The 72,089-nt window shown below is 35.7% G+C and overlaps 3 protein-coding genes and 1 pseudogene across 6 annotated transcripts; 3 read left to right on the top strand and 1 right to left on the bottom strand.

Moving 5' to 3' along the window:
* The first annotated feature begins 23,290 nt into the window (after positions 1-23,290).
* LOC107811171 (anthocyanidin 3-O-glucosyltransferase 2-like) lies at positions 23,291-26,015 on the top strand. The gene is made up of 2 exons (XM_075229207.1): positions 23,291-24,269; positions 25,057-26,015. The coding sequence occupies exons 1-2, from the start codon at positions 23,377-23,379 to the stop codon at positions 25,598-25,600; spliced, it is 1,437 nt and encodes a 478-aa protein (XP_075085308.1). The 5' UTR covers positions 23,291-23,376; the 3' UTR covers positions 25,601-26,015.
* A 1,730-nt stretch (positions 26,016-27,745) lies between these two features.
* On the top strand, positions 27,746-57,460 carry LOC107811172 (uncharacterized; annotated as a pseudogene).
* A 1,638-nt stretch (positions 57,461-59,098) lies between these two features.
* LOC107823183 (putative aldo-keto reductase 2) lies at positions 59,099-65,027 on the top strand. 4 transcript variants are annotated; one of them, XM_075229205.1, is made up of 6 exons: positions 59,099-59,365; positions 60,377-60,574; positions 62,965-63,137; positions 63,217-63,319; positions 64,137-64,480; positions 64,798-65,027. In XM_075229205.1, exons 1-5 carry the CDS (start codon positions 59,138-59,140, stop codon positions 64,467-64,469), a joined length of 1,035 nt encoding a protein of 344 aa, XP_075085306.1. In that variant the 5' UTR covers positions 59,099-59,137; the 3' UTR covers positions 64,470-64,480; positions 64,798-65,027. The 4 variants fall into 4 exon arrangements, with proteins under 4 accessions (XP_075085306.1, XP_075085305.1, XP_075085304.1 ...); XM_075229204.1 differs by having other exon boundaries at positions 64,879-65,016; XM_075229203.1 differs by lacking the exon at positions 64,798-65,027 and having other exon boundaries at positions 64,137-64,767.
* A 246-nt stretch (positions 65,028-65,273) lies between these two features.
* LOC107823184 (oil body-associated protein 1A-like) lies at positions 65,274-67,536 on the bottom strand. The gene is made up of 3 exons (XM_016649781.2): positions 67,325-67,536; positions 66,067-66,470; positions 65,274-65,613 (listed from the first exon to the last, which is right to left on the bottom strand). The coding sequence occupies exons 1-3, from the start codon at positions 67,459-67,461 to the stop codon at positions 65,438-65,440; spliced, it is 717 nt and encodes a 238-aa protein (XP_016505267.2). The 5' UTR covers positions 67,462-67,536; the 3' UTR covers positions 65,274-65,437.
* Positions 67,537-72,089: the final 4,553 nt, after the last annotated feature.

The following is a 72,089-nucleotide window of genomic DNA, read 5'->3' as shown; positions in this document are numbered from 1 at the left end:
TCTTTCTTCGGCACTAGGACCACATTAGCCAACCACATGGTGTATCGGACCACCCGAATCACACCAGCTTTTAATTGTTTGGTGACTTCTTCTTTGATCTTATCACTAATTTCCGTTTTAAACTTTCTTTGCTTTTGTTGTACGGGTGGGTAACCGGGATAAGTTGGCAATTTATGTACTACCAAATCAACGCTCAAACCTGGCATATCATCATAGGACCATGCAAACACATACTTGAATTCAAACAAAAGTTGGATCAATGCATCCCTAGTTCTTTCATCGGCGTGAATGCTTATCATGGTTTCTCGGACCTCTTCTGGACTGCCCAAATTAACTGGCTCGGTTTCATTTAAGTTTGGCTTAGGCTTATTCTCAAATTGTTCTAATTCTTGATTTATTTCCCTAAAAGCCTCCTCTTCATCATATTCTGGATCTTGATTCATTATTTCACAGTTAGACAACGTTTTAGGATCTGGCATGAAGTCCGCAATCATGTCATATTATTTAAGTCCGCATTATTAGAACTGAAAAGGAAAAGATAAGAAAAATAGCAAAATTAGAATAAAGAAAAAGGAAACATCAATTGATGATGAAATATTGATTTCATTTCATTGAATTGAAGATAAGAGGGTTTACATCGAAATCAAAAGACAATAAAATAAAACCATTCGAGTTACATCCTGAAATAACTCGTAATGTAGAAAAGATGGCAAGACTGGACTACCGGGATTCCCGCCTGACAGGGAATGGGGTAGCTTTCCAATTCTGAAGCTTGGCATTTGACCCCATGTATAACACCTCAGTAGTGCTTGTTCCTTCCCCCGGCTAGACCATGTGGGACTCATACAACATTCGTTTCAAGGCTTCACAAATATCCTCATTCTCTTCGGCCGTGAAGACCTCTTCTTCTTCTTCTTCTTCTACATATTTGGGATCAATAAATGACTTGGCGAGATGCGGAACGGGCTGAGGCAGGACCCACCCATTTTTCTTACGCTCATCAGCCCATTTTCTATTGGCCTCTGTAGCTCGGAAACCTTCGCCAAAGAACTTCTCATTGGCGGTTGACTCTATGATGCTTTGTAGATATACCCTGAGCCCTTTTTCGGGCTTGTACCCATGTTTAATCATTTCAGTGGCTACCATGACCGAGGCATTAGATAAGTAAGGTTGAGGGAATGGGGGCCCTTCTTCGCATTGATCGGCGATCACAATTTTCAAAGGCTTGGTAGACAATGTGCTCACTTCCTTCTCTAGCTTAGAGACATAGGACTGAAGGGTCCCTGTAAATGGACTGTTCATCCTCCCTGTGGATAACAATTTCTTGGTTTTCATATTCAAATTTGACCATTTGATGAAAAGTGGAGGGCACAGCTCCTGCAACGTGAATCCATGGTCTTCCTAGGAGAAAATTATATGAAGTATCTATGTCCAGAACCTGGAAAGTTAATTCGAAATCCACAGGGCCAATGGTCAAAATCAAATCAATTTCCCCTATTGTGTCTCGTTTGACACCATCAAAAGCGTGCACACATACATTGTTTGGTCAGATACTTTCTGTTCCAATTTTCATCCTCTGGAGCGTTGAGAGAGGGCAAATGTCGACCCCAGACCCGCCATCTAGCATGACTCTCTTCATATAATAACCTTCGCATTTGACAGTCAAGTGAAGGGCTTTGTTGTGGGCGGCTCCTTCTTGGGGCAAATCATCACGGCTGAAGGAAATCCTATTAACTTCAAAGAATTGTTCAGCCATTCTCTCCATTTGTTCAACTGAAGTTTCAACCGGGACATATGCCTCGTTCAATGTTTTCAGGAGTACCTTCTGATGTTCATTTGAGCTAATAAAAAGAGATAAAAGTGAAACCTGGGAAGGAGTCTTCCTGAGCTGGTCAATTATTGCATATTCTGAAGTTTTCATTTTTCGAAAAAATCTTCTGCTTCCTCAGCGCTCACAGGCTTCTTAGGCGGAAACCGTTTATCCTTGCTCAGTTTTAACATCTTTTGCTCTTCTGGGTTGTGGCACATCCTAGGTTGGTTCATTTCATTCACCTCTCCCATAATCTCTTTCCCCTTGTAAGTAACCACTGTTTTGCTATAATTCCAGGGGACTGCAGTGGGGTCTCTCATAGGGCTCTGTGGTGCGCGACTAATAACCACGGGCTCATTCAGCCTTGGTGAAATTACCGGCCCCCGCCCCACATAAGTCCCTTTTGGCACATACAACTTTGGCATATTTAGCGTGACTTTCCTCTGCTCAAATCTTTTGGGAGTGTTCAACATGAGTTGTTCTTTCCTTGGGCCCCTAGGAACATAGAGAATTGCGTCCTTAGCAGGTGTTGCCCCAGTATTTGTTTCTACAACTTGAGGAGTTAGAGTGATTTTCTTCTCATTTCTGGCTTGTTTCACCGCCGCTTTAGGTCTTGCCTCTGTATCGGCAATGGCGATGATAGCTTTCAAAGCCGGATAAAACTCTTTATTATCACAAATCATTCCAATGACCGGCCCATTGTTGTGAGTCGGTAATGGATTGTTAGTCACATTGGGGACTTCCTCGTCCCTCAGCACCACTCATTTTTGTTCTATCAAATTCTCAACAGCTCTTTTGAGAGTCCAACAATCCTCCGTATCATGACTCTCTGCCCTCGAATGATAGGCATACCTAGTACCGGTCCGGTATGATGGATATTCTGGATTTTGCCGGTTTGGAGGCACAAGTTGCAATAGACCCATCTGGACTAATTTTGGAAACAGGCTAGAGTAGGACTCACCAATAGGGGTGAAGTCATTTCTCCTAGGATGCTCACGAGGGCGTGTATTATGTTGGTAATTGTTTTGTGGGGGACGAGGGTTATATGGAGCTTGGTAAGGATGGTTATTTCTAGGAGGTGGAGCTCGGTTTTGGTTGTAGTGTTGTTGTGGCCGTGTATAAGGTTGGGCATTCATCACCGCATAGGGAGGCGGTGCCATGGCATATGATTCATCTTGATGGGGGTAGTAGTGTTGTGGGGTTCTGGAAGGCAGGTAAAAATGATCGCGGGATCGATGGGGGCCTCTCAAACCTGAAGTCATTATGGCTCTTTCTTCCCTCTTCTTTCGATTTGCTAAACCTCCCAAGCCGTTCTTGATGGCTTGGGAGATGGCTCTCAAAGTAGATTGACTTATGATTCGGCCAGTTTTCAAGCCATTTTCTACCATTTCTCCAATTTTTATGGCCTATGCAAAAGGTTTGCCCATTGCAGACATCATGTTCTGAAAGTAATCGGCCTCTTGGGCCTGCAAGAAAACATTGACCATTTCTGCCTCATCCATAGGCGGTTTCACTCTAGATGCTTGCTCATGCCACTTGATAGCATATTCACGGAAGCTTTCCGCGGTTTTCTTCTTAATATTTGTCAGAGAATTCCTATCTGGAGTTATATCAATATTTTATTGAAATTGCCTAACGAAAGTTCGGGCCAAGTCATCCCATATATGCCAATGGGAGAAATCCTGATCTATGTACCATTCTGACTCAATTCCCGTCAAGCTCTCCCCAAAATAGGCCATCAAAAGTTTTTCTTTTCCACCTGCCCCTCTCAGCTGATTGCAATATCTTTTCAAATGAGCGATCTGGTCTCCGTGCCCGTCGTACTTTTTGAATTTTGGCATTTTAAAACCACCGGGAAAATGAACATGAGGAAAAATACATAGATCGGTGTAGGAGACACTCTTTTGGCCACTCAGGCCTTGCATGTTCTTCAGACTTTTTTTGAGGCTTTTCATCATCCGAACCAACTCTTCTTGCTCGGGGTTTCTCATAGCTCTTTCATGTTCCATAAGAGACTCAAACTGCGGGTGCTGAGGGTAAGAGTTTGGGGTAACATGAGCGTTGTCTAGTTCTTTCATGTTCAGGAAATCCGGGGATTATACTGGGTGGTTCTTTGCCATTAGACCAAGCGTCCCACATTTCTAACATGCGGACACGCAGCCTCCTATTTTCCTCAGTGGCTGCGGACTCTGACTGTGGAATAGCCGATACAGGACTATCCTCAGGCTTAATAATTGGTAGATGACTTTCAGAGGCCATAGGAACAATGCCTTTAGATCTCGTGAAGTAAGGATAGGAAGCCAGATTACCACAAAACCAACCACCTAAACAGGACCTTTGATATTTGCACACATAACAACCTGGTTAGTTTGAGATATTTAACAGATAAGGAATCGCATATTGGGGATGCAATGAACTTAAATAATTAAATATTTCTAAATGTCTTTGCAACAGTTGTATGTTTTATCCCGACTTTACTATCTCTTTTCTCAAATTTCGAATCCTGATTTCTTTTTCCTTCCCTTATTGTTGTTTTTGCTCTTTTATTTTTCACTATTTTTTCTTTCTTGTTCACTCAATTTTCCTTCTTTTGATCTCTTTTTCTTTATTTTTCACTCAGATTGTCTATTGCTATGATCGAATCCGATGGGGATTGCCTACGTATCATGACGCCACATGAATCAGATCATTACGTAGTTCAGGAAATAAATGCAAAATAAAAGAAAAGAAAATTTTGTTTTTTGGTTTTTTTCAATATTTTATTAAATAAAATCTTTTTGGGTTTTCTATTACAAAGATTTTAGAAATACTGATGATTAAACATACATACTCAAAATAAAAAAAAATAGACTCGAAAAGGTAAAATACAGACTCAAAGCCAAAAATAATAAATAAATTAGGAATACATAAAAGCCTTCAATACTACTCTGGGACCACATGGTATATCAGTCGGTCTCAACGTGGGCCTGCGTGCAATCTCTTCTTGAAGGTACTCTAAATCATCCATCACATGACGGACAAAAGTCATCACAGAAGCAAAGAACATAGACCTGGTAATATCTTCGCATTCATGGAATTTCATTGCGACATAATCAACGATTTCTTTAATCCTCATTCTAATGACACCCTTTTCTTGGAGCAAGCGTCCAATTTGCTGAGACCGGGCCTCCAACACCTGCGTGGCCGTATGGTTTTGGTCTTGAAATTTTTGTATGACTTCTTCTAATCGGGAAATCAATGTATAGCAATGCTCTCTTTCAGCTTTGAAATCCTTTGTCTGTTGGACCATTTTATTTTCGAGATTAGTCAGCTTTTCCCTTAAGATCGTGACCCCTCTATCATACTTTTGCTTTAAATGCTGAACACACCTTGCCCGTTCTTCTGCATTATTCGCCAATTTTGCCTGAGCTTTTTCCAATTCTTCCTCGGCCTTTGTCAAATCAAACCCATAATCATGAACTTTCCGCCTCAGATTACTTATGAGTCTTTCATTTTTTTTGCTTTTTACCGGGTTTTCAGCAACTATTTTCATTTTCTGAATCTGAGCTCGGAGGGCTTCATTTTCTCGGGCCAACCTTTTCTTTTCTCCTTCATCCTCGGCAGCCTGCAAACTACTGTTAAATTTGAGGTTTTTGATTTGATTCTCTAGCTTGCTTATGGTAGTCTGGTATTCCTTCTCTTTAGCTAACCAAACCCACTGTTCTCACGCTCCATCGGTGAAGTGTTGGACATGGGGTCTTTTGGCGGGCTGTTCTGTCTTTTGAGTGACTCGAACTCTCTTAACATACCAGGCTGTGTAGTTAGATTCTACTTCACCCGAGGAACAATCCCGTACTTGAGTCTGTGGTTCCAGAAACCTACATTGGTGCCAAATATGGCGAACCTTTTCTTCTGGGAATGCGACTTTTGGGCATAGTTCAATAACCTGTGGACTCAAATCTTCATCATAAGGGACTGTTTGGTATCTTCTCAATTCGTGTAGGACCAGATGCGGAGCATATGGATGAATACTCCGAAGTCCCATCAATAAAAGAAAGCACACTCCGGCAGACATGTAAATAACCTCGTTGACTGTGAGCCAACTGAAAGTCTACTCAATTCGGTTTGCGGTCAAAAAACCCAAATACGCGAACCAAGCCTCAGTACACTCCGGTAACTCATGATCGTTTACCCGGTTTCCGTATTCTTCAATGCAATCGAGTCCAGTCAGACCGTAGTTCATGTACCTCGGGCAATGGCAAAGATGTTCCACCAGCCACATTTGCAAAAGCAAGTTGCAACCCTCAAAGAACTTTGTCCCATCTCGACAGGCGGTTAGAGCTCGATAGATTTCTGAGAGAATCATCGGTATAAGAGTGTCGTTGGCCTTTTTGACCATAAAGTCGGCCATTCCTGCAAGTCCTAGCTCTATATGTCTGTCACTCCTTGGGAATATCAGAGTGCCTAAAAAGGCAACTATGAAGGCTAAACCTCTGCGTGCTTCCCATTTGTTTTTATTTCCCTGATGACTCAAACCATTGTCCGGAGCCTCAAATCCTCAGGGATCCCCATACCGGCTGTATAAGAAGTGGAATGTGCAAAATCCTTTGGCCAAATTTCCATCTTTAACCTGCCGGTTAATGCTCAGAAGGTCCTTAAACTTATGAGGAGTTACAGGTCTTGGTGCTACTGGATATCGGTGCCTGAAATTCCCGTCAAGACCAACATAACCTGCCATCTCTTCTAGCTAAGGGGTCAACTCAAAATCAGTGAAGTGGAAAACATTGTGCGTCGGGTCCCAAAATGGTATCAAAGCTTCAATTATATCAACCTTTGGTTTAATTTTTAGAAGCCCGGTGAGCCCACCTAAAGCCTGTCACATAAAGCTTGGTGACCTTCCCCAAGTCATTCCACCACATGTGGAGTCCCAATGGAATCTCATCTACGACCCGAAAAGGTACATTCTCAACGGTGCTCATTCTGCACATAAATTGAGGACAAAAATCAAAATCGACACATTTTTCAAAAACACAAAGTGGATAATTTTAAAAATCCAAATCAGTAAATTTCTTAACAAAAATGTTTTTTTTTCTTTTTGCAAATACAGCCCCTTCAGCACTTGAGGAAAGTTTTTAGGGTTGTTTCTGCCAACTGAGGTTAGTTATAGGAGAAAAGAGTGACTTGGGTTTACATTGTGGTTATTCTTGTGAAAACAGCCTTCCGGCGCTCCAGGAGAATGTGTTTAGGCTATTTTGACAAGAACGACCCCGATTGATGATCATGTTTCAAAAGGTTCTTATTTTGGTTAGTTTTGAGAAAATATGGCCGGACCTGATAGGGTTTGCCTACGTATCTCACATCCAGTGAGAATCAGACCTGCGTAGTTCGGTAGGTTTTGGAGCAATAGGAAAACATGACTTATTTTGAAAATGACTTTTTTTTTCCAGACTTTCAGTATTTTTCAAATACCTGGATTTTCAAAACCGGGTAGAAGTTTTTTTTTTTCTCCTACCTCACTCTTTGTTTTTCCTTGGTTCCCTTTTTCTATTCTAGAAGTTGGTCAACATGCAAGCCGAAATAAACATATGCAAAAGTAGCACGTAAATTGCATCAAGATGGTCTAATATATTGGGTACACCTGTCCTAGACGGACCCAACCCCTGTGTTGAGTCCCCAAAGTCAAATGCACGTGATGCAAATAAACGTTCCTACTAGGGATCCAGCATGAGGCTATGTTATTCTAGGTTTAGATCCTAGGTGTGTTGTTCTAGACCTGGCTTACCCGAGCAGACAACTCGAGCCGGGGGGGGGGGGGAGGGCAGCGTACCGGGAATACAGAAGCTTCACCGACTTTGCAACTTGTCCGAACCTCATTCTAAAATGAGGGTATGACTCTAACAGAAAAGAAGTCACGCGAAGCGCACGTTTCCCAAAAAATTTAGAAGACCTAGAAAGAAGATGGTTTCGTAACAGTTTATATACAATTCAAGCAATATCAAAGCGGTAAAAAGCGGCATTTAGCACAATAGGCTCAAACACGTAAAAATCAGATAATAAATAAAAGCCAAGTATAACAGCTATTCTAAGCTCGAATTCTGAACCCTGAACCAGAGATTCTGGGTTCTTAGTCCCCAGCGGAGTCGCTAGAGCTGTCACACCTCCTTTTTCTCGAGGGGATAGGGGATAGGGAGTTTTTCCAATTTAAGTGACATTATTCAAAATGGGATTATTTATTTATTTAGAGTCGTCACTTGGAATAATTTATGGTGTCCCAAGTCACCGATTTATTTTAGAACCCCAAATTGAGGAAAATTGACTCTTATTTATGGTCTGCGAACACAGAAGACCGGGTAAGGAATTCGATTAACCCGAGAGAAGGTGTGAGGCACTCCCGAGTTTCGTGGTTTTAGCACGGTCGGTCAACTATTAATAATTGGCCTAGTTATCTGATTTAATACATGTTTTAAACCTATATGTGCATTTTTATTCCTTTTACCGCTTTTATTAAATTACTGCATTTTAAACTTTTATGGAATTAATATGAGATGAGTTATGTTGTCATACACTCGTTGTTTATACACATCGCAAATCGCCATAACGTGTTTAATTTATATTTATTATTGTTTGAAGTTGTGGTCGAGTCACGTGAAACGTACACTCGAATTGGGGATTACGTATCGTGACCATGCCATGGGAACCGTACCCACAGTCACGATGATTTGTTATTAATCGCGCCTAAAGCAAGCTACGATGTTCGAATATTATTCAATTACTAATTTTGAGATTATTGTATGGTCATGAGGTATGTAATTATTTGTAAAAGAATTGGATTTATTATTTATAGAAAAGTGAGCTAGTTTAGAGAAAGATGGGCCAGCTATGTTATTTATTACTTTGGGTCTGATGAGACTAAATCTTTTGGCCAAAAATCTTTTCTTCTCCAATAGCCCCCAAAAAAAATCCTTAGAAACAAATCGTGGCCCAAGCAAATTATCCAACACATTATCCTTTATTCTGTACATTTTTTAAACAAAACTAATGACACCACAATCTCATGAAACAAGTCAAATTACATTGATTCAATAGACCCTTTATCCGGTTAAATCAACTCAAAACAAAACTTTGCAACTCTAAAATTAACATCATGGTCCAATAAATATATGAACAAGGAAATAATCAGATTCAAATGATCCAAATATCAATAGAGTGAACTACTAATTCATGCTACCCAATAATCACACCAATAGTCAATAGACAAGAAGGTAAATGGACAATTATAATCAGTGAAGAAAGGAAAATAACGGACCTTTGATATAAATTAACAGAGATGAAATTACAAGAGCGCTAAACAATTCGACGAGTGTTGACTGGAGCTTTCACCGGCCACGAAACCTCGAACAACAAATCGCGACTTGCAACCCCGATCAACCTTGCAAGACCGGAGATTTAGTGGCTTGTTTTTTCGTAGATTTATGGCTATTTTTTGGGGGAATTATTTTGCTGGATTTTTTGAAAGAAAGACGAAGAAAGAATGATACGAGTAGAAATTTCCTTATCCCAGAAGAAGAAAATAAATTTCTCTCAATTCCTTTCTCCCTATTGTTTTTTCTCTTTCTCTCGTCTTTCTTTTTTCTCATATTTCTCTTCTATTTATAGAAAAAACTAATTCCCCACTTTCCTTTACTTTTATTTTTTAATTTCTTACTTTTTTACTTTTATTATATTTAAATTCTCACTTTTATACTTTTATTTTTTTATTTCCCACTTATTTTACTTTACTTTTTTTATTTCCCACTTATTTTAATTTTTTTTAAAAAAAAATTCAGCTACCCTTACTTTTATTTTTTAATTCCAACTTTCTTTTACTTTTTATTTTTTCAAATTTTCACATTATTTTATTTTATATTTTTAATTTTTCACTTTCTTTTAATTTTTTATTAAACAATTTTCACCTACTTTTACTTTTACTTTTTAATTTTATATTTCTACTTTTCCTATTTTTTAATTCCCATCCGAAATTTGTTTAAAAATAAAAATAATAATAATAATAATAATAATAATAATTAATTTTCGGTTTTTATTCATTTTATTTAAAAATAAAGATAAAAATAATAATAAAAATAATACTAATAGTAATAATTTAAAACGCCGTCCACTATGTATATATATATATATATATATATATATATATATATATATAAAAGTGTAACAAAGCTAAAATATATATATTAAATTTCTGAAAATATTTACATAGTAGAAGGTGATAAAAAATCAAATATAGTAAACAATTAGGTGCTCACAATGGCTTCCGATCACCGTCCCGTGAGTTCTAACTATTAGAAAATGAATTTATCAATATTCCTTGATATTTAAACACTTAAATATAGAAAGTACACGTTTTATTAACTATGAAGTACCTTCCAAAATTCAAACTACAAAGAAAAATATAGGCGCTATAGCGATACTTACGTCGTAGGGATCGTTTTAATGTTATCACTTCTTGATTCCGTGCCTGGGATGATAATATTCTTTGAAATACTATTAGAGAGCTAAAAGACATGTTCTGTGGTGTTCTATGGTTAGGTTCTATGTGAAAATGAAGAGAGACGAGTTAAAGACATATGTATCAACTTTTGAAAAGTCAAAGAGGTGCTAGCTTGGCACCCTCTCATTCGTCCATCTCCCGATGCTTATATTTATTTATCCGGATGTCGTATGAATGAACGGTTAAAAGCGTTGGAAACTACATTCCAATATCTTCAATTTGGTATATAATATGTCTCAAAAGACCTTATATAGCACACTAAATTTATTTCTCAAAAAACTCTATTGCAAGGCATGAATCAGGGTTTGGGTGTAGTAGCCACCAAGTAACCCTAAGAGACTCCTAATATTTCAAGAGTCATCTTGTAGTGTCTTGAATTTAAGATTTATCTTGATCTGTTAAAATTTCAGTCTTTACAAATGCCCCTACTTCAAGGTTTGTCGAGGTGTAGACTTGGTGAAACTTGAAGACGAGACTTGAAGTACCCGACCATCATAACAAATAATTTTGAAACTTGTAGTTTTCGATTTGCACGAGGAAGAGATGAATGGCAGAACTAGTCCCACCGAGCGTGCCAATTTGTTTGCAATAAATTTTATGTAGAAAAATAAAACTGCAATCACAAACAACTATAAAGAAAAAAAGGATTTTATTGATAAACAGTGCGGGTCACAATTATGTTTATCCCTTAATTTTTTCCTCCGAATTGTTATCCGTAATTCGAGGGCATAAGCGACGTATTTCTCAAACGTAGGATGCATGTATGTTGCTAGAACTTTAAGCAAGCTTTAATCTATTAATGAATATTCCTTGATTTTACTGAAATTTCGGAGATCGTATATTTGATCTCTTTATGCATATTCCGGGAGTTTATAAAATTGTTGAGATCGTCTTTGAAGGATATATTTAGCCTTATTTATAGGTATGAATTAAGGTTTGGGTGATGTAGCAACCAAGTAACCCTAATAGACTCCTAATATTTCAAGAGTCGTCTAATACTGTCTTGAATTTAAGATTTATATGTTAAAATTTTAGTGTTTACACCTCTAATGAAATGAAAATTAAAGAGTCATTATCATCAATGCCTATTATTAGTTTGGAGCTCACACACCCTAATCAGTTCATACATAAAACGACAACCAAAGTAATGGCAAACAACTTAATAAATATAACGACGAACGACAAACCCACCATTCCGTCATTATGTGATGTTTTTCCATACCATTTGTCCTCCAAAACTCCATTAAACAGTATAAAAATATACAGCCCAAAGGCAACACGAAACAACCCACAAAACAGTCCACTACAAGTCAAATAACTCGAACTCACGGCTTCTGATCAACGCCCCGTGAGTTCTAACTATTAGGAAATGAATTTATCAACATTCCTTGATATTTAAACACTTAAATACAGCAAGTACGTATTTTATTAACTATGAATTACCTTCCAAAATTTAAACTACAAAGAAAAAGAGATAGCGATACTTACGTCGTAGGGTTCGTTTTAATATTATAGCTTCTTGATTCCGTGCCCGGGATGATACTATTCTTTGAAACACTATTAGAGAGCTCAAAGACAGGTTATATGGTGTTCTATTGTCAGGTTCTATGTGAAAATAAAGATAGAGACGAGTTAAGACATATATATCAACTTTTGAAAGGTCAAAGAGGTGCTAGCTAGGCACCCTCTAATTCACCCATTTGCCGACGCTTATATATTTTTATCCGGATGTCGTATGAATGAACTGTTAAGAGCGTTGGAAACTAAATTCCAAGACCTTCAATTTGGTATATAATATGTCTCAAAAAGACCTCATATAGCACACTAAATGTATTTCTCAAAAAGCTTTATTACAAGGTAAATCCTTAGTCGGTTTTTCCGCAACTTAAATCCGATTTTTCCCAAACTTCATATTTTCTATCCAAATATCATGTATAACCATATTATGACTTTACAATCATTTAAATCATGATTAACAAGTCTCATATTCATTACGTCACCTTGGGACGCACAGGGTGTAACACCTCCCCCCCCTAAAAACATTCGTCCTCGAATGTTAAACTCCCAGAAATATATAGAAATTTTGGCAGAGTCTCCTATATAACGGTACTAATACCAACCTAAAGGTTGTGATGTCTCAGTCTGATCCTCCTCTGTAAGTGGAAACAAGTGAGGATACCTAGTCTTTATTTCTTCTTCAGCTACCCGAGTCATCTCCTCCACATTATTGTTAATCCAAAGTACTTTAACCGAAGCTACATCCTTAGTTCTTAATCTCTGAACTTCTCTATCTAGTATAGTAATGGGAGATTCCTCATATTATAGCTTCTCTGTAGCTTGAACATCGTCAACTGGAATGACTTTAGAGCGATCTCCAATACACCTACAGAGCATAAACACGTAAAATACTGGATGTACATACTCCAATTTGGAAGGCAAGTCTAACTCATATGCTACTTGGCCTACTCTGCGTATAATCTTATAAGGTCCAATGTATCGAGGGCTAAGCTTTCCTTTCTTACTGAATCTCATAACGCCTTTCATCGGTGATACCTTTAAGAATACCTATTCATCTACCTCAAACTCCAAGTCTCGTCGTCAATTATCTGCATAGGACTTCTGATGGCTTTGTGATGCTAATAGCCTTTCCCTTATAAGCTTAATCTTCTCAACTGCCTGATATACCAACTCTGTTCCTACTAACTTAGTTTTCCCAATCTCGAAATATCCTATAGGAGACCTACACTTTCATCCGTAAAGAGCTTCGGATGGAGCCATCTGAATGCTTGAATGATAGCTATTATTATATGCGAACTCAATAAGTGGAAGATGTTCATCCCAGCTACCCCTGAAGTCCATCACACAATCCCGTAGAATATTCTCCAGTGTCTGAATTGTACGTTCAGCCTGACCATCTGTCTGGGGATGAAATGATGTACTAAAACTTATCTGAGTCCCAATCCTTTTTGGAAGGACCTCCAGAAATTAGCTGTAAACTGAGCATCTCTATCTGACATAATAGATATAGGGACACCATGAAGTCGTACTATCTCCCTAATGTAAAGCCTTGCATAATCCTCTACTGAATAAGTAGTCATGACAGACAGAAAATGGGCTAATTTTGTAAGTCTATCGACAATAACCCATATAGAATCGAACTTACGTTAGGTACGAGGTAAGCCTATGATGAAATCCATATAAATCATTTCCCATTTGCAAGTCGGAATCTCTATAGCCTATAATAATCCACTGGGTTTCTAATGCTCAATCTTAACCTGCTGACAATTTGGTCATTGAGCAACAAATTCTGCTATATCCTTCTTCATTTCGTCCCACCAGTATATTCCCCTGATATCATGATACATCTTCGTAGCTCCTGGATAAATAGAATAACGAGAATAATGAGCTTTTCCCATAACTTGCTGGCGCAACCCTGCCACATTAGAACACATAATCGACCACGATATCCGAGGACTCCATATCCTGTAATTTCAAATGATGTATTCTCCTTTTGAGGGGATGTATCTCTGTAATAAGCTAGCACAAGATCCTCATACTGGCGTTCCTTCACTTTAGTTACTAAAGATGATTTTGTCGTGTCCTGAATAGTAACTCCAGTATCACCTGAGTACAGTAATCGAGCTCCAAGACTAGTTAGCTGATGAATCTCATGGGCTATACCATACTTCTCTGGCTGTAAATATGACATGCTACCCATAGATCTACGACTGAGGGCGTCGACCACTACATTCGCCTTCCCCGGATGGTATAAAATATCAACGTCGTAGTCTTTCAGTAGCTCCAACCATCTCCTTTGGCGTAAATTCAATTCCTTTTGCTTGAAGATATATTGAAGGCGCTTATAACCCGTATAGATATCAACATGAATGCCATACAAATAGTGCCTCCACATCTTTAGTGCATGAATCACCGCGGCTAACTCTAAATCGTGGGTCGGGTAATTCTTCTCGTGCTTTCTTAGTTATCTTTAAACATAAGCAATTATTGTTCATGGTCGTTCTACCACTTGTTTCATGAATACATGGTTTATCTCATTGCCCACAAATACTGGATTTTTCTGTAACTCATATGATCTCAAATATCATCTTTTGATTTTTATTTCTTCCCGTTCATTAGCCACGATAGGTGCCACTTTTCTTATGGAGTGCATATAATGTTGTTGTGAGACTGTTGTTACAAGATCATTTCTTTCTTATGTCACTATGCTTAAATTGAAGCCTTCTTCCTTATTCCTTCAGCTATTCTTTCTTTGTAGTACTTAAGAGAGACCCTTTAACTTCTGTAAAGCTGCGAGCTTATTACATCGTATACCCGAAAGAATTTTTTTGATGTTCTTACTTGCCTACAAATATCCTTAGTTACATACATCCGTGCCCTTGTGCTCGTAGGGTTACTTCTAAACTCAAAGTTTGATTGTCTCCTTAGTGGCTCTCTCTCTTATTTCCGTAACACTTATACGGTACCTTTAACATCCCAACTCCTATCTGAATATTTCTAAAGGATTACGATGTCATCATATTTGCAAGACTGAATTCCCTATATTGGGTTTCACTATGTTTATCTTGCACAATCTGCTGATTTGTCGGTACCGTCTTGTTTAGCCTTGGCTAGGCACTTCCTGAATCAACTACTCACTACACGTTAGTCCATTATCATATCTATATTCTGTGTAATCTCTCGTGTGTTATATCCTTTATCAATATCATCGGGTGTGGAATCTTTACTGCTTCTCCCCGGCGTCATACTTGCATAATGTTCTGGAGTCATATCATATATGTAGGATCTGAATAGATGCAATCTCATTCCTTTCACATTTTTACCGCATTATTCCTTTATTATTCCATAATTACCTCTTCATCTTTAGCGTTTTTATTTTCCACAAATTCACTGACATCTTACTCGCCTTATGGTAACCCTTCTATACCGGGGATAATTGAATTTCTTACGCACAAGGGTGACACTTAGTGTAACTGGAACACTTAGTCCCTTAAGCTTAACTTGGATCACAATGCTCGCTTTAGGGAAGCGTCTTCCTGAATGACCATTAAAGGTTATTTTTCGGTTATCCATTCTAATATCGTCGGAATGTGATCTCTAAAATTCTCATGATGATGGCTATTGTCAAATTATTCGGTCCCTAATTCATATTCATTTTATCTTGTTCACCATCTCATACTAATTTCTATTACTCCGGGGTCTAACGTTTCCTTATGGTAATCACGTTGGAGTCACCAACTTATTTCTCGAAAGAAGGATATGACTTTATGGCTTATGCTCTTCTATTGTTTCAAGGCATGTCTCCTCTTATATTTTCCTTCACTTGACTATAGACTCTGTAGTCCTGTCATATTTTGATTTACCGTTATCATCTATTTATCACATCTTACTCATAATGCTTCATTTATTTTCTTCTTATTCTCCTGCTAATATTTCTGTCTATCACCTTATTATGAAAACTTCTTCAAAACATTCCTTCACTTTTAGCCCCCCTTGATTCAACTCACTGGCTCTTCGGGTAGCCTAACACTCTCTATTTACTAGGGACGAGAGCCATACAAAGGTAAATATTTATCCCTTCTAGGATTCCAATGCCAATCTTCTGAAATTTCTGAATATTCTAGTATTCATATCTGATTGTACTATTTTAGGGTGCACCATCTGGGTGTATCACAAGGAGAACCATTACCATATTTGCAATATCCCTCGAAAATGTGAGCTAATGATAACAATCCATCCAAAATTTTGGGTTACTCTAACCCCAGTTGGATGCTGATATCCCATACTTCTCTTAAATTATATTTGTTAGCTCCCACAGGGCATAACTGAAATGGGTGTTGTCAAGTGAATATATCTTTGTTATTGTAGAAAGTAACTCAGAATGCTTATATTTCTCTGCCTGAATTGTAAATACAGATAATTTTCACTAACTGCGTGCCTCGTATCCTTCTTCACCTAGCTTCTTTTACTTGTTGAAACTTGTATCTACCTTCTGATTCTCTCGTTGTTTTTACCATATGGGTAGATAGATATTCATGCCTTAGGGCTCCTTATCAAGAGGCTCACATGTCGTAGTACATACATATATACTCAAGGCCTTACATTTACTCATCATAAGCATGACACAAAATCGAGTTCCTCTGACTCGACTCTTCCACAACCATATTCAATCTCTTACCAACTGTCTTTCTGGATGTAGATATTGTTCTTTAACGAATAAAATAGAATTTAGGAATTTGAATTTCTTACAACTGAGCTCTACCACACGATCTAGAGTAAGAAAAAAGAGTAGTAGTCCTAAATGCCTTGTAACCTCATGCTTATAAGTGTGGTGCACAATACACCCATAAACAAGACTCTACTAAACACGGCTTGTAGACTCCCTAGGACAGAACTGCTATGATACCACTTTTGTCACGACCCAAACCGATGGGAGGCGACAAGCACCCGGTACCTTACTCAACCGAGTACCAACGTAACATATCTTTCGTATAATAATATCATAGGTAAATGAGCCATAGAAGCGGCTGTCGTGAGATATGTAGAATAAAACATGAGGAAATACTCAATATAGGGTGACCCAACTTGATATACCGACTTATACATATGACTTACTGGCCTATAAGGCCATACCAATATCCGTATATATGACATATGTCTACAAACCTCTAAGAGTACATAAAGATCATAAAGGTCGGGACAGAACCCCACCATACCAATCAATACATATTCAAATCATACTGACCAAATAGGCAACTCCGGAGCAAGTGGAGTACACAAACACCTTCTGATGAGCTGATAGCCTACTAGGAGAACTCTCAACCTGTCTATCGGGACCTGCGGGCATGAAACGCAGCGTCACCGGGCAAAAAGGGACATCAGTACAAATATAAGTACCGAGTATGCAAGGCATACGAGTAGTATATAAAAGATATGAAAGGAACATGGAGTAAATAACTCAACCTATAATTATGAATAGCTCTGTGAATCATGAAAAATTTATAATTTTATTTATATGCGTATAAATGCCATACCATGCATAGGTATATGCGTACATAGCATCATCAAGCCTCTGAGGGCATCCCATCATATCATCTCAGCCACTGTGGGCAAAATCATCAACGTATACCAACTGATCAGGTGGTGGTGCGTATATAATGCCGTAACCTTTTCCCATATCCCATATACATATAATATACGCGTATATAACGTCTTCTGGTCATGGGTCAATGTACATGTATAAATGCATGAAATGCATAAGAAATACGTTAATAAGATTTCTCGACTATCATAAAATCAATATGCCTTTCGAACAAACTTTATCAAATACGTATTTTTATGAGACCCATGAACATAGGATATAATAATAATTCACATGGGAAAATCAAGAATATAGACACTCCTAGTATTTCTATGAATAGAGTCATTTATGAAAGTTGCATATTTTGCTCGTTTCGTTTGTATCATTTGGATTATGCCAAAAAGAAAGAAGGGATAGCCTTAACATACCTTAACTCCGTTGAGTCCTTAATACCTTTCAAAAAATTCTTCATATAACTCAATTCAATCTACCACATCATAAGGAGATTCAAAATCAATGCTGAGTAAAGGCTAAGTCCACAACTTAAACTAGTAGCTCGTTTACGTAAATTTGGACAACATCTCCTCTATAACTAGGCCCTCCTCCAATACCATATACCAACAACAACAACAAGAACACAATAATAACAACATGTAAGCATCATTTTACAACCTTATCTCCATCACAATATGTCACAAAATAGCACACACACACTAATCACTTCATACATAAAACGATAACCAAAGTAGTGGCAAACAACTTAAAAAATATAACGACGAACGACCAGTCCACCATTTCATCATTATGTGGTATTTTTCCATACCATTTGTCCTCAAAAATTCTATTAAACAGTAGAAAAATATACAGCCCAAAGGCAACACGAAACAACCCACAAAACAGTCCACTACAAGTCAAATAACTCGAACTCACAGCTTTCGATCACCGTCCCGTGAGTTCTAACTATTAGGAAACGAATTTATCAACATTCCTTGATATTTAAACACTTAAATACAGAAAGTATACGTTTTATTAACTATGAAGTACCTTCCAAAATTCAAACTACAAAGAAAAAGAGAGGCGATATAGCGATACTTACGTCGTAGGGATCGTTTTAATGTTATCACTTCTTGATTCCGTGCCCGGGATGATAATATTCTTTGAAATACTATTAGAGAGCTAAAAGACAGGTTCTTTGATATTCTATGGTCAGGTTCTATGTGAAAATGAAGAGAGAGACGAGTTAAAGACATATATATCAACTTTTTAAAAGTCAAAGAGGTGCTAGTTTGGTACCCTCTCATTCGTCCATCTTCCGATACTTATATTTGTTTATCCGGATGTCGTATGAATGAACGGTTAAGAGCATTGAAAACTACATTTCAAGACCTTCAATTTGGTATATAATATGTCCCAAAAGACCTCATATAACACACTAAATTTATTTCTCAAAAAGCTCTATTACAAAGTAAATCCTTAGTTGGTTTTTCCGCAACTTAAATACGATTTTTTTCAAACTTCATATTTTCTATCCAAACATCATATATAGCCATATATTGACTTTAAAATCATTTAAATAATTATTAACAAGTCTCATATTCATTACGTCACCTTGGGATGCACAGTGTGTAACATTTGATCTCTTTATTCATTTTCTTGGAGTTTATGGAATTGTCGAGATCGTCTTTGAAGGACATATGTAGCCTTATTTATAGGCATGAATCAAGGTTTGGGTGGAGTAGCCACCAAGTAACCCTAATAGACTCCTAATATTTCACAAGTCATCTTGTAGTGTCTTGAATTTAAGATTTATCTTGATCTGTTAAAATTTCAGTCTTTAAAAATGCCCCCTACTTCAAGGTTTGTCGGGGTGTAGACTTGGTGAAACTTGAAGACGAGACTTGAAGTACCCGACCATCACAACAGATAATTTTGAAACTTGTAGTTTTCGATTTGCACGAGGAAGAGGTGAATGGTAGAACTAGTCCCACCGAGCGTGTTGTTTGCAATAAATTTTATGCAGAAAAATAAAACTGCAATCACAAACAACTATAAAGAAAAAAGGATTTTATTGATAAATATTGCGGGTCACAATTCTGTTTATCTCTTGATTTTTTTCTCCGATTTGTTATCCGTAATTCGAGGGCTTAAGCGACGTATTTCTGAAACGTAGGATTCATGTATGTTGCTAGAACTTTAAGCAAGCTTTAATCTCTTAATGAATATTCCTTGATTATACTGAAATTTCGGAGATCGTATATTTGATCTCTTTATGCATATTCCGGGAGTTTATAAAATTATCGAGATCATCTTTGAAGGATATATTTAGCCTAAATTATAGGTATGAATTAAGGTTTGGGTGAAGTAGCAACCAAGTAACCCTAATAGACTCCTAATATTTCAAGAGTTGTCTAATAGTGTCTTGAATTTAAGATTTATATGTTAAAATTTTAGTGTTTACACCTCTAATGAAATGAAAATTAAAGAGTCATTCTCATCAACGCCTATTATTAGTTTGGAGCTCAAATAGTTTTAAGACTTACAAAACTGAGTTTGATAAATTCAAATTGAAAGTGTACCTAGTAAGTATTTACTTGAAAATTCAAAAGAAGAATCATCGGTTAACCTTTAAATGTCACTCGATTTACTTTGTTTAGTATATGAATTGATAACTTTAAACTAAAATTTAGAGAGCAAATATAAACTATCAAAAGTCATATGTTATAAATTTGTACAAGAAGAAGGTAAGTTCACATAATATGATCTTATGGCTAACTAATTTGACTTTTCTTGAGATGCAAAATAAACAAAAAATTCACTCGTGTTGAATATTATTCTTTTAATTTTTAGAGTTTGACTAGTTCCATACGAACTTACAAAATTATCTCTAGTCTTCAGAGATCAATTAGGAGATATATCTAGCAAAAGAATAACCTCTACAAAAAATTGATGCGATTAACTTTAATTTGAATAGTAGGTAATTAAGTATAGCTCGATGACCCGTAAGTTATTTAAAAATTAGATTAATAAATTGTGCATACATGATAATATACGTTACAATATTTTTTAGTCATTGTGATTCTTACTAATATAATGTAAGAGCAAAACTAAAATATTCTTTATCAAGCTATATGGACCACCCTATATCGTTCAAAATATAAAAAGTACTAATTTAAAATGCAAAATATTAGTACTTTGTTTAGGTCAGAAATATATTTTAGTCGTTTTGACAAATTAAATTTATTTTAATAAAATATTTGTCTGTTAGAAAAACCACATTAATTTTCATTTTTTTTCCAGATTTTCTGTTATTATTTTAATTAGTAAGTACGACGACAAGTAATTGAACTTTTTGCGGCGACAAAGTTCTGCAATTACACCTTTAGTGGCGGGTCCCCACCAATACCTAAAATTAGATAAAATAAAATATATTTTACAATTAGTTGCTCATTGATATAAAAGTAGTCCATTACCTATATAAATACCTATACAAAGACAAGCCCGAATATATTTCTCAAATAGAATAGTACATCTATGACTATAATTATAAAGTAAACACTTTATAAATACATTGTGTTGGTATTTACATAGGTAGAAAAAGGTTAAGAATCATTAAATATTTTCGAACTCCTGCTTGCCAACAAATAAAATCACCTTGTCCCTCAAATCGGAGAAAAAGGAAAAACTTCACTTAAAGGAGAGATTATAAATGGTAGTTAAACAAAAAAATATTATGATATATTTTATGAAATATCTTTCTTAAGAAGTGTGCAAGAATATTAAATAGGAAGTAAAAGATATTGTAAAAATTAAAATCTTTCTATCTTCATTCCTCTATCTTTTGTGGTTAGATTAATTTATTTTAACCTCATAAGACTGAGTGCCCTATCAATTCATAGGAGTGTTACTATCCAAGACTTATCTTACCTAAGGACTTGTCAAAATTCTAAGAACATGTACTCTTTGAAGTTTGAAACTTCAATTTTCCACTTGACCAAATATCCCTATTTCCTTTCTACTTCTAGTCATGAGATATTTATATAAACTACACTTAAAGAAGAGCTCACAAGCGTATGATAAGGTTTCTAGAGAAATTCTGTGGAGATGCCGGAAGGCAAAATGTGTGTCGGTTCCCTACATTATGGTGATTAAGGACATGTATGATGGGGATAAGACTCGGGTTAGGACAGTAAGAGGCGACTCTGAGCATTTTCCTGTTGTAATGGGGCTACACCAAGGTTCTGCGCTCAGTCCGTTCTTATTCACCCTGGTGATGGACGCGTTAACACACCATATTCAAGGGGATGTGCCATGGTGCATGCTATTCGCCGATGGCATAGTTCTAATTAATGAGTCGCGAGTCGGTGTTAACGAGAGGCTGGAGGTTTGGAGACAGGCTCTTGAGTCTAAGGGTTTCAAGCTGAGCAGGACGAAGACGGAATACCTGGAGTGTAAGTTCAGCGCTGAGCCAGGGGAAGTGGGCGTGGATGTGAGGCTTGATTCGCAGGTCATCCCGAGTAGAGGCAGCTTCAAGTACCTTGGTTCAGTTATCCAGGGGGGAGGGGAGATCGACGAGGATATCATACACCGTATTGGGGTAGGATGGATGAAGTGGAGGTTAGCATCTGGAGTCATGTGTGACAAGAGACTGCCACCGATACTCAAAGATAAGTTTTATATAGCGGTGGTTAGACCGGCCATGATGTATGGGGCTGAGTGTTGGCCTATTAAGAACTCACATATCCAAAAGATGAAAGTAGCAGAAATAAGGATATTGCGGTGGATGTGCGGGCACACTAAGATAGATAAGATTAGGAATGATGATATTCGGGAGAAGGTTCATGTGGCTCCCATTGATGACAAGATGCGGGAAGCGAGGCTTAGATGGTTCGGACATGTTCAGAGGAGAAGCCCAGATGCTCCGGTACGGAGGTGTGAGCAGCTGGTTACGGAGGGCACGAGAAGAGGTAGAGGGCGGCCTAAGAAGTATTGGGGAGAGGTGAACAGGGAGGATATGGCGAGGCTCCAGATTTTTGAGGACATAACACTTGATAAGAAGATGTGGAGGTCGAGTATTAGGGTTGTAGGTTAGGAGGCAGTTGAGTCGTGCCTTACTTCGTAATATGGTGGGACTAGCTAGGATTTTTATCTAAGATAACTAGTGGAAATGTTGTGGCTTACTATTTCTCTTTTCAGTGCAAGTCCTATTTACTAGCTATTGCTTTTGCTTTACATCTTTTTTCTAGATTTTATGAGGTTCCTATTTTTCTTATGACTGTTGTGGTGATACTAATATTTACTAATATTGTCTCTCTTTACTTTGCATCTTTCTTCTGGATTTCATGGTATTCCTATTTATCCTATGATTGTTGTTGTGATACTAATATTGTCTCCCTTTTTGCCCCTTTTGTCTTTTTATTTTTTTGAGCCGAGGGTCTTTCGAAAACAACCTCTCTACTCCTTCGGGGTAGGGGTAAGGTCTGCGTACACACTACCATCCCCAGACTCCATTAATGGGATTTTACTGGGTTGTTGTTGTTGTTGTTGTTGTAGTATTAAATATAGAATTGTGCAAGAATATTAAACAAAAAGTAAAGATATCGTATAAATAAATAAAAAATCATATCATTCCTTTATCTTTTGTGGTTAGATTAATTTCTTTTAATCACATTACACATATGTACGTCTCATAATTAGTGCCCTATCAATTCATATTAGTGTTACTAGCCAAGACTTTTCTTACCTAAGGACTTGTCAAAATTTTAGATACATGTATTCTTTGAAGTTTGAAACTTCAAATTTCCATTTGTAAAAATATCCCTACTTCCTTTCAACTTCTAGTCATGAGATATTTATATAGACTCTAAATATTCTACCCATCGATAAATTAACAACAATCAAGTCTCTGTCTAACAAATCACCCTTAGGAAAATACTCCATACCAAGATGAATGAACTAATTTTCATTCCTTTAGCAGGATTAGGTCACCTCGTATCAGCCATCGAATTTGCAAAACTCATTCTAAATAGAGATGAAAATAATCTTTGCATCTCTGTTCTCATCATGAAACTTCCCTTAGACTATGGCGTTCAAAACTTCATTCAGTCTCTCACTTCTCAACCCCGTTTGAAATTCATCGATATTTCCTTAGACGAAAAAACATCTTCTGGATTCTTGAATAACCACGAGAGATTCGTCTATGATTTCATCGATGGTCACAAATCAAACGTACGAGAATATGTTCAAAACATTCCTCGTCTTGCTGGTTTCGTGCTTGACATGTTTTGTACCTCGATGATTGACATAGCCAACGAATTTAACGTTCCGAGTTATATTTACTTTGCTTCAAATGCTGCTTTTCTTGGCTTATGTCTTCATTTTCAAGCTCTAAGAAATGAGCAAAATTTAGACACGTCTAAGTACGTGAACTCTGATGAGGAATTATCAATTCCATGTTTTAAAAATCCATGTCCTACTAAAGTTTTGCCTAAGCATTTATTAGATTCAAGACTTGCTTCAACATTGTTTTTTGATGGAATTCGTCGATTTAAAGAAACTAAAGGGATTATTATTAACACTTTTTTCGAGCTTGAACCTTTTTCTCTTCAGACTATATTGGATTCTGAGATTGTTCCAACAATTTATCCAGTTGGTCCAGTGGTTAGTTTTGCAAAAAGTGGTCATTTTCGAAATAATCCGTCCGAAATTGAAAGTATTATGGAGTGGTTAGATGAGCAACCAGATTTATCTGTAGTGTTTTTGTGCTTTGGTAGTATGGGAAGTTTTGAAGCAGAGCAAATCAAAGAAATAGCAATTGCAATGGAGCATTGTGGTCAAAGGTACTGTTAAGTTATAAGGCGTCGCACTCGTGTCGGATTCTTCGACAAAGTAATAATTCTAGAGTATCCGACGCGAGTACAGTAACTTTGTTTGTGAAATAAAGTGGTTGTTTAGAATAAGCTTGATCTTTGTTCTATAGATACAAAAATATCCTATGAGCGACTATGAAAAAAATATTATGTTGCTCGAACTCTCCTAAAATGTGATCGGGTGCGTGTCAGATCTTCCAAAAGTAGTGCAATTTTGGAGGATCCAACATGAGTGAGGCAACATTTTGGAGAGTCTGCGCAACATAGAAAAAATCTACAGTATACATATAGGTCCCTTTTTTAAATAAAAAAAAAAATTCATCCACCCGGTCTTTCACCTTCCATTTATTAATCTCAAAAGAAAAAGTACAAGTAACAGGGCGATGCCTTACCTTACTATCTTTACGTAGGTTTTATTGTACGTCCAGAAGGAATTTATCTGAATTTCCTAATTAGTATACGGGCAGTATCTCTTTTAACGAAAACTATTTTTACGCCTAAAAAACTTTCGTTAATTCGATTTAATCCAATTGTTATTTTCTAACCGGTTCTTGTAATTAGTATACGAGCAATATCTCTTTTAAGAAAAAATTATTTTCACGCCTCAAAAAATTTCTATAATTCGGTTTAGTTATATTGTTATTTTCTAACAAGTTCTTGTAATTAGATACTAGCAATATCTCTTTTAAGGAAAGTTATTTTCACGCCTCAATACCTTTCTATAATTCGATTTTATTTTATTATTATGTTCTAACAGGTTCTTGTGGTCTTTAAGAAGATCTCCACCAAAGGGAAAAATAGATATACCAAGCAATTACAACAACTTTGAAGAAATTTTGCCAAAAGGGTTCTTGGAAAGAACAAAAGGAATAGGAAAAGTGATAGGATGGGCACCACAAGTAGCAATATTATCTCATAAATCAGTAGGAGGATTTGTGTCACATTGTGGGTGGAATTCTATACTAGAAAGTGTATATTTTGGTGTGCCAATTGCAACTTGGCCACTCTATGCAGAACAACAAATGAATGCATTTTTATTGGTTAAAGAATTGGGACTTGCTAAGGAGATTAGGATGGATTATGTTGTTGATTTTGAGGGGAAAGATAATCAAGTTGATATTGTGAGTGCTGAAGAAATTGAAGGGGGTTTACAAAGATTGATGGTAAAAAGTGGAGAGAATGAAGTGAGGAAAAAAACAAAGGAAATGAAGGAGAAAAGTAGAGTAGCTATGGTGGATGGTGGATCATCTTATAACTTCCTTGGACTTCTAATTAATGATGTAATTACAAATATTTCTTAACAATAACAACGTATCAGTCGTATACAAGTTGGAATGAGCTATATGAGTGAATTTGGGGTCTTAACTCATAAAAAACAACAACAAAGAGATGGTGTTTGAGGAGATATGCACTATTATTGGGTGAAGTTGATGTCCATCTGCTTTGAAAATGGATTGTTTTTATGTGCACTATAGAATTAAAGATGTAAAATGTCGATGGTCTATCGGAAACAGCTTCTCTACCCTTCTAGGGGTAGGGGTAAGGCTACGAATATCTTACTCTTCCCAGACTCCACCTGAGGGAAACTACTGGGTTTGTTATTATTGTTGTTATTGTTGTTGTTGTTGTTGTTGTTATTGTTGTTGTTGTTTTTGCTGCTGCACTATCAATGTAACCTATTAGAGCAAGAATGAATTTGTTGTATTTTTTATGTTACCAAGACAGTTATATATTGCAGTAGATCATCCTAACTTAATGGTTTATAAAATTGCACTGACACAAAATTTAATTTTTTTTAAATAAAAAAATACTATCGGATTGCTCCTCTGTGAAGGTCGCTAATATTTTTCAATCTTGAAGCGAGGAGGTCAAAGTAATTGACAAATATGATGTTTAACAAAATAACTAATGATTTTCTAATTACATTGCTTAAAATTCTAATTTCATAAGTATTAACTATATCCTACAAATAAGAATGGCAAACCTTTCATAAAATATTAAGGAGAAAAAATGGACTTTCATACAAAATGCATATTAAATAAGCTCAATAACCAAAATATTGAACTCGCACAGGCTCTTAGAAAAACTTGCTAACATGAAAAATAATATAACAAAAACATGACCATGATAACAATGAAAATATAAAATGAATAAGATCTTTACTCAATAGTAGGTTATTTTATTCTTTATAATATCGTCGCGATAAAACTTTCTCCACCTTTATTCAAAATTTTCGAGCTTGAGGTCTAAATATAGAAAGAAAAAATATATTTGGCACCTTAGTGGTTCTTCCTTGCACGAATTTGAGACATTATTTTTTTGCAAGAGTTTTGCAAGAGAAACTTGTGTGTTTGTGTTAATTCTAAGTAGGGGTGTTCATGGTTCGGTTTGAATCTGTTTTTTCCTAAAAAAGAACCAAATCAAGTAAGTTGGTTTTTTAAATTTTGGAACCAAACCAAACTAATTAAGCCGGTTTTTTTATTGATTCCATTTTTGTCGGTTTTTCAGTTTTTTCTGTTATTTATCGGTTTTTTCTTAAATATGAGACATATACTATCAAACACATATTTCGGCGACTACATTTTCAACATACATTATCAAACCAATTGCTCTCTGAGAAATCTATCATTTATCAAGATATATTGATGATAATTGAACCAAATAGTAATAAATAATTTTAGGACTCAATTAAAAATAGATTATTTTTAACATAAAATAAATTCTTGTACTTAGCAAAAGAAAATTATCAATCAAACTAAAATGTAAAGGCAATGAACTAGATTATTATAATATCAAAGAACTAAACTAAAAGTGCAAACTATTAAAATGTAACATAAAAATTTACAAACTTTGTATAAAAATATACATATATATAGGTATAATAATAAACTTTAAATAACTATTTCTATATTCGGTTTGGTTCGTTTTTTCGGCTATTTGTTTATTAAAACAAAAACCAAATCAAATTTAGTTGGTTTTAAAAATTCAAAACCAAAACCAAACCAAAACGAAAAAGTATCGATTTTTTTAGTCGATTCGATTCGATTTTTCGAATTTTTATGAACACCACTAATTCTAAGAGCAACTTTAAAAAAATATTTGTGGGCTAATTTTAGATTCAAATCCTTCTTCGCGGATATAACTGCAACTTCCTTCAAACTTTATGGGCTTAAAATGCAATTTAGTTAGTCAAACTTTTGTCAACATATTATATTCTGTTCAGAGCTCACTGTTCAGACTTAGAGAACGGAGATTTGCCGGAGAAAATTGCAACGCCGGCGAGTGAGGTGCCGAGGATCAAGTTAAGCTCACAAGGCCTAGAATCGGGCTGGGCTGTAGGAGTATGTCACCCAATCATGGCCCGCCCAAGCCCGAACCCGAAATGATCAAGCTCATTCAACACGCCATTGATAACGGCGTCACCTTCCTCGACACCTCCGATCAATATGGACCCTACACCAATGAACTTCTCATTGGCAAGGTAAAAAATAAAATGTAGCAATTGGTACTTTAATGTGTTGTACCTTCTGCCTTAAATTTTGTACCTTTCTGCCTTTTCAGTATGCTTCTATAATTTTACTGCTTTAAAAATTAATTCTGCTTAGTCAATTTTGAAGTTGAAAGTTACGAACTTGGACCAACAAATTTTCTTGTGATAAGTAAATGCGCCCAGCAAAATAATTTTTCTTCTTCTTAATTTGCAATGTTGCAAGAATTACATTGTAAAAATTAGTTACTTGATATTTTTTTAATCCTTGTTTAATTAGTTTATAATGTTTTCCAAAAATTATGGAAAATTCCTTCTTGTTGTCGATATTAACAACTTTTTTCTGGAATTTGAAGTCTAATACTCACCATATCATTTTTTTATATTTAAAACAAGTACTAATAGATATGTGTGGCTATAATCATCTTGAGAAGTTTAAAGTTAGAATTGTTTCTAAATATATAAAAGTGACTAAAAAAAATGCATCACAACGGGACAAAGGGAGTAAACACTTTATCCAACTTCAATTTAAGAAAATAAATATGATTTTCTATTTTAATATATTTACCTAATTGAAGTTTCAAGATAGAGAAGAGAAAAAGTTTATCTTCATTCCTCTATCTTTTGTGGTTAGATTAATTTATTTTAACCTCATATGTACGTCTCAGATTGAGTGCCCTGTCAATTCATAGGAGTGTTACTATCCAAGACTTTTCTTACCTAAGGACTTGTCAAAATTCTAAGAACATGTACTCTTTGAAGTTTGAAACTTCAATTTTCCACTTGTCCAAATATCCCTATTTCCTTTCTACTTCTAGTCATGAGATATTTATATAAACTACACTTAAAAGAAGATCTCACAAATGGTAGTTAAATAATATTTTTAAAATTATATATGCTATTAAATATAGATTGTTATCCTATGATTATTGTGATACTAATATTGTCTTCCTTTTTACCTCTTTTGTCTTTTTATTTTTTTGAGCCGAGGGTCTTTCGGAAACAACTTCTCTACTCCTTCGGGGTAGGGGTAAGGTCCGCGTACACACTATCCTCCCCAGACCCCATTAGTAAGATTTTACTGGATTGTTGTTGTTGTATTAAATATAGAATTGTGCAAGAATATTAAACAAAAAGTAAAGATATCGTATAAATAAATAAAAAATCATATCATTCCTTTATCTTTTGTGGTTAGATTAATTTCTTTTAATCACATTACACATATGTACGTCTCAAAATTAGTGCCCTATCAATTCATATTAGTGTTACTAGCCAAGACTTTTCTTACCTGAGGACTTGTCAAAATTTTAGATACATGTATTCTTTGAAGTTTGAAACTTCAAATTTCCATTTGTAAAAATATCCCTACTTCCTTTCAACTTCTGGTCATGAGATATTTATGTAGACTCTAAATATTCTACCCATCGATAAATTAACAACAATCAAGTCTCGTCTAACAAATCACCCTTAGGAAAATACTCACGTTAATTTCATTGATGGTCATCCAACTTGTAATTTATTTCACAAAAGTCACTAAACTATTTTTCATCACTTAAAAATCACTCAACTTTACTTTTGTAACTTAAAAGTCATTCTAGTTCAAAACCTACAAAATATTCAATAAAAAATATGACATGGTATTATATTTGATTAAAAAATCTAACAATAATGCCACATAAACTTAAATAGACCATATCTAAGTTAGACCCATTTCTTCTTCAGCCCGATTTGACCTATAACCAAAATGAATTATTAATATTTGAATAATTAACTGGACTAACACTTTGATTTTGTGGTTAATTTGTAGAAAAAGAAGTCTAAGAAATTTAAGAAAAATTAGGTCTTTTGAATTTATCTTTAGGTTTTGGTAGTACATTTACGGTCAATGACACAATACGTTGTCTCTTTCTTTTGTCCAAATTATCGCTATAGGTTGTCTACGATTGTGGTGTGTATTGACAATTTTTACTATGCAATTTCATTGTGGGTGTTTCTTACCGAACAATATTTTTGTCTGTTAGTATTGCTTAATAAGCAATATTTTGACTTTAATGGAATAGTAATTTGTGAAAATAAGTTCTTATTAGCTTGTTGTTCTTGTCTGTTAGTGGTACATTTAATTGTTATATGAGATTGATATGGTAGTATTTTAACTTCATGTAAAATTATAAAATGATATGAAGGATGCAAAAACTAGATCGGTGCTAGTTCTGTTCATATTTTTAATGAAATTATAGGTGGTGGTATTAACGTTATTACGTAACAAATTAAGTAAGATATTTTTAGCACAAAATAATTGTTCTCTTCTTTTCCTTCTAATTGTCAAAATATTAAAACTCATTTTGGTTATAACTTATAGGTCAAATCGGGCTGATGAAGAAATGGGTCTAACTTAGATGTGGTCTATTTAAACTTATGTGGCATTATTGTTAGATTTTTTAATTAAATGTAATGTCATGTCATTTTTTTTGTTGGATATTTTGTCGGTTTTGAACTAGAATAACTTTTAAGTTACAAAGGTAAAGTTGAGTGACTTCTAAGTGATAAAAAATAGTTAAGTAACTTTTGTGAAATAAATGATAAGCTGATGATCATCCGTGAAATTAACTCGAAAATACTCCATACCAAGATGAATGAACTAATTTTCATTCTTTTAGCAGGATTAGGTCACCTCGTATCGGCCATCGAATTTGCAAAACTCGTTCTAAATAGAGATGAAAATAATCTTTGCAACTTTATTCTCATCATGAAACTTCCCTTAGACTATGGCGTTCAAAATTTCATTAAAATCTCTCACTTCTCAACTCCATTTGAAATTCATCGATATCTCCTTAGACAAAAAAATATCTTCTGGATTCTTGAAATGAGCAAAATTTAGACACGTCTATGTACATGAACTCTAATAAGGAATTATCAATTCCATGTTTTAAAAATCCATGTCCTACTAAAGTTTAGCCTAAGCATTTATTGGATACAAGACTTGCTTCAACATTGTTTTTTTGATGGAATTCTTCGATTTAAAGAGGCTAAAGGGATTATTATTAACACTTTTTTCGAGCTTGAATCTTTTTCTCTTCAGGCTATATATATTTTTTTCTTCTAAAATCCCTTCCAATTTAGGAGGATCAATAGTGTTTTCACACTTCCTCTCTAGTGTGACTCGAACCCAGGACCTAACGGTCGTGGGTAAAGGTCTTCAGGCTATATTGGATTCTTAGATTGTTCCAACAATTTATCCAGTTGGTCCAGTGGTCAGTTTTGCAAAAAGTGGTCACAATCGAAATAATCTGTCCGAAACTGAAAGTATTATCTAGTAGTTGAATGAGCAACCGGATTTATCTGTAGTGTTTTTGTGCTTTGGTAGTATGGGAAGTTTTGAAGCAGAGCAAATCAAAGAAATAGCAATTGCACTGGAGCATTGCGGTCACAGGTACTGTTGTTAAAAGGCGTCAGACTCGTGTCAGATTCTTCAAAAAAAAAAAAAAAATTTAGAGTATTTGGCACGAGTGCAATAACAATATTTTTAAAAAAAAAAAATCTGAGCCACATAGCTTTTATGAGCTTAGGTCCTCCAAGGTATATAAATTTTAGTATATATACGTACGTGTATATATATATATATATATATATATATATATATATATATATATATATATATATATATATAGACTTTTAAATAAGTCTGTTGCAACAGTTTTTATTTTTTTGTTTTATTCTATAACATTATATTCAGTTTTGTTTAAAATTTGAATTTAAATTTACCTTTTGAATAAAATAAACGGGTATGTTTGTTTGTTAGATAAAGTGGTTGTGTAGAATAGCTCTTTTTTCTATAATTGCAAAAACTTTGTTTGAGTGGCTATGAAAAATCTGCAATATACTGTATACACATAGGTTTAATTTGTTGTCGTCTTGAAAGAATTTAATAGGATTTTTGCAGTAAGTATATGAGCAATATCTCTTTAAGAAAAATTATTTTCACATCTCGTATAGGGCCGGATGGACAATATATGTGGAGCAATTTTTGCAAAAATACCCATTGAGCTTGAAATAATTACTTTTTTCTACCCATTTGAAAATTATTTAAAATATATACCTACCCAATTAAAACTAATTACTCCTACATGCCCACTCATTATCCATTTGGTTTGGGTTGGTTTGGCTTAGCTTGGTTTGGTTTGGCTTGAATTGGCTTCACTTGGCTTGTCTTGGTTTGCTTGGCTTGGCTTGATTTGGTTTTGTTTGGCTTGGTTTAGTAGCTTAATTTGACTTCATATAATTGGCTTTTGACTGGGTATTAAAAAGAATGGGTAGGGGGCAAACTATGTAGGCAGTGGCAGGTAAATATTTTGTCCCGCCTGGGTATTTGTTAAAGACTCCCATATATGTAATGGTAAAATGAACTAATGGCCTTCCCTTTTATAGACAAAAAAGTCTTGACCTCTTAGGTGTAAAAGAAGAGATACAACTTGTGCAAATGATGTCCAACACACAATGCAATATTTTTGGGTCCCAAAGAATATTGCCAACAAAGTCTACACTTTGCAAAGATGCTTATGCTTATGTGAGATGGACTCCATTTGACAAAATAATGGCCATATTACAAATCTTCACTTTGGCATAATTTTGGATGATATAGTAAATTTGCTCCACCTTCTCCGCAAAAGTCCCAATGGGCATATGTCAAAATTTAATGCCATCAAAATCAGACAAGTTGTCTGATACCGAAATTGTAGTAGGGCCTATAATAGTGGAGCCCAATAAAGTATACAACGAACCAGATTTGTGTGCTTTCATCATCACACGAGCACGTTGAAAATTTTTCAGAACTCCACCTTCACTAGTGAATTTACACCCAAGGGATTCTAAAGTGCCCAAAGATATGGGATTTTTCTTCAACTCAGGAACATATCTAACATCGGTGAGAGTTCTCACCACATCATCATGCATTCTGACCCGAATTGTACCTTTGCCAATAACGTTACGAGTAACATTGTTACCCAATTGGACAACTCCACCTGCAAGTGAATCACATGTAGAAAATAAGTCCTTTCTAGGACACATATGATATGAACAATCGGAATCTAAAATTCACTCATTGTCTAATCTGAAACTAGTTTCAATTGCTAAAAATATAGTTCCCTCAATCTCATCAGTTGCTACACTAGTTTCGGCGGTGTCAGTATTTTTGTGCTCATTTTTTCTTTCCTTATGCTTTTTTTTATTTTTCAGTTTATAGCATTCGGAGATAATGTGACATTTCTTATGACAATAGCGACACTGTAAATTATTGTATCTGGATATGGAGTCGGAGTTGCCCCTAACAAACAAGCCAACTTCCGCTTGAGTTCCACTAGCTTCCCCAGTAATATCACTATCTATCTGTTCCTTTGATTTTAAGATAGATTTAATATCCTTATAAGAGATATTATCCTTTGCATAAAGCATAGTATCTCTTATATGCTTAAAAGATGGGGGTAGAGAACAAAGCAGTAACACTGCTTGATCCTCATCTTTAATTTCAGTATCTATATTACTCAAATCCATAAGAATGGAATCAAATGTGTCAAGATGAGAGAGAATAGAGGTACCTTCACCCATACGAATTGTATAAAGATTTTACTTCAGGTAAAGTCTATTTTCCATCGTCCTCTTCATATATAAGGTTTTTAATTTTTCCCACATGCATTTAGTTGTGGTTTCTACAGAAATTTCACGTAAAACCTCATTTGAGAGATTTAAAATAATACCTGCTTTTGCCTTTTTGTCTATGATGGCAAACTCCGCATCTGTCATTTTATCCGGCTTCTTCTCCTTTCCTTGCAGCGCCAAGTCTAAGCCATCCTGAATTAGGATAGCTTCCATTTTTAATTGCCACATTCTGAAATTTGCACTTCGGTCAAATTTCTCAATACAGGTCTTTGTTCGAGTCATTTTGGCTATTGAAACTAACCTGGTTAGATCCGACTCTGATACCAATTTATTAGGATCGGGAACCCGGGTAGTGTGGAATATAGTCAAATAACGGTATAATGGCAATAACAAAGACAATGGAAGTTGATAACAACGACAATTAAAATAGATAAAGAAGACACAAATTTAACGTGGTTCGGTCAAATTTTGTTGGGGAAGAAGAAGAAGATAGCGATGCAGAGAATAAGGAAGAAGAAGACTTAGACCATACAAAGAAGAAGACAGGAATGCAGAGAATAAGGAAAAAGAAGACTTTAGACTAATTAGGAATTGACTACTTTATTACTAGTTGATATGTTTGCTAATATTCTGCCGAGATAGGCATTACATATACTATGTCTTCAATAGTTTTTTGTTTATAAAAATTACAGTTTTAATTGTACCAAAAATAGTTATAGTTTTAATCAAAATAATAAATAATTATTTAACTGTAAACTAAATATAATTGTATATACTTTAAAGACACATATTTTTTATCTGAGTAAACTTCATATATATATTAAATAATTATATGCTCTAAATAAATAAATTTTATTAATTTACCTAATTATACTATTTATAAATATTTTCTTTCTAAAAGAAACGGGAGATAATTTCTAAATTAATTATTAGCATGTAATTTTTTTGACAAATTACGTTCTTGCGAAGATCATGAAAATATATAAATTGTACATAATAGAATTGACCCTTTAGTTCTCCACTATATGCTATGTTGTGACACATATTTTAAGACTAATTATAAATTACATGATTTGAGAATGAGCTAAAATAATTTTAAAAAATGACAAAGAAGAATATTTTTATATTATATTTGATTAGCACCACCAATTAATAGTGAGTTATCGAAATACTTAAAATATAATTAATTATTCATGGTTAATGTTATATAGCTTTCAAACAAATCACATTAATTGACTAGGGAACTCTTCTTGTTAGATCATTTGATTCTTCATACCGCGTACAAGTTATGAACTATCGAAATACTTGAAATCTAAATAGATGTTTGATTGGAAATAACGATTGACTTTATCTCAATAATTTGACCGATAACAAGATATATCTACTATCGTATTAGGGATCCCATCTTGTTAGATTGTTTGATTCTTTCTATCAATACAAGTTCTAGAATATCGAAATACTTTAGAAATATGACAAAGAAGAATATTAGCAAATTTTAGAAAATAAACAAAGAATGAGAAAACTTAATAACACTTAATTTATACAATTAATATTGAGCTATTGAAATGCTTGAAATATAATTAATTATTCATGATTAAGGTTATATAGCTTTCAGACAAATCACATTAATCGACTAGAGTAGGAAACTCTTCGTGTTAGATCATTTGAGTCTTCCTATCAATACAAGTTATGAACTATCGAAATATTTGAAATCTAAATATATGTTTGATTGAAAATAACGATTGACTTTGTCTGACTAATTTGACCGATAACAAGATATATCCACTATCATTTTAGGGATCCCGTCTTGTTAGATTGTTTGATTCTTTCTATCAATACAAGTTCTAGAATATCGAGCTAATTAATATTGAGCAATTGAAATACTTGAAATATAATTAATTATTCATGATTAAGGTTATATAGCTTTCAGACAAATCACATTAATCGACTAGAGTAGGAAACTCTTCTTGTTAGATCATTTGAGTCTTCCTATCAATACAAGTTATGAACTATCGAAATACTTGAAATCTAAATATATGTTTGATTGGAAATAACGATTGACTTTGTTTGACTACTTTGACCGATAATAAGAGATAATCCACTATCATATTAGGGATCCCGTCTTGTTAGATTGTTTGATTCTTTCTATCAATACAAGTTCTAGAATATCGAGCTAATTAATATTGATCTATTGAAATACTTGAAATATAATTAATTATTCATGATTAAGGTTATATAGCTTTCAGACAAATCACATTAATCGACTAATTTAATCAATAATAAAATATACACAATATCGTATGTAATTAAATAATGTTTAAGGTTATATGATTTTGGGGTTTGAGGTTTTAGTTTTGGAATTTAGGGTTTGGAGTTTGATTAATAATTATATTTATATTAAAATTTAAAAATATTTCCAAATTAAAATGATAAAACTAAATAGTACAAATATCATTTAATGCAATATTTTACTATCCCATGAAAAGTAACGTGAATTATCTTGTCCAAAAAGTGAATTATCATCATAAACTTCACCCATCATAATACCTTTTTGTTTATTTAATGAATTATTTATCCAATAAGTCTATTGTCATTGTAAAGTCCCCATATCCCCATCAGAATATCTTTTTTCTCATTGAATGAATTTTCTTGTCCAAGAACATAGATAAACAAGCCATTCTCACTCTCTTTGCTTCATCTCGACTTTCTTTGAATCCATAGCCGAAATTTTTTAGAATTTTTCTTTACCCAATATCCCTTAAAATGGCTTCATCAACAGATGTGAAACAAAAAGGAAAAGGCATTTCAAGACCAGCAAAAAGTGTTGCATCAGATTTTGATGACAAACTCTTATGGAATCATGTTAAAGTTCTTTCGGTTCCTCGGTGAAAATAGAGTGTGGTCTTTTAACTTTTGCAATAAACAAGTTACAGGTTCATATTCTAAAGGTAAAGCGCATCTTCTAAAGATCTCTGGTCATGGCGTTGCTATATACAAAGAGATTACTCATGAAGTATGTGCAACATTGAAGAAGGAGAACGACGAAGCTGAAAAGAAAAAAATTGGCGCACAACTGAATGCAAGAAAAAAGGCAGATTATGTATCTCTACCGGAAGGCTTAGACTTATCACAACTAAAAAAAAGAAAAGGTTCAAATGGTGGAGCACTAGAGAAATATTTTAACATTTGTAACAGAAACATTGCCGACAAGTTGGCGGCTCGTATGTTCTACGCATCAGGTTTATCATTTAACCTTGCAACTTCTCCTTACTATAAAAAATATTCGGAGTTTTTGGCAGCAAATTCTTTGCCTGGTTATGTTCCGCCAACTTTTAATAGGTTAAGAACAACTCTTTTGGCCCAAGAAAAGGCTCATATTAATAGAAAATTATAACCTATTAAAGATACATGAAAAAGAAAAGGATTGTCGATTTGTTCGGATGGATGATCAGATATTAAAACGCGACCATTGATAAATATAATGGGAGCATCTAGTGGCGGACCAATATTCTTAAAATCAATCAATTCAAGTGGGATTATTAAGGATGGTGAATATATTGATAAGTTATTTATTAAAGCCATAGAGTATGTCGATGCAAAGAATATTGTCCAAGTTGTCACTGATAATGTAGGTAATATGAAGCTTGCCGGTTCTATTGTTGAGCAAACTTTTTCGCACATATTTTGGACACCATGTATTGTTCATTGTTTGAATCTTGCTTTAAAAAGTATATGTCAACCTTCAGAAAAATTAACTCACTTTAAAAATTACGAATGGATATTAAAGTTGATTGGTCAAGTGAGTAGCTTAAAGAATTTTGTGGTGAATCACGACATGACGCTTGCCATTTTCTAAAAGTATTCGGAGTTATCTTTGTTGAAAGTTGCGTAACCAAGATTTGCTTCTCATATTATTATGACTTCTCGTATTCATAGAGTTAAATCGTCATTGGAAAAAATGGTGATGGATGACGAATGGAAGAATTACAAAGGAGATAAAGTAATTGAAGCTAAAGTGCACGAAATAAAATCTCTTGTGATGGATGATGAATGGTGGGATACTATTGAATACTTGTTGAGGTGTACGGAGCCAATTGTAGCCATGCTTAGAAATGCCGACCTTGATTGTCCAAAATTGCACCTTATTTACGACATGTAGGATACAATGATTGAAAAGGTGAAGGTGATTGTATTTGAGCATGAGGGGAAAGATCTTATTACCGGTCAATCGAATTTTTTTGCTACAATTCAAGGAATTCTTGTGGCAAGGTGGAATAAGAGTAATACTCCATTGCATTGCATGGCATATTCATTAGTTCCGAAATATTATCATGAGTCGTGGCTTAAAGGTGAAAGTAACGGATTAAGAAGACTTGCTCCTAATGAAGATATAGAGATTTCACAAAATAGGCTCAATTGCTTTCAAAGATATTTCAAGGATCCGAATGATTTAAAGAAAGCTTCTTTGGAGTATGGGGTATTTTGTTGTGGGAATGATTACTTTGGTGAGCCTCATGTGATTGATGCTATGGGGTATGAGGAGCATTTATTTTGGTGGGCTAACCATGGTGTAAATGCTCCACTTTTACAAAGTCTGGCTTACAAATTGTTTTCCCAGCCAACTTCTTCATCTTGTTGCGAGAGAAATTGGAGTACTTTTTCATTTATTCATAGCATCAAGAGAAACAAGCTAGCTACTTCTAGAGCCGAAGATTTAGTTTTTATCCATTATAGTATTCGCTTGCTCTCTCGAAGAAAGGAAAAGTATACAAGTGGTCCAAGGAAATATTGGGATTTAGGTATATCTGTATACATACATATTCATGATTTGATATTTCTTGAGTAATTTCTTTAGCATGATAAGTTCCTTTAACAATCTTCTAAATTTATTTTGGTGTTGTTTTAGGTAGGAATTGTTTTAATATTGATGAAAGTATCAATGATCTAGTTGAATTGTCAATAGACGAACCTCAACTAGAAGGAGTCTTCTTTGAAGAGGAAGTTCAAGATTTGCAAGAAGTTGACATTGAAGAGATTGAGGAAGATGACCTTTGAATAGAATGTACTCATGTATAATGTTTCAAGTGACAAGTCTAGCGTAGTTTAAATGTGTATGCTATGTACTTATTTTTTGTCTATGAACTTGTGAACTTACAATTTCTGTAAGATTTTTTGGTGGTCATTTGAGTAACTTAATTTGAATAGCTAATTATTTAAAAATTTTGACTAGTGACTCTTGAAAATATGTTAGCCTATTTAGTTCTAAGTTCTAACTTCCAAAGGTATGTTTCATTTCTTTTGTATCTCTAAATCTCTTTATAACTTTTATTTGTTATATTTCAACAAGTTTATAATAACTTATTTTAATACTTTGTTGTGCGAGTTGTAGGAAAATTAATGAATCATGCCATTTTGGAGAGTGTCTACGTGCCTGCCTACAACTTGAAAACTAAATGACTCAGTTACTACACTCTACAAGGCAAAAGTTACACGTAAGTTTTCCATATAATCTCTCATAATTATGCATATCTCTATAACTATATTTCTAGATTTTTAATTTATTTTTGCCGAATCTCCGCACCCGTACCCGTACCTAGATCCGTATCCTCGAATCCTAAAATTTAGACCATGAAGGATCCGTCCTTTGGATCCGCACCCGTGTCGGATACCTGCACCCGAGTCCGAGTAACTTAGGCCCTATATATATATGCCTGTGGTAGTGGCGGAAGAAAAGGGAAAGTCAAATAGAAGGGAGAGAAGGAAAAATCAGTCTCTGAAGGGAGGGGAGGACTCACCGGATCAATGGACTAATCCAGAATCAGATGTTAGATCGAGAAGAGACGGGGGTTTGAATTTGGGAGAAGAAGTCAAAATTTTATCGGAAAAAAGGACGTAAATACCCCTGGGTTAGTGATGCGGGCTGAAAAGGCAGAATGGGCCGGTCCTCCTTTAACCATCATAGGGTCGGGCAAGTTTTCAGCAAGTATAGGCCTGGGCCTCCACACATGGGCCTAGCAACTTTTCCCAATTCTATTATAATTGATTCCAATGGGCCCATCTTATATCAAGCTGCGTCTGATAAGGCTCCTAAGCATATGGGAGCAATCGCTCCTTCTTCTTATGCCAATGGTGCTTCACACAGTGGTATTTCTTCACCAAGCACTATGACCCACGCCCCTCTTCGTCCACTGCTCCAGGGGCAGCACAGGCTAAAGCTGGTGGTGTTAATCCACGCCTCTTGCCTCTGACGGACCCAACTCCATCGCCCTCCCATCTTCCCCTATGCTTAGTTGTGCTGAGGTTACACTCCAAGCTCCTTCTTCTTCAGGGAAGATTGTTGCACCCGCCCCAATTGATGTCAGTGGCGAGCCAACAATACTAGTTAATATGTCTCCAAGGGTTCCATCCCGATACCCTGCTGGCGCTTCTGGTCATCCCTATAGCAGCGAAACGTTAATTTCAGAGGTTAGTGCCTCTCAAGAAAATGATGATATCCTCCCGGCATCTAAAGTTTCTACTGCTAGCAATGCTATGGTCTTGTATTCCTCTAGCAGGAGCAAGGGAATGGTACATACAGAAGACGCATGTCCAATTTCATCACGGATTGGAGGAGGGGATATGTCCTTCTGGATGGAAGATAAACTATTAAATTTTGAGAAGTTCTTAGGTGTTTCTTTCGAAGGAAAGGAAGATAGGGTGCTACAACTATTGAGGGAGATTGAGCAACAGTCTTTTTATGAAGGTGCAGGGAGGGAATTGGGTCAAGGTGTTAAGCAAAATAATTTAGGGGATGTAGTAGTGTACCAAAGAAGGGGCCGGGTGTGTGATAGGGAGAAAGGGACCTCGGCTAGGGGGTGAGGAAAAGGGGGCTATTGTTACTTATGGAAGTTAAGATTATTTCATGGAATGTGAGAGGGATAAATGACCCAAACAAAAGGGCCATCATCAAAGTGGGAGTTAGAAAGTGGGGTACCAACCTAGTTTGTTTTCAGGAGACCAAAATGGAAGCTTTGTCGAATGCGATTGTGAGAAGTGTCTGGGGAGGTAGTTGGGTGAAATATGACTGGGTCCCAGCAGCGGGAAGTGTCGGAGGCATTATTCTTATGTGGGATGATAGAAGCTTGGAGGTAAATGAGATTAAGAAGGGAGTTTTTGCTTTAGCAGCTCTCGTCAAAGATAGAGTGAGTGGGGTGGAGTGGGGATTTGGGAGAATGTACGGACCGGTAGGAGAAGGGTCCAAGGTGTCTTTCTGGGAGGAACTAGCCAATATTATGGGGGAATGAAATATTTCATGGGTTATAGGGGGAGACTTTAACACTATTAGATTTCCAGAGGAGAGATTAGGGTGTTGCCTGATTTCGAGGGCCATGGAGAAGTTTTCTAACTTCATCAATGATCACTGTCTCATTGATCTTCCTCTGTCAGGGGAAAGGTTTACTTGGGCCAGGGCGGAGGATCATAAGTCAAGGTCTAGACTTAATAGATTCATGATATCGCCCTCCTGGGATGAGCTGGTGCCAAATGTGTTGCAGATTCCTTTACCTAGGCTGACTTCAGATCATTTGCCTATCTTGTTAGATGGATGCAGAGGGAGGGTGTGCGTTCTCCCTTCCGATTCGAGAACATGTGGTTGAAAGTGCCAGGATTTGGTGACAAAGTGAAAGAATGGTGGACAAGCTATGGGGTATCAGGGTCACCCTTATTCCGTCTTTCGAAGAAGCTCAAATTGCTCAATGGAGATATTATTAGGTGGAATAAGGAGGTTTTTGGGAGGGTAGAGGTTAAAATAAGGGAGCTTATGCATGAATTGGAGGAATTACAGAGAGGTGAAGGGGCGAGATAGTTAGATGAATTTGAGAAAGCAAGATTGGGGGAGGTTAAGAGGGAAATAATCGAGTTAGCAATAGCTCAGTAGACTAGTTGGCAGCAAAAATCGAGGGCGCTCTGGTTAAAGGTAGGGATTCAAATACCAAGTTTTTCCACAGGGTTGTGGTCACAAATAGAAGGAGAAACTTCATAGAGTCCTTAGTGGTGGATGGGGTGAGGACTGAGGGAGAAGAGGAGGTAAAAGGGGCGATAGTGGGGTTTTATGAGAACTTATACAAATAGAAAGTTAGTTGGAGGCCTACTTTGGGGGGAATAGAGTTCAACAACATAGGTGAGGGAGACAGTAAGTAGCTAGAAAGGGCTTTCGAGGAGGAGGAGGTGCACGAGACTGTGTCGAGTTGTGCTGGTGATAAGGCCCCCGGGCCTGATGGTTTCTCATTGGCCTTCTTCCAACTCTGTTGGGACACCATTAAGGGGGAGTTGATGTAAGCCATTAAATACTTCCACATGAATGGTGTTTTCGAGAGAAGTATCAATGTTTTTTTTATTACTATTGGGCCTAAGAAAGAAGGCGCATCTTGTATCAGAGACTACAAGCCTATCAGTCTCGTGGGGAACATTTACAAGATTATTTATAAAGTGCTCTCCAACAGACTCAAGAAGGTTCTTGACGTGTCTGTTTCGTCCTCCCGGAATGCATTTGTGGAAGGTAGGCAGATCCTGGATGCCGCTTTGGTGGCAAACGAACTAGTAGACTCCAGAAGAAAAAAAATAGGGAAACCGACTTATTATGCAAGTTGGAGCTTGAGAAGGCTTTTGACTATGTCAATTGGGAGTTCCTGGATTTCATTATGATGCGGATGGGATTTGGGGAAAGATGGAGGAGATGGATCAAGTTTTGCGTTTCCTCGGTCAGATTCTCTGTCCTGGTTAATGGTAGCCTGTGTGGTTTCTTTGGCAGCTCCAGGGGCCTCAGGCAAGGTGACCCCCTATTTCTCATTCTATTCATTATAGTGATGGATGCTCTGAGTAAAATGATGGATTGTGCGGCGGACGGAGGCTTCTTGAGAGGATTCTTAGCTTCGATCGGGGTGCTCAGTGCCCAAAGAGTCTATCCTTTTCCTTTTGCGGATGACACCCTGGTTTTCTGTGATGCCGATATAGATCAGTTGACCTGCCTAAAGCAGGTCCTGCAGTGGTTTCAGATAGTATCAGGACTCAAAATCAACCTCGGCAAGTGCGAGATTTTCCCGGTGGGTGAGGTTGCTTACATTGATGCTTTGTCTCATGTCCTCAGATGTAAGTTGGGCTCTCTTCCCACCACTTACCTGGGTCTACCATTGAGAGCTTCGCATAAGGATACTATGGTTTGGAATCCAGTGATTGAAAGGGTTAAAAAAAAGATTAGCAGGTTGGCAGAAACGGTACTTGTCAAAAGGCGGTAAGGAAGTGCTTATCAAAAGCACTTTGTCGAGTATCCCTACCTATTACTTGTCCATATTGCAAGCTCCAGTGAGCATCATAGATAAATTGGAGCGGCTTCAAAGGAATTTTCTTTGGGATGCGGCGGATGGAACTAGAATGTTTCATCTAGTGAATTGGCAGACAGTCACTTCCCCAAAGAATTGGGGTGGACTTGGAGTAAAAGATCTTAGGGTATTCAACAGAGCTTTACTGGGGTAGTGGTTGTGGAGATTCGGGGTAGAAGAGCATGCTCTATGGAGGAAGGTCATAGTAGTAAAGTACGATTCAACGGGAGGGGGTTGGAGGACCAAGGCAATCACAACACCATTCGGATGTGGCATATGGAGGAGCATCATGAAGAATTGGGAAGCCTTTAATGGCAACATCACTTACAGGGTGGGAGATGGAAGGAGAATCAGCTTTTAGAATCACAGGTGGTGTGGAGAGGATACTCTGAGGGTCTCCTTCCCCGATGTCTTCAGAGTTTCAAACCAGAAGGAATTGATGGTCCAACAGATTCGCAAGGAGCATGAAGGAAGGGGGGGGGGGTAGTATGGGACCTCTCTTTTAGAAGGAACATGAAAGATTGGGAGATTGCGGAGCTCCAAGATTTGTTGACACTGCTATACGGGCAAGAAAGGCCACATCCATCTTGTGATTCTTGGAGATGGGGGTTGCGTGGCGATGGTTTGTTCACTATAAAGTTCTTTTACCAGAGTATGTTGGTGAGAGAGGAGGCTACTTTTCCATACTCCTCGATCTGGATCCCTAAGGCGCCAACGAAGATGTGCTTCTTGACATGGCTAGCGGTGAGGAGAGTGATCTTGACTGTTGAAAATCTGCGAAAGAGAGGAATTACATTTGTTAGTTGGTGCTATATGTGTAAAAGCTCAGGGGAAGAAGTTGATCATCTTCTGCTGCATCGCCTTGTTTCCTCGGGTTTGTGGAGGGCAATCCTGAATCTTTTTGGTGTTCAATGAGTGATGCCAAACAGTGTAAAGGATATGCTATATAGCTGGGCCGGTTTCCGCACAAGAAGCAAGCAAAATGCGTAGAAGTTCGCCCCATTGGCTCTCATGTGGATAGTTTAGGAATAGAGAAATATGAGTCTTTGGGGGGATTGAGTCTTCTTTTTCACAACTTAAGAATAACCTTTTATCTTTGATCGCTTTTTGGTGCACCCATATAGCACCTACTTGTATAGAAGATTGTGCGTCTTTTGTAAAGAATGATGATCTGATGTAAATTCTACGAGAGTTTTTTTCTCTCTTTTGATTAATAGAATTTACCTTATATATAAAAAAACGATCTCCACCAAAGGGAAAAAAAGATATACCAAGCAATTACAACAACTTTGAAGAAGTGTTACCACAAATGGCAACGCCGGCGATTGAGGTGTCGAGGATCAAGCTAGGCTCACAAGGCTTAGAAGTCTCTAGAATCGGGCTGGGTTGTAGGAGTATGTCACCCCATCATGGCCCGCCCAAGCCCGAACCCGAAATGATCAAGCTCATGCAACAAGCCATTGATAACGGCGTCACCTTCCTCGACACCTCCGATCAATATGGACCCCACACCAATGAACTTCTCATCGGTAAGGTAAAAATAAAATGTAGCAATTGGTGCTTTAAGGTGTTGTACCTTCTACCTAAATTTTGTACCTTTCTGCTTTTTCAGTATGCTTCTATAATTATACTACTTTAAAAATTAATTCTGCTTAGTCAATTTTGAAGTTGAAAGTTACGAACTTCGACCAATATTTTTTCAGGTTATAAGTAAATGCGCCGAACAAAATAATTATTTTTTTCTTATTTTGCAATGTTGCAAGAATTAGTTATTTGATAGTTTTTTTTTATTATCCTTAGTTTATATTGTTTTCCAATAACTAGTTTTAGGATACACGTGTTGCGCGTATACTCTAGCTCAACGAATACAAAATTTTAGAAAATTACATAAATATTATATTAACATTTGTTTTTGAGTTATAAAATAAAAATTAACAAAAGATTAAGTTTCTAAAAATTATTGATCCTAATTAGCTAACTTCAACGTAGAAAGAAACTCTCAAGACCAAAATACAATTGTTCTATTTCTATGATCAATAAGAAATATCATATCAATTGTTTTCAACATATTAGAAAATACTATATTATTATTGCAAAAGATATTATTTAACTGCTACATTTTGATTAGTCTACTATTTCTTCATTTTGGAGTGAGTTTTCTTTTGTTGTCCAAGCACATAACTATGCATCCGATATTTTCTTTTACGGAAGTAAGAGTCTAAGATTGTATCAGATTAATTACCGTTTATGGATTCTAGAAGGATGTTAATCTATGAGCCAAAAATATGGAGGTTATGTTAAAAAACTCCTCTAAATTTTGCACGAAATCAGTTACACCCCAAACAAATTATAGTCATAAGTACCCCCGAAGTTGGCTATTTGATTGTTGTTACTCCTGGACGCTAACGTGGTAAAGAACATAGATACATACACTTTCCTTTAGGCGTGTGAAAGTGAAAAAAAATAAAAAATTAACTTTGATAAGATGTAATATTTTTCAATCGTTAATATAATTCTTTATTTATTACAATATAATTATGTATTTTTCTTGCTTCATGTTAATATACAAACGTATACTTTATCCAATTTTGTATTTTTAATTTCTTCTTTAGATATAATGTCTATTTGATCCAATTGTATATTTTATCTTTTCGGATCAAATTTATAAAAACATTAGCTAGATAAAAATAGTTTTAGCTAAAATAATAAAGTACCAATTGTGTATTATTTGTTATTTTTTAGATGCAAATAACTATCTATTTTAATTATGTATTTTTATTTTTGGGTCAAATTAATAAAAAAATTGGCTAGAACTTTATTATTTTCTTGCTTAATTAAAAAGCTACAACCAACATAGGAGTTGTAATTATTTTCAGAAATTCACAATATTTTTGAAATGCTACCTACTATGTTGTTTAAGTAAATAAAATAACTATTATAATATATATATTTTTATTTCTTTGACAAGCCTACACGTTTTGTTTCCCATTCAAAAACAAATTTCTCAAAACCCTAATAACGACTTCTAAAGTCATCTAATTACTATTGTAAGATTTCGAAAAACTCAACTAATAATTCTTTTTAAAAAAATTAATTTAAATAAGGAAAGAATCTTATATATAATTTCTACTAAGTATTATGAGTTTTTACCTAACTCAAATAAGGAAAGATTTCATAATCAAACTTTAAATTAATATGAAAAGTCCAAATATTAGAAAAATAATTAATGCATATTTTGTCTAGTGTGAACTCTATGTTAAAAGGGTAAAAGAGGCGAACGACATTTCGCTAAGGGCCTTCATGCTTTTAATATAACTAGTCTTAGGGTATGCGCTTTGCGCGTATACCTATATTAATGAGTATATAATTTTAAAAAATTACATATTTATTATTAAATAATATATTTGAGTTGTTGAAAAAAAAAATTAAAAATAATTTATTTATTTTTTGCATTCGAGATTTGTGCCTTTACAATGATATAGAAAATAGAGATATTTTTTTAAAATCCTTCTCACTCGAATAACATCTTTTTCTTTTTCTCTTCATCGATGTTTTCGCATAATATTTAAAAAATACATTTATTTATTAGAAAAATAGTTAATTAAGTAGATACATCTTAATTTAATAGTAAGAATATATAGTATCCTCCCCTTAGAATTATAAGTTCAAACATATTTCATATAGAAATGGCGTAAATAAATATAAGCAAAAGACAATGTAATATTGTTATTTCTCCCAAACGAATTTTTATGTTAAGACAATGTAATATTGTTATTTCTTCCAAACAATATAAGTAAAAGATAATAGACCTTGTGGTCCGGCCCTTACCCGGGCCCAGCACATCTGGGGAGTTTAGTGCATCGAGCTTCTTTTAATATTTATATTAAAGTCCTAAATATATATTATGACTTCCTACATAATTCAACACAAGAAAGATTTTATAACCAAATTAATTAATTTCAAAGTACTATATATTACGATAATAACTAAATTACGATTTTGTCTAATGTGAAATTTAATTTTAAATGATAAAAAAGGCTAACGATAATTCATTAAGGGCCTTCGTACTTTTAATATAGATAGATAGATAGATATGTAAGTTATTCTAGAAATTAATCAATTTAGTAGTGTACTTGATTAATCTTCTTTTTTTTTAGCTTTTTAATTTGAAATCCTACAAATGATATGGAGATTAGACGTGGTAAAAAGCTAGTATTGTTTTTCCTTTTGAAACACAAGTCTTTAGTGTATTAAAATCACGTCTTCCTATTGCAAATAAAATTGTAATACAATCTAATAAGGAAAGATTAACAAATAAAATTCTAGTTGATTTTAAAGTTCTAACTTTAGGAAACTTAGCATAAATGGTAATTGAATGTTTATTCCTAAATATTAGGAAGACAACTTAAATTATAATTTTATCTAGTGTAAAGTCAATTTTTTAAGGGTAAAAAAGGCGAACGACATTTCGCTAAGAGCCTTCGTGCTTTTAATATAGTATAGATATAGATTATGAAAATTCCTTTTTGTTCTAGATACTAACAACTTTTTCTGGAGTTTGAAGTCTAATACTCGCCCCATCCCATTTTATATGATGCACTTTGACTTTTGCGTGTAGTCTAAGATATTGTGTGGCTATAATAATCTCACTAAGCGTAAATTGAGAAGTCGAAAGTTAAATTGTTTCTAAATATAAAATGGCGACGAAAAAGAAAAATAATCACATAAATTGGGACAAATAGAGCAAGCACTTTATCCAGCTTTAATTTAAGAAATAAATATGATTTTCCATTTTAATATATTTACCTAATTGAAGTTTCAAGATAGAGAAGAGAAAAAGTTTATGAGTCTTACTTGCCAAAGCAACAAAATATCGCAGAAATAACAGTAACCAGTCAATCACTTGGAAAATTCAGACTCCATTTTGGTTATGCGTTAACGTTTATTATTGAGCTTGGCTAGAAACAGCAAAAATTTTCTACTCTCTTTTTAGAAAGTGCAGTGATTGATTCTGTTGAGGTTTTTTATTTTTAAGATGAAATACTCTTAAAATGAGGGTGAATGGGAAATGGAGGGAAATGAAATTTTTGAGTAAAATTTTAAGTTTTTCCCTCTTGACAATGAGACATTGTCCCATATTGGAAGAGGAAAAGATTTTTGGTGGGTATATATATATAATTGCTCTTCTTGTAGCTCTTAAAGAGTTAAGAAGAAAGCAAGCCTCGCGCCGTCGTCGTCGCTTGCTCGCTCGGCTACGGCTACGGCTTCGGCTTTCGGTCAAATGATCGATTGATTGCATTTGTAACGGATATTTTCTAATCCGTGTATTGACCACCAGGCAGCCGCCTAATGCTCTTCCCACCAAACAAGTGCTTGCTCTACAAACAAGCTAGTGCATGCTCCACCATGGAGGATGGAGGGTCGTTCATCTTCAAAGCTGGCTGCTATATATATGTGCAGCAGCTGTTGAAGAAAGACACACACAATACACAAGACACAAAACTGAAATCGCTCAACAGATTTGGTTATACATTGCACTCCTTCCTCTCAGCATTTCCATACGATTTTCTGAGTTTCTACTCCTTCGTTCTGCATTGTTTTAACTTCAAACAAAGCAACTGTAAGTGTGATTTGCTACCGAACTTTGTGTTCGTTGAAACACTGGGGTTTGAAGTACCGCTACACCAGTGTGTGATTCGTTCTATCCTGGGAGGAAATAATCCATTACCTTGGGTACTAGGAGGGGATTAAATTCCTTAAGGAAACACTGTGAATTCAGTGGGCTCGAATTAATTACTGTTTAATTACGATAACTTATATTTTTCAGAATTATTATTTACAAATACAGCAATATTGGCGGGACTAACAATCTTAAGAAATTTAATATTTATTTCTGTATTTGTGTTATTCTTATTATTCTGCAAACTAAAACCTTTGTGGTTTTGTGTACTCCCGTTTTGGAGAGTAAAGCCTTCGTGGCGTTTTGTTGGAGATTAAAATCTACGTAATTTTTACTCCAGTGTGAAAACGTGTATTAAACGTTTGTTTGTGTCATTCTTTTACAGAAAAAATGACGACTGAAAGCGAAAACCAAGTTGTTCCGACGGTGACTGCCAACGCATCGACAAGCCGAACACCGGCGTTGGCACCGGCAGAAAAACCCGAAAAAAATTTCGGGATTGATTTCAAGCGCTGGCAGCAGAAGATGTTCTTCTACTTAACTACGTTATGTCTACAAAAGTTCATCAAGGAAGATGTTCCTGATCTGCCAGATAAAACTCTAGAGAATTAACGCTTTATCGGGATTGAAGCGTGGAAGCATTCTGATTTTTTATGCAAGAATTATATTCTTAGCGGACTGGATGATAATCTGTATAATGTAAACAGTGGCGTGGAGACATCAAAAGAATTATGGAATACGCTTGAAAAGAAATATAAAACTGAAGATGTCGGGATGAAGAAATTCGTTGCCGCAAAATTTCTGGACTACAAAATGGTAGATAGAAAGTTTGTTATTACCCAAGTTCAGGAATTACAAGTGATTATTCATGATCTACTTGCTGAAGGTCTTGTCATCAATGAAGAATTCCAAGTAGCAGCAATGATTGAGAAGTTGCCTCCATTGTGGAAGGACTTCAAAAATTATTTAAAACACAAACGAAAGGAAATGTCCCTTGAAAATTTCATTGTTCGATTGAGAATCGAAGAGGACAATAAAGCTGCTGAAAGGAGAGGCCGTGGAAATTCAACAATAATGGGAACAAATATTATTGAAGATAACAAAAAGAGGAAGAAGGCTTCTGGTCCGAAATATAACCCAAGCAAGAAGCAGTTCAGTGGAAACTGCTACAACTGTGGGAAAAACGGACACAAATCTACGGAGTGTCATGCTCTGAAGAAACACAAGAAAAGGGGTCAAGCAAACATGGTAGTAAATCATGATGATGTTGATAACTTGTGTGCCATGCTTTCTGAATGTAACTTGGTGGAAAATCCTAAACTGTGGTGGTTTGATTCAGGAGACACTCGCCATGTTTGTGCAGTTAGAGAAGCTTTTGCTACTTATGCTCCTGCTGGACCCGGAGAGACAACTTATATGGGAAATGCTTCAACAGCGAAAGTTGAAGGATATGGGAAGATATTTCTGAAAATGATTTCTGGCAAGGTCATGACTTTGAACAATATCCTTCATGTTCCCGAAATGAGAAAGAATTTAGTCTCTACTGGACTTCTTGTTAAGCACGGTTTTAAGTACGGTTTTGTGTCCGATAAGGTTGTCATAAGTAAGAATGAAATATTTGTAGGAAAAGGTTACCTAACCGAGGGCCTTTTCAATTTGAATGTAATAGTTGTGGAAAATAATAATAATATTTCAGCTTCTTCTTACTTACTTGAGTCAAATGATTTATGGCATGTACGTTTGGGTCATGTCAATTATAAAACCTTGCGGAAAATGATTAACTTGGAAGTACTGCCTAGGTTGAAATGCGAAAAATCAAAATGTCAAACATGTGTTGAATCTAAGTATGTTAAACATCCTTATAAGTCGAGCGCCCCATAGCAAAACACAATCCATTCCATATGAAAAATGGAAAGGAAGGAAGCCCAACTTGAATTATTTTAAAGTGTGGGGGTGTTTGGCAAAAGTGCAAGTTCCTAAACCCAAAAGGGTAAAGATAGGACCGAAAACCATTGATTGTGTTTTCATAGAATATGCGATAAATAGTAAAGTATATCGATTTCTGGTTCATAAATCAGAAAATCCCGACATTCATAATAATACGGTTATAGAATCAGATAATGCTGAGTTCTTTGAAAATATAAATCCGTATAAAAAGGAATGTGAGTCGTTTGGTGAAGGATCTAAACGACCTCGGGAAGAAACAAAAGAAAGTACATGTAATCAGGAGGATCCAAGAAGTAGTAAACGTCAACGAACGTCTACTTTATTTGGACTAGATTTTGTGACTTTCTTATTGGAAAATGAGCCTCAAATATTTAAAGAAGCTATGACTTCTTCGGAATTATTGTTTTGGAAAGAGGCAGTCAATAGTGAAATAGAATCCATATTGAACAACCATACATGGGAATTGGTTGATCTTCCTCCTGGAAATAAACCTTTGGGTTCTAAATGGATTTTTAAGAGAAAAATCAAATATGATGGCACTATTGATAAATTCAAGGCAAGACTCGTAGTCAAAGGGTATAGACAACGAGAAGGTCTAGACTACTTTGATACATACTCTTCAGTTACAAGAATTACGTCCATACGGATGTTAGTAGCATTAGCTGCAGTGTATGGTCTTGAAATTCTTTAAATGGATGTTAAGACGACCTTCTTAAATAGAGAGTTGGTGGAAGAAATTTACATGGAACAACCTAAAGGGTTTGTGGTTCCAGGTAAAGAAAAGAAGGTATGTAGACTTGTTAAGTCTCTTTACGGACTAAAACAAACACCCAAACAATGGCATGCAAAATTTAAATAAACAATGTTGTCAAATGGTTTTAAGATAAATGAATGTGATAAATGTGTGTACATTAAAAATATTCCAAATCACATAGTCATTGTTTGCCTATATGTGGATGATATGATGATAATGAGTAATGACATTGCCAACATAAATGCTACTAAGCGTATGCTCAATAGCAAGTTTGATATGAAAGACTTGGGAGTTGCTGATTTAATTCTGGAAATTAAGATCCATAAGACTCCTCAAGGTCTGGCATTGTCACAATCTCATTATATTAAGACAGTACTTGAAAAATTCAAGCATTTGGGCTTTAAAGTTGCAAAGACTCCAAATTGACGTGAATCTTGCATTAGCAAAGAACAAAGGCCAAAGCATATAACAATTGGATTATGCTCGTATGTTGGGATGCTTAATGTATATCATGAATTGTACACGACCAGATATAGCTTGTGCTATAAGTTAACTGAGTCGATATACGAGCAATCCAGGCCAATCTCATTGGATGGCAATGAAACGAGTTTTGGAATATTTAGAACATACCCAGAACTTTGACTTGCACTACAGTAAATTCCCTACGGTGATTGAGGGATACTGTGATGCAAATTGGATCACCGGTTCAATTGATTCTAAGTCCACGAGTGGATATGTATTCACTATTGGTGGAGGAGTGGTATCTTGGAAGTCATCCAAACAAACATGTATTGCCCGCTCTACAATGGAGGCTGAATTCTTAGCCTTAGATAAAGCCGGTGAAGAAGCTGAATGGCTTCGGAATTTCTTGGAAGACATTCCATTTTGGCCCAAACCGTTGGCACCAATATGCATACATTGTGATAGTCAAGCGGCAATTGGAAGGGCTGGGAGCGTTATGTATAACGGTAAATCTCGTCATATACGACGAAGACATAAAACCGTTAGGCAATTACTCTCTAGAGGAATTATCACGATTGACTATGTAAAGTCAAGTGATAATATGTCGGATCCACTTACAAAAGGCCTAACTAGAGAGGTAGTTGAGAAATCATCAAGGGGAATGGGGCTATGGCCGAGAACAAGTCATTGTGGCGGTAACTCTACCTAGAAGACTGGAGATCCCAAGATCTAGGTTCAAGGAGATCAAACAAAGTCATTAATGACGGTTCAACATTGTCAAATAAAATTTTAGTCCGTTCTCGTGATGAGACAATGTTCAGTACCAAGGATAAAACATTAAGGCTTTTTAATGATTTTTAAATTTGATACGGGGTATATCAAATAGTGTATCTACAGGATGACACGTTTAGGAATCACATATGTAAGTGTGAAGTGTTAGCCGCTTCAAGGAGAACTTTGTAAGGCCAGTTCTCTACGCACTTATGAAACTAGGCGGTGTTCATGGCTGAAACGAACACAACAATGAGAACCAAAGATGGTTAAGGGTTGATTGTGTGACTTATGGTTGTCTAGGTATACACCAAAGATCGACGGTTCAAAGATATCAAAACTACCGATTGACCGAGTATATCCGACATAAGTTTACTACGGAAAGTTCAAAGGGAAACCTACTTATCCAGATGCGATTAATCCTTGCTTGTAAATCACACAGTTTTTCCATGCATACTTCCGTGATATAGCCATTCCCCATTCATGTGGGGGATTGTTGAGGTTTTTGTTTTTAAGATGAAATAGTCTTAAAATGAGGGTAAATGGAAAATGGAGGGAAAATAAAAGTTTTGAGTAAAATTTTATGTTCCCCCTCTTGACAATGAGACATTGTCCCATATTGGAAGAGGAAAAGATTTTTGGTGGGTATATATATAATTGCTCTTCTTGTAGCTCTTAAAGAGTTAAGAAGAAAGCAAGCCTCGCGTCGTCGTCGTCGTCGTCGTCGCTCGCTTGGCTCGGCTTCGGCTACGGCTACCGCTTCGGCTTCGGATTCGGATTCGAATTTGGTCAAATGATCGATTGATTGATTAATTTTTTGGACTAAATTTATTTGTTAATAGTAAATATTAACGTAAGATTATCCGCATTTGTAACGGATATTTTCCAATCCGTGTATTGACTACCAGGCAGCCACCTAATGTTCTTCCCACCATGAATGTGCTTGCTCCACAAACAAGCTAGTGCATGCTCCACCATGGAGGATGGAGGGTCGTTCATCTTCAAAGTTGGCTGCTATATATATGTGCAGTAGCTGTTGAAGAAAGACACACACAATACACAAGACACAAAATTGAAATCGCTCAACAGATTTGGCTATACATTGCACTCCTTCCTCTCAGCATTTCCATACGATTTTCTGAGTTTCTACTCATTCGTTCTGCATTGTTTTAACTTCAAACAAAACAACTGTAAGTGTGATTTGCTACCGAATTTTGTGTTCGCTGAAACACTGGGGTTTGAAGTACCGTTACACCAGTGTGTGATTCGTTCTATCCTGGGAGGAAATAATCCATTACGTTGGGTGCTAGGAGGGGATTAAATTCCTTAAGGAAATACTGTGAATTCAGTGGGCTCGAATTAATTACTGTTTAATTACGATAACTTATATTTTGCAAAATTATTATTTATATAAACAACAATATTGGCGGGACTAACAGATTCAACTATGTGGGATGAGCTATTTTATTTGCGTGCACTTTTGTTATTACCGTATCGATATTTTCATGAAGACTTTCTGATGCGTTGTTTGCATTGTCAATCCACAAGACATAGTTAGAGTTGGACTTTTGTTCGACTAACAGTTCAGAAAAAGTGGTGTACAGAAATGTGGAATTTAAGCCAACACCTTGATATTTTTGTGATAAATTTATCTCAAAAAAGGTAGAGACATGATTCTCTACATAAAAGAAAAGCTTATCTATGCTAACTGTAATTTCATAAATGCTCCAAAAACAAGTTTCCTTCTGAAAACCTGGTTTCGGCCCCTTCTCCAGTGGAATTCAACCCACAAATCTGCCTTTGGTGCATCACCCAGTATACTCCTAAACCCTGTTGCAGTGGAAAGACTTCTTCTCTTTACGTCAAACTAACTTTGCTCTACACTCTGTCACCAACAAATGCTTTACGATGAAATCACATTACAGTCAACTGTAACAAAGGTTAGCGTCTCTGCATGGAAATCATTGTGGAGATCGGGGTTCGAAAGAGCTGGATTTTTTTGTATAGTCTACAGTGTGAGATGCTACTTTTTCAATAGACAATTTAAGGAGAAGAAGATGCATGATTGTTAGCTACTGTAATTTTTGAAGCATCACCAAGACGATACTAATCAACAACAACGACTAAAATCTCACTAGCTGAGTTTGGGAGGGTAGTGTGTGTAGACCTTACCCCTATCCCGAGGGGTAGAAAGGCGGTTTCCGATAGACCCTCGGCGCTCAAGACGATACTAATCATCTTCTATTAGTAAATAACTAATGTAAAACGTGGGGAGGAAAAGAGGGGTGGAGTTCTTGAGGCTTTATATGACATAAAACAGTAGAATCGGGCATTTCGTTTATTGTGCTTATCACTTATTGCTATTTTTTGTTATGATATCGTGTGGCATAGTATGTAGATAGGAGAAACTGGTTGAAGAGGGTAAAATCAAATATATAGGCCTATCTGAGGCTTGTGCAGCAACAATTAGAAGGGGGCATGCTGTGTATCCAATAACAGCTGTTCAGTTGGAGTGGTCTTTGTGGACCAGAGATCTGGAGGAAGAAATAGTCCGTACTCTATGTTACGCGGATTCTCCAAAATGCTTCCGCACTCGTGCTGGATCCTTAAAAAATACACTATTTTTGGAGGATCCGACACGCACCCAGCTACATTGTCGAAGAGTCCGAGCAACATAGTCCCTACTTGCAGGTAATGTGTCTCTTAGATTTCATTCTTTCAGATAGTATGAAGGTTCTTCTGAATAAGGCTTTTTTCAGAGAATTAGGAATTGGAATTGTCCCATATAGGAATTGGAATTCCCAGGTAATGTCCATATTTTGGATTCAATACTATAAGGTAGTGCTCGAGCATATGCTTTAGTTCTTGCCTCCTATTTTTGTTTTTTTATATAAGTTATCAAAGAATGCCTCCTATTCCGGATCAATATAATGTATTTCTACATTATTGAAAAATACTGGAGATCACAAAAGTTATAATTGGAAATATTAAAAAGAGGTGTTTAAAAGAAGTTGTCGTCAAAAGAAAACAGAGAAATTGTATGACTCCAACTAGTAAAAGAGTTTTTCCTTTTGGGATGTAAAGAGTACCATATATCACACTTTTTATACTTATAATTTTTTTAAATATTTAAACAAATCATTCAAATAAAAGCTGGTTGACTCTGTAGATAACATTGATGCCCTATTTTTTATTGGGAGGGAGTAATATTTAGTCATGCACATGAGTGTATCCCTTGAGCCATTTTGCTATTAGAGGATATTGTAGTTTGTTAGTGTCATTTAGCCATGGATTCATTTTCAAGCTCCAACCAGTCAAGCAGATGCAAAACCATGTTCCAAAGTTTGCCAACATATCCTTTTTGCTCAAAATCTCTTCTGATATAGCATGTTATAATTCAACGGACAAAACAGACGTAAAATATGGTTGATATACATTTGCTTTCACCATTTGCTTTTCCAGAATATACCAAGGTTCAAGCCTGAAAATTTTGAGCACAACAAGCAAATATTCGAGCAACTGAAAATAGCATCAAGAAAAAGATGCACCACATCACAACTTGCATTGGCTTGGGTTCTTCACAAAGGAGATTACATATGCCCCATACCTGGTACCACCAAGATTGAGAACCTCAACGAAAATATTGAAGCCGTATCTGTAAAACTAACAGCAAATGAGATAGAAGAGCTGGAGTCATGTGCTGCTGCTGATATGGTCAAAGGTGAAAGACATGCATTCATGTGGGTCAGGGGCAGATTTAGGGGCGGAAGGGTGTTCACCCGAAACCCCTTCGTCGAAAAATTACATTGTATATGTAAGACAAAATCTGTTTTTTACCTCTATATATTATGTTTTGAATCCCCTTGTCACAACCCAAAAGCATAATTTAGTTGGCAAGGAGGTTCAAAACCTTTGTAAGGTCATTAGTTTTATTCCACTTTAGCTATAACCCTTTTAACTTTTTTCTTTTTTTAACCCCCTTAGCGGTAATCCTACCTCCACCACCGATGTGGGCAACTTAGATAAATTCTGAGACTCCACCAGTGTCCTCCTGGAAAGCTGAATAATAATGTTTGACGCGCAATGGTGGATGGAGCCTAGTTCATTGAGTTCAACATAACCAAGTATTTGCACTTAAAGTATAAATATATATGTAAAAATTTACTAAAATTTCAGCTAATTTGAAATTATGGTGCCATGATTTTGAATGTGCGATTTAATGGTAAAAACTTATAGGTTGAACTCATTTAATTTAAACTATAGTTTCGCTTCTGTATTGATGGGAACGGTACCATCTTGTCTTGTTTCTACAAAGTACTTCGGTCCACTTTAAGTGATTCTTTGGCCTCTTTTTTATGCTCCATTTGTTTTTTGATTTTTTCAAATAGTAAGAAGGGATTTTTTTTTTTGATTTTTTCACAACAAATATTGTACAAGGAATATGTAAAGTCTTTTACTTAAAAGAGAAAATGACCCTCTATAACCCCTCAAAATTTTAATAGCTCATATTTTTTTTCTATTGACACGAAATGTACCTCCGGCCCAAATATATTACTTATAATAGCCCGAAATGTCTATTTTGTATATTTTTATATAGTGGCAGTCTATTTTGTAAAATTTGTTGTATAGTGACAATCTATTTTGTATATTTTTTGTATAGTGATACACTATTTTGTATATATTTTGTACGGTGACAGTCAATTTAGTACTCCTATATGTTTTGTACAGCAACAATCTATTTTGTATATATTTTGTATAGTGACAATCTATTTTGTATATTTTTTGTATAATGATAGTCTATTTTGTATAGTAACAGTCTATTTTGTATAATTTTTATATAGTGACAGTCTATTTTGTATATATTTTGCATGATAACAGTCTATTGTATAAAAATTATTTAGTGACAGCCTATTTTATATAATTATATGTATAGATTGTCTCCTTTGACTAGAAAAAGATTCAAGAGTTCAGATTATGTTCCATAAATTTATGTTTTTGTTTGTTGGATTTTGTTTTCTCCTCTTTTCTTGGTGGCAGGGTGGTCGTAGGTAGGTGGCACATAATGATTGTTGATAGATTGGACCATTACTGTGTGATTGTTATCCATAAAGAATTTGTTAAATACACAAGTTTGATAGAATTTATCAGTTGCAAAGAGTTTAATATAGAAAATGGCACATTTAGCTTATACTCCTATTTATCTACATTACTAAAAAATAAGTTAAAAGAATTATTACACAAAAAAATTAAAATAAATAAAGTAAACGTAATATTTAAAACTAGTATAAGGGATGTCAATCTTTGAAATTATCCTAACAGTAAATTATAATTTTGTATAAGAAAGTTGAGGCTCGGGGCCGCATGGTGGTTAACATAATTTATTTGTTTTTGACTACAAGTTGTAATGTGTATTTATGGGCTAGCGGTTGTTTATAGTTTTTGCCGAGCGGCTATCTTTATCAAAAGCTCTTACTTAAACTCTTGCAAATAAGTTTAGTAAAAAGCATTTCAATTTAAAATCGAGTTTTAAATTGCTCAAGTTTAATAAACTATGCATTGTATATTAAGAAAAGGAAAAAATTTCACATAAGAACAACTCGACTTCTTACTTTTAAATTTTATAGCCCATATTTTAATTTACAACCAACTAACCCAAAAATAATAGGTTAAGATTCAACATCCAACTCCAATAGGTTCTCAAAATTACTATTTAATTTTTAAAAAAGATTGCTTAAGATTTTAAGTTAATTTTCAAATCAGTAACTGTGACTCAAATATTAGTTCAACATACCACATTCATTTGGGTGGTGAAAATTAGATTTTTATCAAGCTTAAATATGTGGGTTTAAATTCTGAATTTGATTTTGTGAGAAATTTGGAGTGGGTGTTATTTAGACTTGTTAGAAATAGTATAAGGAGGTTGTATATAAAATTGAAGTCATTTAATGGAGATTTGGAACTGATTCTGAACAAGAATTGCAACTGAAAATCGTGGAATAAGTTCGTCTACAAACGCTTGTATAGAAGTGTATAATAGTGTATATAATGTGTTTACACACTTATATTATACATAATTATATAAAAAATTGACTTCGTCTTCTCCCTTGCGTCTTTTCTGAAATTTAATTCAAATGTTGCTCAAATCTACTTCAAATTTAAATTTTGAACTCCTTTTGATATTTTCAACCAATTGAAACAACACTCGATCCAAACTACTAACAAACTCAAAATATCTTATTTTCGAAAGCAAAGCTTTGAATGACCTTCAATGGTGGACTTCTACTCTTTAATTTTCTTACATTGCAACTAGGTGGCATAGGGAGAGAATAAAAAAATACACGGCCACTTGAAACATATGTAGAAGATGTGAGAAGGAGAAAGAATGAAAGCAATGGTTGTGAGAACACAGATTTAACTCCATAGCTTTTAGAAGCAATGGTTGTAAAAACACAAATTTTGAATTTGCTAGTACTTTCAAAATATGTACAATATGGATTAAGTCGGATAAAACTTAAAAACATGAGTCATTTTTTGTTATGGTGTGAAAATACTCAAATGTACTACTTGAGGGCAAATTACCAGAAACAAAAAACTTCAGGAGTCTAATTGCAGCATCCCTCAAGCTTTATGAACTTATAATGCAATTTACTTACCTGTCAAAGCCTTTTCTATTTATAAAGACCACAACTTCATTTTAAGAGCTTAACTATTTTCAGACAGCCGGAGAAGATGGAGAGAACGACGCCGTTACAAGTACCGAGAATTAAGCTAGGTTCACAAGGTCTAGAAGTTTCCAGAATCGGGCTGGGCTGTATGAGTATGTCGGGCAACTACGGCCCGCCCAAGCCCGAGCCCGAAATGATCAAAGTACTCCATCACGCAATTGATACTGGAGTCACTTTCCTCGATACTTCTGATATCTATGGACCTCTCACCAATGAAATCCTCATTGGCAAGGTGATTAAAACTTTTTTCATTTGAATATTGTAAATACTGCATGAATTAGTTGTACTTTATGCTTAATTAGCTGTACGTTTTGTGTTGTTATAGATGTTATGGTATTTTAATTGTTCGCTAAGCGAAAATGACAGCTTTTTCCTTGATAATGGTGGTATATGGAAGCTTCTTTATATATACAGAACCTGCATATATTAATTTGTACTTCCTGCTTACCTTGTTGTACCTTTGTGTTGCTGTAGTAGCAGTTATGGTATTTTAATTGTTCACTAAGAAAAAGTGAAGTTTTACGGTTAATTCTCTTAATTCTAAGGTTATATTGAAAAAAGAGTGATCTTAAGTTTTTATTGTTCCTTACTAAATTTTAAATGAAATTTATTCACTAATTCTCTTGAAAAAGTATGAAACTTTTTTGTTAAATTTCTAAGGAAGATTTTGCATTCTGGATTTCTCTTTTAGACTTTAATTTAATATTAGCAGTTTTAGATTATTTGACATTAGAGTATGTAAAAATATACTCTTTTTTTCTTTTATGACCGTGGTGTTCGCTTCAGCTCACACGCCTTGACTATTTCACCGGATACCAACTACTACCTCGTTTCAATTTAGATGAGTCAGTTTGACTCGACACGGAGTTTAAGAAAAAAAAAAGACTTTTGAAACTTGTGGTCTTAAAAGCTTAATTGGTAAATGCTTTGTGGGACCATAACATTTGTGTGGTTATAAAAGCTTCTCATTAAGGGTAAAATGGGTAAAATAAAGAATTTAATGGTGAATTATTGCCAAATTTAGAAGTGTGTCATTTATTTTGAAACAGACTAAAAAGGAAAGTATCCCATCTAATTTGAAAGGAGGGAGTAGTATTTCTTGCCTCCACTGGGATTCGAACCTAATACCTCATGATTGTTCTTCTTGTGCCTGCTTGAATACGTGTCCTCATATGTCTATGATTTATATATGCTGACAGAGTTTTATAGGTATGTTCATGTTAAAGTACCCAATTGTGTGTAGGCTATTAAAGGAATGAGAGAGAAAGTACAAATAGCTACCAAGTTCGGTATATGTTTTGAAGATGGGAAAAGGGGCATTTGTGGTGAACCTGCATATGTAAGGGCTTGTTGTGAGGCCAGCTTGAAGAGACTGGACATCGACTGCATTGATCTGTATTATATTCATCGCATTGATACTCAGTTGCCAATTGAAGTCACAGTATGGCATCTTTGCTCCAAAGTTTTGTTTCTGTAGTGTATTTCATCACTTTTAGCAAATAGTCAAATCAAATGATTTGTATGATGAGGTGCTTGTTATTTTAATTATGGTTATAGGCAGAATGCCGTGGTCATTTCTTGATCACTTCATATAAAGGGCGAATCTACAAATTGGTGCATTCTTATATTTTGTTTGGTTGAGAAGATCCAATTGTTGTTAAAGAAACACTGTAATTATTTTCACGATTTATAAAATATATTCATGCTGTGCATCAAGTTGATATACTAGTCACATATTCATGAAGATTTTGGGATGCTACCATTATTCATCCACTAGATATTTCAGGTAGATTTTTATTAGATTAATAGCAAGCATAAAATCCATGGGAAGTGTTGGAAGGGACAAGGTAGACCTAACATCAAGAAGAAGGAAGTTGTATTGAACAGCTTACAATCCCTCGAAATCCATATGGATTTGACAAAGAGTAGAACACATGGAAGCAGAAGATCCGTATAGACAATACCACCTAGTTAGGGAAATGTTTGGTCATGGTACACTTACATTATTTATCAAAAGATGTGGTACACTTACCTTAGGTGTAGGTTTTGACAAAGTTCTTTTATATTGTCTTGGAGATTTGTATGTCATTAGAAAGTGTAGAGAACTCCTATTTTTTCTTAAAAAACAAAATTTGAGTTTTGGATTGAAGTTGGTCGAAGTGGAGCGGAACTATTGACAAGTCATGTGGCTGACTCCTACTAGTTTGAGTTTAGGTATAACTGTTGTTTTTGTTGTCGTTGTTTGTTTAATTGCAAACATGAAGTCTGGCCAAGGGAGTGAATGGAACCGGAGGAGCCAAAACATGCTTCACCTTGACTGAACGAAAAAAAAGCATACAAATAAAGAGAGCAAAACCTCCATGCTGAACTTTAGGATGTGATATAATCTGATTGATATGGGAAAGCATAATAGATTGTTTAGTTGTTTTCAAATCTCTTTGGAAGAACTCTCTCTGATGAAGGATTGTCACAAACTCACTGTAGATTGGTGAATCCCATGTTACCACTGGTAAGTTCCTGAGATGAGTTAGTGTCCTGTTGCCACCCCAAGAAGGGGGACTTACCAAGAACAGGTTGTTAGAACAAATGAATTGGACGCTAGGATCTTATCTTATGGTGACCAACTCTGCCTGTAGAATTACTCAAAGTTAGGTAGCTCAAAGCTTGAGTGCATGACCTGCTCTAGCAACAAGTCCAAGTACTTGAACTCCACCTGGTCTTAAAATATCTGATCGCAAAAGCGGCTACAATCTTGAAATGATTATTCCCTATAAAATCTATTCTAGGAGTTGTCTCCTCTAAAGTTTCCCTATATACAGATGTGCTTATAAATAGAGGGAATATAGGATTTGCTAAAGCTGAATGAAGACCATTAGGACCTTAGTGTGTCTACTTCTTTGTGTCCTACTAGCATCTTTTTACTCTCTTAGGTTCCCAGGATCTATGTTGCACGGGCTCTCCAAAATGATGCCGCACCCGTGTCGGATCCTCCAAAATTACACTATTTTTGGAGGATCCGACACGCACCCGGCAACATTTTCGGAGAGTCTGAGCACATAGCCCAAGATTAGTCAAGCACAAAGGTAAAAATTGCTCGGGTCACTTCCACTTTTTGGTTTACATTCAACACCACTCATCCCAGGAAGGTCCGATGTACATTACCTGAATAAAAAAGCGCTGCCACATATATTGAGGAATCCCTTCCTACTTACTAATCTAGACAGATTACTGGCCTTTTCGTTTTTACTGCAAATAGATTTGTAGTCCTTATTGCAGATTTACCTTGCACAGTCTAAAAATTAACATCAGATAAATCCTGTTTTGTTGGTCATAGACTATAGAGTCAACATTATTTGTCCAAGTTTGCCTTCCAAAAATACCAAAATGGCTCTGTTGGTAGCTCCGTGCTTGTTTTATGTGACACTCCTTCTGAGGTTTATGCTACTCTTCCATTTTGGCTTCTTTTTGTTTTACGAACTTTTTCTTTAATAACTCGTTGTACGAATTTCATCAATTTGTGATAAACTCTTTCACAGCAAGTCATTTCTGAAATACTTATAATTGGAATTTCAAGACTCAGGTTATCCCAACATTTTTGAAGTTTATACCTAGTTAAATAAGTAGTGTCATTTCATAATAGTTTCTAGGTTTATCATTTTGGCATCCGTCTCCTGTGATTTATGCAATTACCTAATGTAATAGTTACAATATTATCTATGTCATGCACCTGTAATCTGGATCGTGGCACATGATGATGCGGAACCTGCACTATCATTTCCATATTTACCAATTATTATATATGTTCTAATACTGCTTGCATTATGTTGTAAGATGGGAGAACTGAAGAAACTCGTTGAAGAGGGAAAAATCAAATATATAGGTCTATCAGAGGCTTGTGCATCAACAATCAGAAGGGCCCATGCTGTTCATCCAATAACAGCTGTCCAGATGGAATGGTCTTTGTGGACTAGAGATCTAGAGGAAGAAGTAGTTCCTACTTGCAGGTGACATATCTTTTAGGTCAATCCCCTTGCATCAAATTACTAGCAAATCAGTGTCTGTTCTGATACTTATCATGTTCAGACAACTTGGCATAGGGGTCGTCCCTTATAGTCCTCTTGGACGAGGATTCTTCTCAGCAGGCGCAAAGTTGATTGAAAACCTGTCTGAGGATGACTTTCGCAAGGTTAGACCACATAAATTATTGTCCTATGATATCATGTAAACTGTTGACTGCTTTTGCTTATCTGTTCATAGGCATTGTTACATTGTCTTTACAAAGTTGAATGGTTGTAGTGGGCTTCTTTAACTCCAAGCCTTCCATTGGAGAAATTGACTTGAGCATCAACTTGATGATTGTAGTTGCATTTAATATAGTATCTTCTTATCTTTTTGTGCCTTGATTTTTAAGGAGATTCTCAAACTGCTCCGTGAGGTTAAAGCTTTTGGCTAATCATGCCCACAAAATGCCTCGTCCTCAGAGCACCTTTCATTTATGGTGATAGATGACCATGCCAGCGCTCAATACTTAACATGCAGAGTAGTAGAAAAATCTTCAAGGAAATTTCTATGGACAGCTTCTCTAGGAATAGCTTAATGAAATAAAGCAGTTTTCCCCAAATTAACGTATCAAAAAAATAATGACCATAATATAAAGAAGTTTTCTTAACAATTCTTGTATTATTATGAGAATCTGATAGGTTGAGAAACATGCCAGTGTCTTTGAATCAAACTAGTGTTATGCTCCTAAACTTTCAACTCGCCCTTTCCTTGAAAGATGTCTTAAGACGCAACTGGTTTGGCACACAACCACCTGTTCTTGCTCCCTGACGTAATAAAGCCAGTTTCGTATAATTTGGTGTGTGAGGCTTCATATAGTCGATTCAACTTATTTGGGACTAAGGAATAGTAGTTGTTGTTGAATGTTGCATCAATGAATTGTTTCAAATCTATTTCACCTGCATTGTTAATTTTATTATTTTACTCTCGTGTTTGCTTTCTAGAATTTCCCTAGGTTCAGGCCGGAAAATTTTGAGCTTAACAAGCAAGTATTTGAGAAACTGAATCTAATGGCTGCAAGAAAAGGATGCACCCCTTCACAGTTAGCATTGGCTTGGGTTCTTCACCAAGGAGATGATGTATGCCCTATACCAGGCACTACCAAGATTGAGAACTTCAACGAAAACGTTGGTGCCTTATCTGTAAAGTTAACAGCCGAAGACATAAAAGAGCTCGAGTCGTATGCCTCTGTTGTCAAAGGTGAAAGACATCTCTACATGTCATCAACATGGATAAATTCAGAGACTCCGCCATTGTCCTCCTGGAAAACTGAGTAGGGGTTTAACAGGTGACATCTATTGGCTTTTGTAGGATATTCTGGACACACATGCACTGCATATATTTTACGGAAACTTGCCTGTTACCAACGCCTTTATGCTCCATGATATTTTCGAAAAAACTTGCTTATATCTCGTCGTTCAATAATGTGGGAAGCTTATAATGCCCCGTTTTCTGATTCCGGAGATAGTTGCTGTACTCATAGATCAATCTGATATCATGAGATTATATGGGAGAATATACATGTGTATGGGACTCTGTATATGTATTAATCATAAAAAAATAAACATTAAAGCAGCTTATCACTTCCCCTATTCCTTTTGATAGATTGCTTCTGCTCGGAGAAATCCATGTTGACCTTTAGACCCGTCTACAAAATCAGTCTTGGTTGGTTCCACCTCTTTGCAGGCGATGATGACTCCAGCAGCTCTCTTTAGGAGGCATCCGCAGCTCTCTTTAGGAGGCATCCGCCCCAGATAAACTACCCACCTCGCAGTGTTCCGCCTCTCCCCCGAATGGTCGGTGCAGCGGTTTAGACATCCTTAGATGAAAGAGTGATCTTTCAAGATTGGTCGTTGTATGTCACCACCGACTTATGCTCAAGTGATATCGGTCACACAAACCAAAACACAGGAATTAGAAAAGATAGCAGCACTTCAATGATCTTTGTACTCCATAGTTTCAAAGGAACTATGAAAAACCATCAGTACCCCAATGATCTTTGTACTGGCAATTTAATCGATAAATGTTTCCTCTAAAAAAGGAAAAATCCAAAGTGAAAACAAAAACAAGAGAAGCCAATATCACACAACCAACTGGTAATACACAGTAGAACTCGTTTGCAACTTTTCATAGCTATACACTATTAGTTAGTGTTTGATTACAAAAACAAAAACATGCATTTATTCTTTTATCCACTTATACTATCTACATAGGCTTATATATTATTAGTCCTACCATCAAAGGATTAAACAAAAACTCTAGGAACAGATTCCACAGGCTTGCAATCAACTTCTCTCAACACAGTTTGAATCCCTTTGCTTCCCGCATTTGCAAGTGGATGTATTCCATGAGCTAGCCCTTCCATATTTGCCCTCTTCTCTCTTTCTTCAGCAAATGATACTCCATAACGTTTCTCCATATCTGTACATATTTATACAATCAGATTAAGGAACAATTTTCTATAAATTTATGAAAGCGCTTTCCCTGAGCCGAGGATCATCCATCAGAAACAACCTCTCAACCAAGGGGAAGAAACAACCTCTCAGATAGAGATAAGGTAAGATAGGACTAAGGTATACATATACTCTAGCCTGCGCATACCCATCGCACTGGCTGAGTGGTGTCACACTAGCTAAGTATGTTGTTGTAATTTTCTCTAAATCTACATGATAAAATATTACGTAGTAAATACAATGTTAAAAATAAATATTTACACAATCAAATTATTAATAAAGTAATTCTTAAAGTGTAAAAATATTAAAAATATACAAATAATGCTTGTTGTACATTAACTAAAATATAATTTAATCCATTTCGTACGAGCTATCTATAAATAATGCTACGTATAGTTAATAATAAGAAGTTTTCCTTTACCTTGAGCAAGATTCTCATAGAGCTGACCATCTCTAGTAAGAGCCATCATAACTTGAGGAATTCCCAAAGGAAGTGTATCACCTCTATCTACCTGCCAAAAATGTATCACTTTCCCATAGGTTTTTGCAACTTTTTCAAGATCTTGTCGTTGAATCGGACCAGGAACGCCAGGCATGAATAGAACACCACTCTTCACCTCGAACTCGTGGGAATGCCAGAATTTCTTTTCATCATCTGGTAATGTTAAGAACAGTTCTTCTGAGACAATGTACTCGAGCCCGATCAGCCGGCCATCGGCGTCTGGTCTGTCGTAGATGAGACACTGCCTGAATTCTTCGTTTTGGTGACCGCACAAGTGGTGCGCCTCGACTTGTCGAGTCATGTCATGTCCATAGAAATGGAACCTGAAAATATAGATGCGTGTTGTACAAATTAACCAAGCAACTTTGAAATTCAACACACGAAATTAATCAACAGCATACACAGCAATTAAAACAAAGATCTGATTTCAAATAAATAAAAACAGTCAACAATAAGTGAATTATTACATCCTAGAAGGTAGATCCTTCCTCCTCCCCACCCCCACACAACGGCCCAATAAAAAAAAATGAACGCGAATTATAAGTAAGAATGTTTTCTAAGGTGTAGTTAAAAGATAAAGAAAATACTCCAAATAATTCCAATTTACATGACACTCGTACGACTTAGAACATCAATAGAGTTCTAAACATTTATAATTGAAATGAATTTTAAATATTCTAAATTGTTAACTATGGCCACTTATATTAGGTTTTGTTTAATACCTAAATATGTCTATGTTCAAATTCATTCTATAAAATAACAAAGAATTTATTGAATATGTTTAATTATGCATCTAGTACTTCCACCGTTTCAAATTAGATGAGTCTGTCCTAAAATAAACGTCACATTTTTTAATTTGAAAATAACTCTTCATTTTACCTATTTACCCTTATTTTACCTATTTACCCTTAATGAGAAATTTTTATAACGCACACAAATATCGTGATCTCACAAAGTTTTTATCCCTTAAGCTTTTAAATCTGAAGACTTAAAAGTTTCAAAAGTCTTTCTTTTCTCTTTTTCTTAAACTCCGAGTTTAAGAACAAAATGAAAATAAATTGAAAACGGAGGGAGTAACTAAAACGAAAACGAACTATAGGTTTGATGAATCACCACCCCATAAACTCGCCTCTGTAAATAAAATGATTAAGAGAAATATAAGTAAAAGAAATCTAACGCGCAAAGGTGCTGATGAATCTTGTTTATAGGACCAAAGCCTTGAATTGTAGCAGTTGCTGTTTCAAGAATTGCTGTTCCTGTCTTCGTTGGTTCACCTGGAACTTCTGGATGAGTTGATACATGTTTACCTTCCATTTTTTCTTTCTACTTTTTGCTGAAACCCTAAAATGAGTGAAATATAGTGATATAATTCTTCTGCTATGTTGATTTCTTCTGTTTTTAAGGTGCTTATAGATAGGAAGATTAGTTGCATGCAGATTTACACGTGGCAATATACGTGGCAAAAGAGCCTGTGTTTTGTTTGATTTCGTTTTGTAACGTGGGAGTTTTAGGTGGCATTTGTTTGGATAAATATTGATTGCCAAATTAGCTGGCTCTTTCTAGTTCTGACTTGTTCTAGAACTACAAGTGTGACAAAAGCTACTTCAGGTTTGTTCCTTTGAGAAAATCCAACAAATTTCAGACCGATCAAATTAGTGTTTAGATCACTGCGGTTGATGTTGGTTGCATGCAGTTAAAAGGCCTTTGAGAAGAATGGGCTAGGCCTACCTAAGAGTACGTGAGTTTTAGGTGAAAATAGGACGGGCTATCCAGTTTTCAGACCGATAATTAAAAAATAGGCAACGTTTAATTTACTGTAACACGGAAAGTTCCAGCATAATATATTGGAAATTGGGGCACCTGTGTATGAACTTCCAGCATATTATGCTGGAACTCCAACACACGAAAAGTTCCAGCATAATATACTAGAGATTGGAGTACCTGTGTATGAACTTTCAGCATATTATGGTGAACCAGTATATTATAGTGGAACTCCAATATATTATGCTCCGGATTTTAAACAGTATTTTCGTTATGACTATTTTTCAATTATCACTTATAAATCTGTCTATTTTTAAATTTCACTCGTCGACGTTGGCCGCAGTTAAAGGCCTTTGAGAAGAATGGGCTAGGCCTACATCTATATGTGAGATTTATTTACTTGTGTGGATAGATTTTTTGGAACAAGAAATTAAATACTATGTACTTGTAGCCCATGATATAATAATAATTAATCGGAGCTCACTTTAGAGATAATAAATAATATATGTGTAGTTTTAGATAATACATAAGTAATCTATGATTTCATCAAGATCTCCCACTTTATAAAAAAATAATTATGTTAATAACTGATAACCGATCAACTAGAGAGATACATGGGCGATTTTTAGGTAACACATCGGCAATCTATGGTTTATACTATGATCTCCCACTTCATTAAAAATATTATTCTAGTAATAACTAATAAGTGATCAACCAGAGATCACTTAGGCTATCATAAATAATATATGGGCAATTTCTAGATAACGCACAGGCGATCTATGATTCACTAGCATCTTTCACTTTATAAAAAATAATCATAGTAATAACTAATAAGGAATCAACCGGAGATCACTTAAACCATCATAAATGATACATGAGCGATTTTTAGATAATACATAGACGATTTATAATTTTATTACGATCTCCACCTTATAAAATAATAGCATAGTAATACCTAATTAGAAGTAGGAATATAATTTGTATTAGATTCCTACTTAGGCCACTTATTAGAAGTAGGAATATAATTTGTATTACTTTATTAGAGTGAGTTATGCATAATTTATTATAGTTCAATTTGTTCTATTAGTTGATAAGTCTATAACAACAACAATAACAACATACCTAGTATTATCCCATATCGTGGGGTTTAGGGAGGGTAGTGTGTACGCAGACCTTACCCCTACCTTATAAGGATAGAGAGGATGTTTCTAATAGTCCCTCGGCTCAGGATATTATAAGTACCACATTAATGAAAATATAGGCAAAAAGGGTAGTATCAAAAAGCCATATAAAAGCAGAATAAAATAACAAGACACTAAAGTGATCAACAATGAAAGAAAACATCGGTTAGTCATAAAACCTACTACCAACAGAAAATGAGACTGCATGCCAATACGAATGTTATGAACACTCTACACTACCTACTCTACTACCCTAATTCTTGACCTCCAAACCTTCCTATCAAGGGTCATATCCTCGGTCAGCTGAAGCTGCGCCATGTCTTGCCTAATCACCTCTCCCACCTCTTCTTTGGCCTACCTCTACTTCTCCGTAGGCCCTGCAATGTCAACCTCTCACACCTCCTCACCGGGATGTCTGTGATCTTCCTCTTCACATGACCAAACCACCTAAGCCGCTCTTCCCGCATCTTGTCCTCAATAGAGGCCACACCCATCTTATAGCGAATAACCTCATTCCTGATCCTATCTAACCTGGTGTGCCCGCACATCTCTTCTGGACATGAGCAATCTTGACATGCCAACACTCATCCCCATACAACATCGTTGGTCTGACCACCACTCCATAGAACTTACCCTTAAGTTTTGGTGGCACCTTCTTGTCACACAAAACACCGGAAGCGAGTTTCCATTTCATCCATCCCGCCCCAATATGATGTGCGACATCTTCATCAATCTCCCCATCCCCTTGAATAATAGACCTGAGGTATTTAAAACTCCCTCTCCTAGAGATGACCTGCAAGTCCAGCCTCACCTCCCCTTCCCCTCCTAGAGTCTTGCCACTGAACTTACACCCCAAGTATTCTGTCTTGGTCCTGCTCAACTTGAAACCTTTAGATTTCAGGGTCTACCTCCATACCTCTAATTGCGCGTTCACACTATCTCGCGTCTCGTCAATCAATACAATATCATCTGCAAATAGATGCACCACGGCACCTCCCCTTGGATGTGGTGCGTCAACACGTCCATCACCAGAGCAAACAAAAACGGGCTGAGTGTTGAGCCCTGATGCAACCAAATCATAACCGAAAAATGGTCCGAGTCCCCCCCTCCCCCCCACCGTCCTCACTCGAGTCTTTACTCCATCATACATGTCGTTAATCTCCCTAATGTAGGCAACAGGTACACCTATAGCCTCCCAACATCTCCACAAAACCTCCATCGGAACTTTATCGTACACCTTTTTTAAGTCGATGAACACCATATGCAAGTCATTCTCTCTCTCCCTATACTGTTCCATCAACCTCCTAACAAGGTGGATAGCTTCTATAGTCGAACTCCACGGCATAAACCCTATATGCAGAGGTTGTCACGCCCCAAACTCGGGGAGCGCGACCGACGCTCAACCGAGAGAACCCGGTCGAGCAAGCCTGTTAGATTACCTTCTACCCAAACTCATCTATGGGGTGTTCATTCCCATTAGCAGCTTCTAGGGGTGTTCAAAATCGAATCGAAACCGAAACTTAATGGTTTATTGGTATCGGTTTAACGATTTAACGGACGGGGAACGGATTAAAATTTTTTTATTAACGGCTTATCGGTTTGGGGGCGGATTATTCAATTTTCTTAACGGATAATCTGTTAACCCGTTAAGAATATATATATATATATATATATATATATATATATATATATATATATATATATATATATATATATATATAAAATTTATTTTTATCCATATATATATATATTAAATAATCAAAAACCCTTCTTCCACTTCCAGTACTCTATCTATTACTAATTTACTATTAGACATTTAGTTATAATTTACTATTCCAGTTAGTTACTATTAGATAATTTTGATGTCATGTGTTATACCCAGTGTTCTCTTCTATTTCTTCTGATAGTTATAAGTTGTTAATAGGCTCATCCCCAGAGATGATTCTACTGGGAAATACGCTGGAATGTAGCTCTATATTTCTTCTATTTAGCTCTCTTCTTAGGTGCCATATTCTATAGACTCGAATGTAGTCTGTTGAGCATATGAATTTTATTTTGAGTCACAGCGGTCAGCAAACAATCCGATAAACCGCCCGATAACTGTCCGATAAGAGCTAAACCGATACCAATCCGCCCGATATCTTATCGGATGGCTAGCGGATTAATACATTTAAAAGCCGATAACCGATAAGCCAAACCGTTAAGAGTAAATAACCGCCCAATCCGCCCAATAAGCATCCCTAGCAGCTTCATTCATAATTTCTAAAATATTACGAGTTTATAAAATTAATGTAAAATATGATTTTCAAATACCAACATTTTTAATTCAATTCCCAATATCAACCACAACCCACAACCTGTCTATGGAGCCTTTAAGTACAATAGGAGAGTAATATGGAAATGTCGGCAACAAGGCCCCGGCTATGCCTCAAAACACAGTACATGAGAAACAAAAGATACATTACCCTGAAATGAAGTGGGGCTCACCAAATAAGTTGAAAAGAGTGTACTGCTATCGCCGATCAATGCCGCCTGCTGTAGAACCACATGCATCCATTAAAGATGTAGCGCCCCCGGCAAAAGGGGCGTTAGTACTGTCGAATAGCACTAGTATGTATAGCTAAAAATCCTTTTTCAAAATAGAATGCCTATATAAGAAAAGGCAACACATAGAAACAGTAAGTAACAATCCACAATATCCAAATGTCCAGTTAAAATATATATATTTTCAAAATACGAACTTCATATACAATTTTTGGTTGGGAGATCATTAGCACTGATATACCACCGTCTTTGTTAGCTCGGAGTTTGATCATGCCCGATCGGCTAGGCCATCTCCCCACGAACAGTGTGGTTTGACAAGTGATGCGAAAGAAAGTTGTTATCAAGAGTAGTACCACCATGTGCGCAACATGGCGTCCGATCTCCACCCGATCAGCTAGGTCACCTTCCCACATATGTCGTGTTGGTTGACTTTTTCAATCAACAGTTGTTACTAAT

The sequence above is a fragment of the Nicotiana tabacum genome, chromosome 14 (assembly GCF_000715075.1).
Source record: "Nicotiana tabacum cultivar K326 chromosome 14, ASM71507v2, whole genome shotgun sequence".
Taxonomy (NCBI): Eukaryota; Viridiplantae; Streptophyta; class Magnoliopsida; order Solanales; family Solanaceae; genus Nicotiana; species Nicotiana tabacum.
Note: the sequence above shows the minus strand (reverse complement) of the source record. Positions and strands in the feature narration are given on the sequence as shown.

What these genes read in the sequence shown, in the direction of transcription:
- LOC107823183 (XM_075229205.1), top strand. Translation starts at nt 59,138, where the DNA reads ATGGAGAGAACGACGCCGTTACAAGTACCGAGAATTAAGCTAGGTTCA. An exon ending in GAAGTAGTTCCTACTTGCAG is followed by an intron (nt 63,138 to 63,216) that starts GTGACATATCTT and finishes TATCATGTTCAG; the next exon opens with ACAACTTGGCATAGGGGTCG. An exon ending in CTGAGGATGACTTTCGCAAG is followed by an intron (nt 63,320 to 64,136) that starts GTTAGACCACAT and finishes TTTGCTTTCTAG; the next exon opens with AATTTCCCTAGGTTCAGGCC.
- LOC107823184 (XM_016649781.2), bottom strand. Translation starts at nt 67,461, where the DNA reads ATGGAAGGTAAACATGTATCAACTCATCCAGAAGTTCCAGGTGAACCA. An exon ending in ATTCATCAGCACCTTTGCGC is followed by an intron (nt 66,471 to 67,324) that starts GTTAGATTTCTT and finishes CTATATTTTCAG; the next exon opens with GTTCCATTTCTATGGACATG. An exon ending in CTATGAGAATCTTGCTCAAG is followed by an intron (nt 65,614 to 66,066) that starts GTAAAGGAAAAC and finishes AAATATGTACAG; the next exon opens with ATATGGAGAAACGTTATGGA.
- LOC107811171 (XM_075229207.1), top strand. Translation starts at nt 23,377, where the DNA reads ATGAATGAACTAATTTTCATTCCTTTAGCAGGATTAGGTCACCTCGTA. An exon ending in ATGGAGCATTGTGGTCAAAG is followed by an intron (nt 24,270 to 25,056) that starts GTACTGTTAAGT and finishes ATGTTCTAACAG; the next exon opens with GTTCTTGTGGTCTTTAAGAA.